At 37.0% G+C, this 72,089-nt stretch overlaps 1 non-coding gene across 1 annotated transcript; it reads left to right on the top strand.

The window, feature by feature from the left end:
* Nucleotides 1-45,067: 45,067 nt before the first annotated feature.
* LOC122095063 lies at nucleotides 45,068-45,169 on the top strand. Its single transcript, XR_006145018.1, has one exon. It is a non-coding gene; the product is annotated as a U6 spliceosomal RNA (small nuclear RNA).
* Nucleotides 45,170-72,089: the final 26,920 nt, after the last annotated feature.

Raw genomic sequence — 72,089 nt, 5'->3', positions numbered from 1 at the left:
GGAGATAATAGGCTTTTGTGTCTGGGATAGTTTGGAACCCAGATCCTCAGATCTCAGCTTTCTGAGAAAGCAGGATGACAGACCTTAGCTATAGACCCCTAGGCTGTGGCCTCTGCTATAAGGGGATCCATGTCTCCACGTGGTAGAGCGCTAGTCATAAGCCCAAGAGGTAAGGGCCAGCACCTAGACCATGAGTTCAGGGTTCATGACTGAGAAAAAACAAAACAAAACAATTGTCTGCAGGAGACAACTTACTAGTCTTCAGTAATACATCTTTGTCCCTGCCATGGGGACATAAATGAGCCTCAATATTCTTGTCTGCATAATCATCTCAGTTGTGGAGATCTTATAAGGACCTGAAGAAAGAATGCACCCTTTGAAGGACAGAGCACATTGCACTCTTTGCATGACTTAGCACCCAGCATCCTTTGAAAGACTCAGCACACAGCACCCAATGCAGGATGCAGCAAACTGCACCCTGTGAAGGACTCAGCACCTAGCTCTATTCCACAAGCTTTCATTAGAATTAGGGTGCTTTTATCAGTATCACCATTCTTTGAGGAACAGTTCACAAACCACACAAGTTCACATCTAATGGTTTAGTGTGGTGGTTTTTTCTTTTTTTTTTGGGGGGGGGGGTTAGCCATGGGGCTTGAACTCAAAACATGAGGATACTATTCTAATACCATTTGATCAAGACTAGAGCTCTACCACTTCAAGCCATATTTCAAAGATTCTAGCAGACTTCCTGCCAAATTTTAAAGGCCCTGAGCACCCAGGATATGGGGATAAGCCAGGGTAACCAGTATGATGGGGATAACCCATGGATCTGGGTTGCAGCAGTTTACATCTGGCTAAGTCAGGTTAGGTGGAATCTGTCAGCCCCAGACTCCTAGATTGCCCTGTGATGAGGTATTTGAAGTCCTGTCCTTCTTGCCCTTCTATAGTTGCAGTTAAAACATTCTACTTTTTTTTGGCGGCAGTCCTGGGGCTTGAGTATGCGCTTTGACCCTGTTCCTAAGCATTTGTGCTCAAGGCTAGCACACAATTGAATGAAAGACAGCAGGACTTCTGGGTTTTCTGTTTATGTGCACTGAGGAATCAAACCCAGTGCTTCATGCTTCCTCGGTGAACATTCAACCACTGAGCCCCAGGAGTGAATGAGATATAAATAGATAGAGATTGTTGTATAAAAATATTATATACACAAAAAGAGAGATGTCTGCATATTATTAAATTATAGATAGTATTACTACCAATTATTAGGTATTAAATTATGTCTCCATTTAATGATGTGTCCCAGTTAACAATTAATAAAGCATTAATTAAAATTACTCAATATCCTGTTATTGTTTATCACATATGTACGTACATTCCTACTATAGTTATGTATTTTATAGAATGAGACATATTCCTATATATTATTAAATTATGCATCGTGTGTTACTACCAATTATTAGGTATTTGTGTTTCCATGAAATTTTTATTCTGTCAATGCTTAATAAAATATTAAACTTAATCCACGTCCTATCATTTTTGTGTCTAATTTTATCCTAGAATGATTCCCTACTAATTCAATCTGTTTTTCATTTATTGTAATGACAATTCTTCCACCTTTTTACATTTATTACATCCTATTACATAGCATATAGATTTGCATCTGAATTATACATCCTAACTGTCACCGAGCACTTTCAAAGAAAAAGAAAACATGTTTCACACTCGGCTTCTCACATCTGAACTCACAGTCTACAAAGCCCAATTCATTAATGGGTAAGTGTCAGCATGCCAGCCTGGAGCATATTAAGCTGATTAGCATTTCCAGCACCTGAGATTGAGCCCTAAGAGTTGACAAAATAAGAACACATTGATATGCAGATAGTAGTACACAAATAAATATAGATCATTATAGAGTGCAGGAGATGTCTACACATTATTCAGCTATATAGGCTACATTCCTGCCAATTCTTGGGTGTTTATTATGCCTTCATGTAATTAATATTATTGTTTTCAGCCTTAATGAATTATTAATTAAATAAACCACTGTCCTGAAACTATAGCATACATGTAATTAATAGTATTCTTTGAATGTGTCAAAAAGCATTCATTAAAATCAATTGGCCTCCTAAAATCACTCTAATTGTATAGTAGTATTCAGAAATAACTAGTTCAACCTTGCTATTCATAATCTTCCATCGGTATTCCTATGACTAGGAACGAGACTCTTAGATCTCTTAGGGGTCAGGACCGGGCTTCAAACACAGGGCCTATGTTGCTGTGTTGGCCTATGGCTTCCCTGGTAGCCTGCCAGCTTTCAGCAATGCCAGGTCATTTTTCAACATTTACCAACATTTTTCAACCGTGTCATTCAGACCCAGTATGGTCACCTAGCAAAGAAAAAAATGTAAAATTGGCAGCCATCTGCAAATTGCCAGTGTATTTTCTGTTTTGCATTAAATTTTTTTTCCGGTCAGCCATTGGGACCCAGGAACCCAGGTTCGGCTATGGGTCCAGTGTCTGCACCCCAGCCTAGAGTGATCAAACCTGAGGCAGAACTGCCACTACCTGAGTTCAAGCTCAGTGCTTGACAAAATAAAAATACATACAGGAGTTCCAGGAAGATGGCAGAGGAGAAGCTGGAGGCTAAACAAGCTCTCGCATAGAAAGCAGTTTTAGTGCTCCAGTGAACAGTCCTAAGCCAGAGAATCACACCAAGTGTGCCATCGCAATACACAGAGTTAGGCCAGAGAGAGAAAATCCAGGCAAGGAAACAGATCTGTGCACTTGTCAGCAGCCACCGCTGTGGCAGCAGTGGCTGCTGTGGCGGCCGTAGCCGCCATACCTGCAACACAGAGAGTCCAGGACAATGACTCCAAATGCAGCAGGCGAGTTGATTCTACTCAACACCAGGAAGAACTGACAAGGAACAGACATCTTCATCCTGCAGATTGCATACCAGAGACGACCCAAGAACCAAGAATCTGGCATGAGTAGAAGCATGACATCCTCACTCCTTCTCAGGGAGCAGAGGAAGGAAGAACATCCCTCCCCTCCCCACTACCAGAGATCTCCATCTTTGATACTGACAGAGGCCTGGCTGAGCAGCTAGCTCCAACTCAGGCCTTGAAAGAAAACAAGAGTCATTTACCAGGTCACAGGAACCTATTCTGACATTCCAGGCTCAGCTACACCCAGCGGAAAGTGACCCAGCACAGCTGAGAAAGCTCCACCAGCCCCAGGAGTGGCTTTCTTCACTGGATAAACAGAGCCAGAGGCTGCCCCTCCCTATAGTAGCCTTGACAATCAATTGACATTCAGTAAACATAAACCCTGAGAATGGCTCCAGGCTGGGCTCTGTCAGTGTCTCAGAAGCTAGCCCCCCAGGGAAAAGCTACTATTTGCTAAAAGGCCTCCACTCTACCAGAAATTAGCCTCATCACAGCATCTCCAAACTAGGAGAAACAACCATCTCCCTCTTTTGTGAAACTCAAAGCAGATCTCCTTCTCATTGAACTAGCCTGGGAGGAGGATCACAAAATTCTGGGTAAAGCAGATCATTTTTCTGCCTGCTCAAACAAACTGACTTAAGAGACCAACCAAGCCACAGGAAAATCAAACACCACAAGCAGACCAGAGACTCCAAGAGACAGTTACAGACACAAGGGAGATACAGGATCTACCCATCCCCACCAAAAAATATCAAAGAATTCTTTTTTTGTACATTTCATAATTTTTTTAAACTTTTTAAACTTTTTAATTTTTATCTTTAAAAAATATTTTTTATTAACTCCTTTTTTCTTGCTCTTATACTTTTTATTTTAAGGGTATATGTGTGTGTGTTTGTGATTTTTTTCTTTTTTTTCTTTTTATTCATTTTTTTGTTTAGCTCTACAGACTTTTTGATCCTTTTCTTTCTTTCTTTCTTCCTTTCATCCTTCCTTTCTTTGTTTCTCATTCTTTTCACTTTTCCTCTCTTTCGTTCGTTTTTGTGTGACTTAATTGCTGTTCTGCTCATCCTCAGATATACCCGTAGTCGATTATTAGACATTAACCCCCATTTTGTACACACTTAATCCAGAAATTTATTACTCAGTTCAAAACCTCTTAGACTTAAATTCCTTAATAGCAGTATTACTTCTATGTACCTATATGATATTTTAAGCATTTTTATTTTTAAGTTTTTCACATCTCATTCTATCCCTCCCTTTCTCTTATCCTATCCTCGTTCTTCTCTGAATATTACTTTGTTAATTTGCATAATTTATGTGTTTCTCTTTTAATTTTTGTTTCTATTTTTTCTTGCCCTTTTTTCTTTTTCTCTCTCTCTACTATCATTCTATCCAACCTATTTCCCGCTTAGATATTAGTATTTAGTCAAGTTAACTCTCCCTCTACATTTACACATCCCTCTATTCCTATTTTTACCCACATATATCCCTTAACCTAATAATGTCTGCTTTGCCAAATTCTTCTTTGCAGTTCGCAGCACACTAATACATAGTTGTTCGATGTTGAATAGATATAACTGTTGAACTAGATTGTATCTGCAGACTTTTTACTTTGCAACTCCAGACTTTGGTTGATGCTTGCCTTAAGATAGTGTTCTAGCACAAAACTGATGTTTCATTCATCCCAAATGGGCAGAACAAACCTGAAAAACACAAGAAAAATGGTAAATCCGGGTATCTCAACTCCCACTCATGGTAATCAGGGGACAGAACAGAAAATGAATAATGCAGAGGAGAGTTCCCAAAAAGCTCTGCAAACACTACTGGTAAACATGGTAAATGAAAAGATTGAAAACCTGCAAAGACTTCGTGTGAGCGTGATAGGGAGAGAGAGAAGACAAATGAAAGGTCAATACAGGAATATCATGAGCCTGAGGAAGCTACTCAAAGACTGATACAGGAATTGTATGAGCAGCTTGAGAACACTCAAAGAGAAATAAAAAAATGGTGTGAGCAGGCTGAGATCAGTCAAAGAGATAGACAGGAATTGCGGGAGTTGGCGTAGAAGAGACAAAGAGAAAGTCAGGAATGGTGTTAGGAGGCTGAGAACACTCAAAGAGAACAATAGGAATTGAGTGAACATAAGGAAGCTAATCAAAGAGTGATACAGGAATTGAGAGAGCAGCATGAGAATACACAAAGATCACTAAAGGCATCCATGGAATCTATAAACAGAGAGCTGAAAGAAGTCAGGAAGTCCACAAAGGGAACGCTGACTGGAACCCAACAGAAGGAATGGGAGTCCAAGGAAACCATAACCAATCAACTAAGTGATTTGAGAATAAACACTGAACAACAAATTAAGGAAGTAAAGAAGTTCATCCAATATCTAAATCAAAGCTCCAACAAAGAATTGGAAGCCATCAAAGCCAACCAACTAGAAGGAAAAGAAATAAATAACAAAGTAGAAAGTCTTGATAGTAGATCGATTCTCAGGGATTGAAGACAGCCTAGATATTATAGAGAAAGAACGTACAACCATTCAAGAAAAATCCAGGAAATACAATAGATCTATTCAACACATGGAAGACACCATCAGAAAGCCTCATCTGAGGATAATGGGTGTAGAGGAGCACCTAGAATCAGAAGTTTATTGTATAGGAAATTTGTTTAACAGGATCCTAGCAGAGAACTTCCCAAACATGCAAAAAGATAGGCCTATTAAGATACAAGAAGCTTTTAGAAATACAAATAGACATGGCCAAAACAGGACATCCCACTCTCACAGTATAATCCTCGCAGGATCAATTCAGACCAAGGAAAACATCCTTAAAGCTGTCAAGGAGAAAATATCAATCACCTATAAAGGGAAACCAATTAGAATCACCTCAGATTTCTCAGCAGAGACAATTCAAGCAGGAAGACCATGGAATGATGTATGCCATGCCATAATGACAAACAAATATCAACCAAGAATACTATACCCAGCTAAACTCTCATTCATAACCCAAGGTCAAAGAAAGTCCTTCCATAGCAATGAAAAATTTACACAATTTATCTCCACAAAACCATCCCTACAAAAGATTCTTAAAGATGTCCTACACATAGAAAACCAACAAGACCACAATAAAGGCCAAGAAACTAAACCCAAACTGAGAATCCAAGAAGTATAGGAAGAACTCAGTTGCCTCAGCCCCCAAGAAGGTGGATAAAATGGCAGGAACTCCCTAATACCTCTCAGTCCTATCTCTCAACATTGATGAACTTAACTCTCCAATTAAGCTACATAGACTGTCTAGTTCAATTAAAAAGCAAGATCCTTCCATCTGCTGCCTTCAGGATTCACGTCTTGCTCATAAAAACAAAAACATTTTCAATATGAAAGTCTGGAACAAAATCTACCAAGCAAACACCCCCCATTATCAAGTGGGAGTTGCAATACTAATATCAGATAAAATACACTTCAAATTAAAACTAGTGAGAAGAGATAAAGGTCACTACACACTAATTAAGGGATATCTCCTTCTGGAGTATATTACAATTCTAAATATCTTCTCACCAAACAACGGAGAACCCAAATTTATCCAAGAAACACTACTTTCCCTCAAATCCCAAATAGATCCAAGTACTTTAATTGTTGGGGACGTTAGCACACCACTTTCCCCACTAGATAGATCAACTCGGCAAAACCTCAAAAGAGAAAGTGCGGACCTAAACAACTGCATAGGTAAATTAGATTTAACAGACACATACCGAATATTTCAACCAGCAGCATCAGAATACATGGTTTTCTCAGCAGCACATGGAACATTTTCCAAAATAGACCACATTTTAGTCCACAAAGCAAACTTGTCCAAATTCAGACACATTGAATTTATACCTTGCTTTCTCTCAGAACACAAGGGAATAAAATTAGAACTCAACACTAAAAAACACCAAAGAGGGTCCTGTAACAACTCAAGGACCTGGAACAATACACTGCTGAATCACGATTGGTTCATGGAAGAGATTAGAAAGGAAATTCAAGTGTTCATGTTATTCAACAAAAATGAGCATACAAACTACCAGCTCCTCTGTGAAACAGCAATGGCAGTACTCAAAGGCAAGTTTATAGCTCTCAGTTCTTACATCAACAAATTGGAGAGATCTGAAACCAAAAATTTAATGAGACATCTGGGCCTCCTTGCAAAAGAGCAGTAAAATAAACCCCAATGCACTAGACGAAAACAAATAATTAAAATTAAATCAGAATTAAATGAATTAGAATAAAAAAATCACAGAAAAATCAACACAACAAAGAGTTGATTCTTTGAAAAAATCAAAGTGATTGACAGACGCTTAGCAAATCTTATCTGAAAAAGAAGAGAACACACCCATAATATGTATTATAATTTAGGTCCGGTGGTAGGAAAGGAAGTGGAAAACAATACTACATCCAGTAAAGCTGACATTCCTATTACATCACTAAGGAAGTAGTGTTAAGACCTGCAGGATTCATAGAGTTGTTGCATGTGACATTACTATGTAAAACACTATTAACTATCATCTCAGACATCCATAACATTCTGCTTTCATTTTCAAGATCAAGAGCCAAATATCTATGACTTTTTATTAATTGGGTGTGTTTCTTAGGAAGGAAGAAGGAGGATTTGGTAGTTGATGATGGAAAAAATATATGTATTATCTCCTTGTCCAAATTTTTTGCAGTTTTATTTATTTATTTTTCTTCTTTATATTATTTTTTATTGTGAAAATACTGTACAGAGGGGTTACAATTACATGGGCAAAATAATGAGTACATTTCTTAGCAAGCATTGTAGCCTCCTCTTTTGATTACCCTTCCCATCCCTTCCCATCCTCCCCCTGTCCCCCCACCCAATCCTGAACATGACTCTAAATATCTAATAAATCATTTCCCTCGACTAATTTTTTAAAAAATATATTTTTTAAATAAATGATAATTTAAAAATAAATAGTAATTTGGTGTTTGTTTTTGGGAGGCATGAAATAAGACTGCATTAACAATGTGTGAGTTGAGAGACTAAATTATATCAGAATCTTATATAATGAAAAATAGACGATTTTAAGATAAATAGCTTGTAGATACATTTTTAATGTGATATACCCACAAAGTCATCAATTTTCTTCCTTTCCTCTCCATGCTGATTGAACTTCAATAAGCAGTTCATATAATTCAAATGGCTGCCTTTCTTTCAAAAATAGATTAGACCCAAAAAAGTTAGAAAAAGAGAACCAGTATTGGGTGATGCATTCTTTAAAAATAGCAGTCAAATAAATATTAACCATAATTCCAAATAATAACAATCAAATGCTCTTGAAAAGAGAAGATTGTATGCAGAATATATAAAATGTGATAGTGCCAGAACTGCTTCAGGCATTTATGATTTCTAGTACATGACAATGTTTTAATCAGGATTAATTGTTTTCAGGGACTAAATTTTTTCTAGTTATATTTCACTGAAGGAATATCTTGTTCAGGTTAATGAAAGGATAACAGGTTATAATAGAAAGAATGCTACACACTCATTGTACATAGCAAAATACCTTCACAGAATATCTGCCTTTCCCACATACCTAATCCTTCAAATGTAGATTTGAATTATATATATGTTTGTAAAATAATAACCTCTCATTACCCAAGGAGAACAAATTTGAATAATTATCATACGGGGGAAGTATACTCAAAGGTAGTTAAAAGTCCCAGGTGTAGTTCAAAAGGGACATGATTAGGTAAGAACCATCAGAAAGATGTAAAGAGCCTACATTAGAAGATAAAGGAAAAAATAACAACCCAGTTTCTGAATTTCTGGGAAGCAGAACAGGAGATAAATGTCTTTTCCACTAGAATCATTTGAAAAATATTTTAGCACTGTGGGTGTCTCTATTTTAATCTAGTGAGACTTCTTTTAGATTTCTGTCCTTTAGAACTGAAAAACAGTAAGCCAAATAATTTGTAGAAATACTTTACAGAAGATTTGGTTTAGTAAATTAATTCAACTACATCCTTTTCCTAATGAAACTACAGGGACACCATATTTCCTAGTTTCTGAGAATAAGTAAAAGTTGCCACCAGCTTAGTATACATGTATGATGTACATACTACTAAGGGCCTTGAATTAATGAAGTCTTGAAATACTAAATAATATCTAAATAAGAAGCTCCCTATCTTTATTTGCACATTTGGGGATCACTAAGTACCAAAATTATGTAGAAGGCTAGGGTAAGAATATGGTAATGAAATCTGTTTGCTAATATTATAAAGATAATTTATGTCATGTTGAGTTAGAGTTTCTAAAGTAATTAAAAAAGGTAAAACAGAAACAGAGAAATTAGAGAATCCAGTAAAATTATAGTCATCAGAGGACGGTATAGAATATTATAGGAACACTAGATGGTGAAAAAGAAGATAACAAAAATGAGTCCCCTGGAACAATGCGAAACAAAATCTACACCACAGATTGTCATATAGCTAGAAAATAGTTTCCACTATGCTGTCTTTGATATTTTAGGTTTGTTTACACAGCAACTTTCACCTCTTAGGAAATGACCTTTATTAATACTCAAGGCTTTGCGGCTTATAACCCAGAAACAAATAGTGCTTCTAAATTTAAACAAGCATGATACTAAGCGTAACCCAGGCTATAGCTGATAAATAAGAATGATCTTCGGGAATAGTCAAACAATCTTGAAATTTTTCATACCTTTCCTCTTCTCCAACATGAGAAGTTCTAGTCAAGATATGTAAAACATTAATGAAGGATTTTTATATTTTTTATTGTTCACTCCAAAGCAAATACACTTTCCTCTTTGCAAGCCTGACTTTGGAAGAGTCACACCCTCACGATTATTTTATAGACAAAAGATTACTGCTTTGGCTTAGGTGTTTTCCTGCCTTTGGGTGTTGGTCTCTATTATTTTGGCAACTCCATAGAAAAACAAGATAAATCCATTACGCTTATATTGAATTGTTCAAAGTCAAGATGTCTTCAAACACAGTTTTCTGTTATCTTCTTCATTGCTAATTAAAGTTTAATTATTGCTCTTTAAATGCAACAAAAACGTGTTACTTTAATGTATATTCTCATTGAAACTGGTGATTAGAGGAGTATCTGTGATTGCTTTTTTAATTGTTTTCAAGTATTTTGCATATTGCCTTTGTTGTGGTCTTCTAGTCAGGAACAGAGGGTTACCCAAAAAGATCTTCCTAAGATATAAGATGTTAGGCAGAAAAAACTAGATGTATAATTAAAGATTTTCATCTCTTAAGAGACTGCAAAGCTCAGAAGACATTTTGCTATTATTGGCATGGTTAAGATCACTTGAATGTTTTGGATCTTAAACTAAGTGAAATTCATGTAAAATGTTACAGTTGTTCCAAACAATGATTATAGCTTATACGTTTTTGCTCCAATGAGATGAAATCTCTGATAAGGTTGGAGGGTATATCGATTTTAGGGTAGAAGTGTTAATGTTAGAAAGCCAAGTGAAATTGCTAAAACAGCACTGCCTATCACATATCATTTAATTATACTTAGGGTATATAAGTATATAAACATACAAATATGAATTGAGTGACAAATATGTGATTTACAAAATTCAATGACAACTAAATCCAGAAAAATACTTCTCTATATTTATATAAACTAGTATATCTAGTGAGGATTTAAAAATTTTAGAATAGATATTTTAACATTTATGTCAAAATATTTATTTTAATTGTTTATTTTTAGTCAGTTGTGGGGCTTGAAATCTGGGCCTGGACACTGTCCCTCAGCTCTTTAGCTCAAGACTAGTGCTCTACCCCTTGAGCCACTGTCAGTTTTTGGTGGTTCATTGGAGATAAGAGAGTCGTTGACTTTCCTGCCTAGGCTGGCTTTGAACCATGATTCTAAGCTTTCAGCCTCCTTAATAGCTAGGGTTACAAGCATGAGCTACTGGCTCCTAGATACATAATTATTTTTTACATATTTCTAAAGTATTGAGTGGTAATCCCATTTATTTATATATTGTGGAATGAGAAGCTCCATCATATCCATTAATTTCTGCATGTAACGTTTCTTTTTAGTGAGAATATACTAAAACGTATCTTCTGGGTGTGATGAAATATTTATTCTTAACTATAATAACTTTGTTTCTTGTGGTATACAATTAATATATTTACTTTTACTCAAAGAAGTCTGCTAATTTAAGTTAAATAAAACATGATTTGTAAAGTGAAAGTAATTTATGGTTTCATTGATTGTTTTAAGAAAACAATTATGGCTTTTGTTTTCAATTATATTTCTGTGGGAATGTGTGACACTCATTGATTTAACTTTAAAATTAATAACAGTTATATTATATCAAGTTGATTCAAACTTGTATTTGAAAATTGCACACTTAACACAAGTATACTTCCACTTTCCTCTACCACATAATTAAAATAACAGTAAAGCAAAATTGGTGTTAGCCATTTATGTGTATAATCCTAGAACTCAGGAGGCTGAGACCTGAATATTTTAGTTCAATGTCATTCCAAACAGATAAAATGTGAAAACTTATCTCCAATTATCCAGCAAGAAACATAAGGTGAGCATGTGACTCAAGAATAGAGTGTCATCAGCCATGAGCAAAAAATACAAGGGAGACCATTAAACATCTAGTTCAAGCCCTAAAAATGACATATACACACAACAACAACAAAATGTACTATGATTATTAATGATGAAGACAAAATAGTAAAAAATGATCCTGAGAAATGTGTAAACATCTGGAAGACAGAAATTATTTGACATAATTTTGATTCATGAGAGGGAAAAGTCACAGCCTCATTTGTACAATTTCATTGTAGTCATTTGCGTCGAAACCTGGCTACTGGGTAACATGTGAAAGAGTAGACTGGATTACCTGACATAGGAGAAATTGCCTGTTACTATGTACCATCCCACTCTGCAAAGTTTAAAATCATGCTTGTTAATTTAAATAAAACTTATTGTTAGAGACTGTTTGGTCCACACAGACTGGGGTCCTTATTTTGAGGCTTCAGACCAGTGCTTTTGTTTATAACCACTCCTGTTTTACCCCTCTTCCCTTGTGCAGCTATACCTTACTTAGCTGGCACTAAGCCAAGTCTTTGAACTAGACACTCCTGCTTTAATGACTCCCTTTCTCCAGCTACAACTCATTTCACATACTATCTCTGTCTTAGCATTAGTTGTTTTCTGACTAATCCCCATCAGAAAACACTTATATTCATGTAAACCCACTATAAATAACCTAGTTAGAAAAGGGAGAAACGGTTTACCATTGGCTGAGGCTCTTATCTGTAGGTTTGCTCCCTAATAAATCTGTGCTACACTATCTCTTTTTTTTCATGGCTTTTGAGTCTGACAAATGATTTGGTTTGATGTAATCCCATTTATCCAGACTTGCTTTGGAAATTTTGACCTATTCCAAGGAGCCCTCATGTTTCCCCGAACTCTTCCTGTAAGATTCCTAAGGCATCTGGACTTACATTGAGCTCTTCAATCCATTTGGAATTGATTCTGGTGCAGGAGGATATAAAATGATCTAATTTCAATTTTCTGTGTACAGCCAGTTAAACCAATTTTTTGAAGAGGCTGTTTTTCTTCCATCCTGTGTTTCTGGCTTCCTTATTAAAGATTATGTGCCTATAGGAATGGATTCATTTCTGGATCTTGAATTCTGTTGCATTGATGGAATTCTGTGCTTCCATGGGAAAGAATGGTATTACCCCATTCTGAAGAAATGGAAAGACTGGGGGAAAAATGCTATTAAGTGAAATAAACCAGATCCAATTAAATATATGCTGCATGGTTTTCCTCATTTCTAATAACTAGATATGCCCATAAATCTACAAGTTAATCCAATAGATAGTAAAAGACAAATAATTAAACGTGGATATGATTAACAGCACTCTAAGCATTCACATGGCAAGAACAAGGGAAGCTATTCTTAGGAGAGGATCGCAATGGCTCAATAGCTATGTGCATATGAACAGATAAATGTTGCTTATTGAAATGAACTCTAAGAATCAATCATATATATGAAATACGTATATCTATATAACATTTTAAAAGATGTCACAAATAACTGACTTCTCTGTAAACTCAAAAGCAAATTTCTAAGTTTAGAAGATAAAATTGAGTTTTCAACACATAAAATAAAATACATAGGGGAAAAGGTGGGAGAGAAAATATAAGATGAAAAGTATAATAGCTAACTATTGAAGAATTCATAAACAATTTTCAAAACTATACAAGAGAGCTTGGGTACAGCTAAGTTGTAGAACGAGACTAATATATACAAAGCCATGATTTCAATCTCTAAACCTAAAGGTCTAATAATAAGTTAATAAATAGTAATAATACAATATTTACTTGAAATAAATGCTTTTATATTAGAGAGGCCTGAATCCTGAAACAGTAAACAAAATACTGTCAATTCTTGTATCCAATGAAATGAAACCAAGAATGAAGAAAAAATATTTTCTTTTTATCCATTCCTTTCATTTTCTGTTTTCATCTTTTCTTTTTCCTTTGGCACTACTGGTGCTTGAAATTGCTAAGGCTCTAACCACTTTAGATTATTTTTCAGGCCAAGCCTCCCTTGAGCAATGATCTCTTACCTTTGGCTTCCACATCGTTAGATAACAGGAAAATTACACTATATCTAGCTTTCTTTGTTTTTGTAGTTTTTTATGAATTTTTTTTGACAAAACTGTCCATTATATCAGTCTTCTAAATCTCTGCCTCCTAATTAGCAAGGTATATTTTATCTCAAGTTTGGGAACAAACTTGTTTTTAATGTAAACATTCAATATTGACTTCTGTTTTCTAGATATCATTAAATTATATTGAGGTTAGTATGGATCTTTATGATGTTGTAAGAACACACATAATTCCCTTGAAATCTTTTTCCAATTTATTTAATTATTTCTATTATACATCACAAATACGACATTAATATTTCACAAGTACTTTATGGAGACTTCAGTTACTTTATTTTGTGACATATTAACCACAATATAATTTTATCAAGTATATATGAATATACAATATTTACAGATACATTATTTAGAGAATTAATTCATAATGTTTACTTTTAATATTTTTTGGTAAGTACTTGGTTTCAAATTCAGAGCCTTGCATTTGCCAGGCAGGCACCTTACCAATTGAATCATGCCACATCCAGTAATTTTTGCTTTGATTGTTTTTGATATAGAATCTTGCATTTGTTTATTCCTTGGCTACCTAGATACTGAACTTCCTAGTTGTATGTCCAGTAATAGGTAGGATGACATCCACACATTGGCACATCCAGATTTTATTGATTGAGATGGAGGTCTCTTGTATGTTTTCCAGTTTGACCTTGAACTGCGACTATCCACGTTTCTATTTTCAGAGTAGCTAGGATTATAGGTATAAATCACCTCATTTGGCTTCTATTATTTATGTTTATGAAAAGTCTGAAAATATGAGAAAATCATCTAGAGGTTACTGCCATACCAGATTCTAGGTTATTCATTTGTTTGTTCTTTCACAAACTGTTATGTGACAAACTGTTTTATATAGCGATATGGCACATCAATAATACAAACATATATTGCTAATGCCATTTCAAACAGCTGTGATGATCTAATTTCTACGTGTGGATTTGTTTCCTGGGAAAACATCCTGAGTATATAGGTCAAAAAATTGATATTGCTAACAAACAAAAATTTGCTTCCATTATGATCAGCAGTTTGCAAAGAGGGGTTCCATGCCTTTAGAGGAGACTGGTCACAGGGAAATTCCCTGCTGTAACTCTAAAATAAATCTTATCTTTACAAACTAGCAGAATGGTAAAAATTTGTCAAAATTATTATATGGGAAGTTTCTTGATCTGATAAAGAGTACTGCATTAGAATGAAAGTATTCCCAGTTGCTCTGAAATCAGGCAAAGATGTCATCCATTTTTATTCAAACACATAGAGTTTCAGGGAAGATGGCGGAGGAGAAGCTGGAGTCTAAACAAGCTCTCGAATAGAAAGCAGTTTTAGAGTTCCAGTGAACAGTCCTAAGCCAGAGATCACACCAAGTATGTCATCACAGGACAGACAGTCAGGCCAGAGAGGGAAAATCCAGGCAAGGAGACACATCTGAGCTCTTGCCAGCTGCCGCTGTAGCAGCGGCAGCGGTGGCAGCGGCGATCGTAGGCACCATACCTGAACCACAGAGAGTCCAGGATGAAGGAGCCAGAAGCAGCAGGCGAGCGGATTCTACTCAACACCAGCAAGAACCAACAAGGAGCAGACATCTTCATCCTGCAGTTTGCAGACCAGAGACGACCCAGGAACCAAGACTCGGCGTGAGTAGAAGCCTAACGTCCTCACTCCTTCTCAGGGAGCAGAGGAGGGAAGGCCACCTCTCCACCCCCCAGTACTGGAGATCTCCATCTTGGATACGGACAAAGCTCGGCGGAGCTGCTAGCTCCAACTCAAGCCTTGGAATAAAACGAGTCATTTAGCAGGTCACAAGAACTTAATGGCGGCATGACCTGCCAGACTAACCTCCACCCAGGGAAAAGTCACCCAGCTCCGGTGCCAGCCCAAGGAGTGGCTTTCTTCACTGGGTAATCAGAGCCAGAGGCTGACCCTCCCTCTAGCAGCCACGACAATCAATTGAAATTCAGTAAACAGAAACCCTGAGAATGGCTGCAGGCTGGGCTCTGTGAGTTTTTCACAAACTAGCTACCGGGAAAAGCCACTGTTTGTTGAAAGGCCTCAACTCTACCCAGAACCTAGCCTCATCACTGCATCCCCCTTTTTGGTGATACTCAAAGTAGATCTGCCTCCCATTGAACTAGCCTGGGAGGAGGATCGCAAAATCCTGGGTAAAGCAGAGCATTTTTCTGCCTGTTCGAACAAACTGACTTAAGAACCAACCAAGCAGCAGAACCACAAGCAGACAAGAGACTCCAACAAGAGGCTGGTTACGGGCACAAGGGAGATACAGGATTTTTCCCACCCCTCCCAAAAAAATCAAAGAAGTTTTTTCTTCTTCTTCTTTTTTTTTTTTTTTTTTTTGGTACCTTATATAAAAATTTTTTTTTCTCTTTTCTAAAACTTTTTTTAATCTTTAATTTTTGCCTTTTTTGAAAAAAAATTGTTTTCCAGTAACTTTTTTTCCTCTTATAATTTTTATTTTAGGGATATATGAGTGTGTTTTTCTTTCTTTTTTTGTTTTCTTTCTCTTTTTTTTCTTTTTAAATTATCTTTTTATTTTTTGTTTAGCTATACTGAACTTCTGATCTTTTTTCTTCCTTTCTTATCCTTTTCACCTTTTCCTGTCTTTCGTTCTTCTTTATGTGACTTAATTCTTGTCCTGCACATCCTCAGATAAAACCGTAGTCTATTCAAGCACAAAGAAGACATTTTTGCTAATATAATGAAGCAAAATATAAAATTCTTGTCAAATAGCTTTTATTCATAATATATAAAGAACTCTTAATACATGAATCATACAATAAATAACCCAATTAAGCAGATACAGAGAGAAGGCAAATAAGCACATCAAAAACCCATACATTACAATACTATTGTAGAAATTCTTCCAAATGGGTTCAAATAATGCTTTCTGGAATGTAAGGAATGTTAATAATTTCACTATCTTGAGTCTTAAAAATAATAATTTAAAGGGAAATACATAAAGAACTTCAGAATTCAGGGAATTCTTATTTCATGTTCTGTGCATAATACTTCACAAAACGTATATTCTTTTTTTTGGGGGGGGGGGTCCATTTGTGGGGCCTGAACTCGGATTGGGAGCTGTCCCTCAGCTCTTCAGCTCAAGTCTAGTGCTCTACCACTTGAGCCACACACCACTTCCAGCTTTTTTTACTTTTTGCTTATTTGGTGCTGAGGAATCGAACCCAGGGCCTCAGGCATGTAAGTCAAGTGCTCTACCACTGAACCACCTTCCCAAGGTACATTCTTTAATTCTCAAAAACAGATGACTACTCTAAGAAACATGTAAAATGTCACCCAGCTAGCACAAGAGTTTTAGTTATTAGTACAGTCACGGGGTTTCCAAATCATGAATTGAATCTGAGCCATGGATTCTGGTTCTGCTCAATCTCAATTGTCATTTACACATCAGCCTTCAGAAACACACCAACTCTCCTCATGCCTCTATTTCTGCATTTTTTAAATGAAGATAACATTCTTCCAACCCTAGATGATGAAATAGGTAATACCATCAGATGACACAGAACATATTTTTGCATTATTGTGATTTATCCAACAATTGTTGAACAGCTTCTATAAAAATCAATGAAAAAATTATCTTATAGCTTTTATAAAAATCTCAACCATAATTTTATTGGTTTAACACCTTGCTTGAAATTGTATCCCAAATAGCAACAGAATTTACCGTAATTTTTCAAGTTGATAAATCAACTTAATCCTCCTCTTCTCTTAAGAAATAAATCCTCTTTATGAGCTCCTCACATTCTGACACATAGCTATAAAGTGCAATTTCGTGAGCTGATTATCTCATTTTCAGCTCATTGAAATCTGCTTGACAAAATTGCTCTGTTACAAAGCTGGTTACAAAGACTTCCTTGTGATTTCCCCAAATGATGGTAGTCATTTGTGTAAGTGACTTCGTAAACATTTTAAGGCAATTGAAGAAAGAAATTATAGCAGAAAGTTGCAAAGGAAATATCTTGAAAATTGTATTATAATCTTTCTTCCTTTTTCTTGTCTTTTTTTCTCAGGAGAAGGGATTGAACTCAGGGCCTCAAACTTGCTGGATAAATGTTCTTGATCCATACACCTAGCACTTTGTTTAGCTTTAGATTGATTTTCAGATAGTTTCTTATTAACTGCCTAGGCTGGCCTCAAACCATGACCCTCCTACTTCTGCCTCTCTTATCATCATGTGTCACCAGTGTGTTTTAAATATTGAAGTCTCAGTATTATACTTTTACCATACCAACTGCAAACCTCCTATACCTTCCAGAGTCTAGCTCATAAGTAGAATTATTGACATGTACCACTATATCAAGCTGAATTTTCTTAAAAAGAAATCTTCAGTAGCTCTTCTAACAAAGAACTATTCACTCACTTCTCTTTAGTCTCCAATTCTCCGCCTCTGTAACTTCTTTCTCATTTTTCTCCTCACTGAAGCAGGCAAGTTTGTGATAACTTCAGTTTTGTTAATGTTTTCAAAATATTCCTTGTAGTCTAAATTCTTCATTCCTCATGTTCTATATCATAGTGATTTTCCATACCAAAAATATTTGTCTCAGCTAGGAGAGGTGACTGATGCTTGCAATCCTACGTACTCTGGAGGCTGAGATGTAAAGATTTTGGTTGGAAGCCAGATAAATATTTTCTATCAAAAAGGAAACTGGGTTTCTCCTATAAAAATAAAAAAATTATTTCATATTTGTTATAATAACAGCTTACAAATGTAATGTTATTCAGTTGATAAGCTTAATAGAAACAATGAATCAAACATGAATTTCTCTGAAGAAATCAAAGTCATTCATTACAACCCTTACTTGATTTGTGAAAGAGATGAAATCTCATTCAGAAAACATAATTAGGTTCCATTGTTACATTCTCATTTCTGTCTTTATCAAAGATGATTCAGAGGAAACAGACCTAAACAGATATGAGTCCTGGAACATATTGTAAATGACAGCATTGAATGATCTCTCCATGGTTAGAAAGACAATCTTCACAAATTTTCACGCACCTGAACAACTCATACTGATGCTTCACTCTGAGCCTGGATGAGTTTTCCCGTTTGTCCTTCTGTGGCACTGCTTCTGTGTCAGGTGTGTGTCTTTCATTTTATTCGGCCAAAGTGGACTCTTATTTCTGCTTGCAAATATTCTGAGAAACTTTTGCCAGGCCACAAGAAGTACAGATAAAATTTTCATCCCATATTCTCCTTTCACAGTCCTCCTGTCCTGAAAAGCTGTTTACTGAACAAAATGGAGCAATGATTGCACAATGATATAAACCTGAGCAAGCATTATCACACTAGTAATAACACCAGAAAGGAACAAGTAGAGGAATCATTATCTGAGTGTCACCAGTATCAAATGACCTATTGCTCCATATGTTTAATTGGGACAACTAATAGATGTTTTGCTAGCTGCCAGTGGCTCACACCAGCAATCATAGCTACTCAGGAGACTGAGGTCTGAAGATTGTGGTTTAAAATGAGCCCAAGATAGAAAGTCCATGAGATTCCTACCTCCAATTGACTACCATAAAGCTGGAAGTGGTACTGTGGCTCAAGTGGTAGAGTACTAGCCTTTAGCAAAGCAGCTTAGGGACAGCACTCAGGCGCCAAAACCAGCACACACACAAAGATAGATGCTTCTAGTTCCTGGCCATGTTCTTTTTTATAATGCTTCTTTTGGTGAAGATTTTGTAAGTCAAATAATCTCGATGCAAAGTAATAGCTATGCTGTCTGGGGCTTGTAGTCCTCTTCATTTTCTTTACCTGTACAATGAAGAAATTTCTTTGCCAAACTGGTTCAGTGGGAGAATCCAGTCATAATATTCAATGTACATGTGTGAAAATGTGACTACATAAATGGAGGGGGTGAAATAGAGAAGACAAGATCAAAAAAGAGAAGAGAAGAATGATCAAATTGATGACATCAATCAAGATGTACTCACAAACTGACATATTAAATTAAAACTCCATTGTACACTACTTATGTATCATTTTGTAAGTAGAAAAAAATGAAACCAGTGCTTCAGTGCAATCCACACATCTTAGGTATAGATTGCTCAAAGCTATTTCTTTTAAAGAATACAGGACAGAGAAGAGTGGAACAAATCATTTCCAGAATGAAACTGATCAACTCTACCCCAAAGTTAACATCAATAGTGATGTTGACCATACACCCTTGATTTCATGCACTGAGAACACATTTCCTCTCATCCCCCAATCCTGGGTTTAAATTCAGGACCAAGATTCTGTCCCCGCCCCACGCACTCATAGCTAATGCTCTAACATTTGAGCCACAAATCCAATTCTGGCTCTTTTTGTTTAATTGGAGATTAGTCTCATGGATTTTCCTGCCCAGACTGACTTCAAATCATAATCCTCAGATCTCAGGCTCAGAATATAGGTGTCAGCCATCAGTACCCAGCTTGAGAACTCACTTTTCCATTGTAATTCTCCTTTCCGAAACTTCATAGCCACAATCTTGGGAGCAAAGATTCAGAGAGCTGCCACACCTACTCCAGTGGAGTCTGCTTAGCATGGGAAACCAGCTTTCAGACCTGAGAATGGGGCTTCAGAGACCCATCTCTGAGTATTGGGACTTCACCGAAGTCTACCTCGGAGAATAGGGCTTCAAAGAGGCCTACTCCTGGAAAGGCTGGCAAACCCCTGGGAAAGATGTGTTTCTCCTTTTCTTTTCTTTTCTTCACTGTATAAGAGTGCCTATTCATCTTTTACTGTTTCTGCTGCTCATTGTACTTACTCATGCTCAACGTTCCTTTATTCAAAGCTCTTTCTTAAGAGTGTTGACGACTCCAACATCTGATGAGTGTCTTAAAAATATGACTAACTCACCAGAGTTAAGTGCTACCCTGAAACCCCTCTTAAGGAGGCAAGTAGACAAGTCATAAGTAAATATAAAAGTATTGGGGGTTTCATGAAGTCACTTCAGCAGAAGGAACTGTCTGTAAGAGATTTACAAGAAGCTGTAGGCGCGGCTAGAACAGAAAGAATGTATGGCAATTGCTGAGATATCTACTTAGGAGAAAGAACTTCCTGTTACTCTCTTTTATTTACTAAGAGACTTGCTAGATCTAGGCCTCTATAGAAATAAGGTAATGGTTAGATGGTGACAAACTTTGAAATCCATTATATTTCTTAGAGATAAGCTGGAAACAAGTGCCTTTCAGGCGACCAGCTGGTGACCACCCAAGAATGAAGCCCTGCAGCAAGATTGTGTAACCTTTTGCCCTTTCTTATGGAGAATTTTGCTATAAAAGTTTGTTATCCTCTGCATTAAATCGCACTCAGCATCCACTCCTAATGTGTGTGAGTTGTCTGTTTGCCATCTCCCCCCCTATTCCAGGTTCCTCCCCTAGGTATCCTCCATCGTCCCGACAGAGCCGGTCCGCGGCAGAGAGCCCCCAATTGAAGAACATTTTATAGAATGCCCTGTCCCATACTCCTAAAAAGTGAGAAATGCTATCTCTCTCCCTTTGATGAAACAATAGATGTTAGATTATTATATGATAATAATAGCAGATATTATTATAATGCTCTCAATATCTACTCCCATCCCCATTGATACCAGGCTTGGTTGTAGAACTTACTTTGACAAATGACATGTGAGAAGTGATGGCATGTGTCTTTTCTGAGCTTTAGCCCTTTGGTTTTCACTCTTTGCATCCCCTGGGAACCTCCAGCAATCAGTCTGGATCCCAGAATGGACACCATGCTGAGTGGAAGTAGATCTGGAATAGGCTTTGTAGCATGAGAGAGAGTAATCAAAATTGTAAGGTATTGCGTCCTTGGGTCTGGTTTCCCATATTAAAGTTAAGCTCACATTGAGGTCCCAGCTCTAGATAGTCTAGGTCTCTTTCTCTCTATTCCCTCCCATTCTTCCTGAATATTTCCTTCTCATTCTTCCTGAATATTTCCTCTTTCTCCTCAGGTGACACCAGTTCTTGAGTCTCCTTATCCTAGAAACTGGTTTTAGGGTTAAACATTGTGGCTTTCTGTTTTACATTTTCTCTTAAGTGTTTCTTCACTTTTGTCTTTCTGGAGCTTTCAGCCAGAAGCTCCCAAGTGTGATGGATCTTCAGATAAAAACCCTCTGCCAGGGCTGAGAAGGTGGCACAGTGGTAGAGTGCTTGCTTTGCATGCATGAAGCCCTAGGTTCGATTCCTCAGCCCCACATAAGTTGGAAGCGACACTGTAAAAGCTGGAAGTGACACTGTGGCTCAAGTGGGATAGTGCTAGCCTTGAGCTGAAGAGTTGAGGGGCAGTGCCCAGGCCCAGAGTTCAAACCCCAAAACCGACCAAAAAAAAATTTTAAACGAAGTAAGCCAGGCCCAAAGAAGCATAGGTCCCATGGTTTCTCTTATTTTCAATAATTAGTACATGTCTGAGACAAGCAGAAACTGTCAGATAAGTTGATGTTAGGCGAAATGAACCCCAAGATAAGAACTCAATTTTTTTTTCTTTCTTGTGATTATTTCTATCATATTTATAAGATGATTTCTTTGATGCTTTGTATGTCCCTCCGCCATGGTATGCCCCCTGTGTTCACTGAACTTGATGTTGGCATGCTTTGTGCAGGAGAAGTGAAAAAAACAAATTATTTAAATTGGGATACAGGTGGATCCATTGCAGCAATGAGATGTGCAAGATGTTATGTTGAAAAACGAACTTTAAAACTTTGGCGGGAGGGGGGTCTGAGGAGGGACCGCTGGGTGGGGGCGGGGAGTTGGGGAGGGATGGGAAGGGGAATCAAAGAAGGCCGCCACAACACTTGATAAGATATGTACTCATTACCTTTCCCATGTAATTGTAACCCCTCTGTATGGTATTTACACAATTTTAAAAAATAAATTCCTCTGCCACATCTGCCTTGCTTGCTTTCACTCCCCTCATGTTGGCATACTAGGAGGCAAGAATAACATGAAGCTCCAGAAACATTTTGGATAGAAAAAGAAACCGCTGCATGGGACGTGAGCCGTGTATTACAAGAGATTGGGGGCTGAACACAGGTATAAGGGATCACAGCTTCAGCCTCAGCTGTGTTCTGAATCATTGCCCTGTTACCAGCTGTTACCTTTGCTCCAAAATCTATGTGGCGAATTCTGCAATTCTTACTGAATCATCCACATACACAGACTTAGTTAGGCATCCAGTGTGACATAAAATATACATTTCTTAAATCAGAGAAATCTGTACCGGAGAAAATGTGCAGAAAGAACTTCACTTCAATTTTACATGCTTATAATTTGACTGAGAGAACAATATCCAATTCTCTTAGCCTTCACAAAATCAAAATATCCAAGCAATACACCACTGTAATGAAAAAAAAAATCTTTTTACTAAAGTGAGTATTTGGAATGGGAAAAATCAAATATTATTAAACTTAAAAATTGATCAAATACCAAAAGAAAAAGAAAGACATTGATCAATAATGAACTACCAATGTGTTTAGTAAATAAATGAAATGTTTGAGATTCTTATCCACATAGGAAATACATAGGAAAATAAAAAGGAAAGTCACTGCGATCCCATCTTACACACCAGAATAGCTATCACCACGCAAATAAACAAACTCCTGGAGAGGTTGAAATAAATCAGGAACTGTGTTTGGTGGTGTGGCATTGTAAACTAGTGCAACCCATATGGAGATCATGATGGAAGTTTACTCGATACAAAAAAGACACATATCTTGAAGACCATTATTGCAAATTGGATCCATACTGAAAGAATATAAATCAATATGAACAAACATGTTCATGGCAGCAATATTCATAGCAACCAAACTGTGTAATCAACCTGGATGTTCCATAAAGAGAGAATAAAGAAAATGCACCTTTCATAGCTATAAACATGTTTTGGTATATAAGAGAAGGGGATGTTTCTACTATATCATTGCTAAATATTTTTGGATAGATACCTAATCCTAATTTCACTGAGTTTTGTGGTATTGTGTTTTTTCTTTAATGAAGGACTTCCTTATTGATTTCAGAGCAGTTACAATAGGATGAAAATATCATATAAAATGTGCATATTATATAAAAATTTAAATATATCAATGAACACATACAGATCATCATATAGAGTTTATAATTTGAGGCAATTTTAAGAAGGCAACAGTAGGGAGAAAATACAATGTTAGAAGCTTAATAACAAATATACAGATATGGAAAAATACCAAAAAAGGTGCAACTAATTAGTGCTAACAGTAACAAAATATTTTCCTCAAGTTTTAAAAATGAAACTATTAAAATAATACTTAATAACATCAAATAACTATGGCATGGAAGAAAATATAGCATAGACATATTTTCCCCAAAATTTGTTTTATTTTATAACAAATGGATTAAAACAAAATGTAATTACATGTCTGAAGATGATAACACTTTCAAGTGTCATTGATTGAATCCAGCAAAGGAAAATAACCGACAAGTATAGGGTAAGAACAACCTAGTTTATGGAAGAAGACACTTAGTAGAACTTTGTGAGGAAAGAATGTTCTCTTTTTTCCTCATTAAAATAGGACAGCTACCTTTTGAGAGAACACTTGTAATGTAGTCAGAGCAGTGGAGTTACTAATTTAGGTAGCAATTTATTACTTTTATTCCCTAATCTTGTGATGTGATTCCCAAATGATGTGTGATCCTAGATATTCTGAGCCCTTTTTTCACCCAGAGTTTCTAATTCCTCCCCATGCCAATGATTCTGCTACTCTCATTTCTTCTTGATTGTCAACTCAATTCCTGTGGCCTTTAGTTAGATGAGAAAGAGCTGAAGAAATATGAGCATGGCCTGGTGTCTGAGGTAACATCCACTCCTGTTTGGAGGATCTGGGGAAGGATCACCATGTGGGCCTCATAATCAGATATTAATTGACCTCTTTGGAAATGGAGAAACTCACTCCCTCAGGCAGAATCTGTCATTTCTTAACTTTCTCTGAAGAGATTTGGTAATAGGGAACAATTCAGAGAATGAGCTTTCTCACCACCCACCACAGCCTTGTCAAAATGAACAGGATCAAAATTAAAAGTGGCCTCAGTTCCCATAGGGCTAATCAAAAGCCAAGAGATCATACATTCCTCCTCACCAGGGACCTTCTGGTAGGAATAGAGTCTGGGCAAAATCTAAGATGGAGATAAAATGAGGCTGGGCCTAAGGAGGACACAAAAGAATGACCCTCTCTTTGACTACAAGTGAGTTGTATAGTGAGACATGACAGCTTCCTTCATATATGAAAATTCACTAGGTGAGTTATCTCACTACCATTTTGCAGGAGATCAGTTTCCCCAAAGGAGCAGTTGTTAAATGTTGTGACTGTCAGGTTGCTCTCTAGGCTGTTGTCTCTCCCACCCCTTCCCATGTCAGGAATGCATTGCTTCTTTTAGGCACTCAACTAATTGTCCTGACTCTTAGGCAGGAATACCATAGGCTATTCTTTTGCCAACCTCTTGCATTTGAGGTAGAATAGGCCCAGGCACTGCTCATGCCAAGGGGTAAATTCAAGAAGGTGAGTATAAGCTATATTTGTATTGAAAAATAATCATATTCAAAGAATTAAAGAAATTAATAATTGAGAGATTTAGGGTTTATAGCCGCTAAATTTAAGTAATTATTACTAACACATCTAGAATCATGGATTAGGAAGAGAACAGTGAAGTAGTTTCAATATAATTTGCAAAAGATACACCATAGCCATAACAGGAGATGAGAGTGTGAAGGAACTATTGGCATAGGTCCATTTACTATCTTAGGAGTGACATTGGATAGGAGGCTTTTAGAATAATATCTAAAACAGAGGAACTTGCTTGGCACTGGTGGCTCACACCTGTGATCCTAGCTACCCTGGAGGCTGACATCTGAGTATTATGATTCAAAGCATGTCCAGACAGAAAACTCCAGAAGTGGTACATGGCTCAAGTGGTAGAGCACTAGCATTGAGCTCTGGGACACTGCCTAGGCCATGAGTTCAAGCTTCAGGATCAGAAATGCAACAACAACAAAACAATAATGATAAAAAGAAATAAAAGAAGGACTTAAAGATATGTGATGGAATGAGGCTGATGTGTAACTGTTTACGGAACCTACAAGGAGACAAAATTTGGAGCAAAATGATATCTATTCATGACTAATCAAGGATGCAAAGCAAATGCCAAATTCCTCTTCTCAAAAACTTGCAGATGTGGGCTGGGTTGGTGGCTCAGTATTAGAATGCTTGCCTGGCATTCATGAGGCCTTGGGTTCTATTTCTCAGCACCACATAAGCTGAAAAAGCCAGAAGTGGAGCTATGGCTCAAGTGGTAGAGCACTAACCTTGAGCTGAAGAGGTGAGGGACAGCGCCCAGGCCCAGAGTTCAGGCCCCATGAATGGCCATGAAAACAAAACAAAAAAACTAAACTAAACTTCCAAACATATCTTTTCTCATCATTGAGGAGAGGCTTCTTTTACAGGAATTCTTATCTAGCTCAAGGTGATCAGAACTTCAGTAGAATTTTCCTGTTGAGATGTAATGTGCCTAACTGTACTGAAGCTAATCATGGCTAGGAAAGTATGGACTGATACGTTTGTTGTATTTTTCCTCATAAATATATAATATTCTCAGGTATTATATGAAATATATTTCATAATAAACAATATATTATACATTATATATAATATATTAAATATACTATAATATAACATATATATTAACAGACTTCCTAAATTTAGAGTTAGGAACAAGCAACATATTAAAAGAAAAATGCTTGAATCTCTGAGTAATTTCTCTACCACAGGACAATTCCAAGTTTCATTCTTATTACCCAAAGAGCAACCTAGGAAAGCGATGCCCATGGAGGTGGTTCCCTGGATTTTGGAAACTGTTATTGCATATATATATATATATATATATATATATATATATATATATATATATATATATATATATATATGAAATATTGTTATGTACTAGTGAATATATCTAAAACTATAATAACAGATAAATAAGTGAACACCTATGTGCACACACACTCAATCACTTTCAAATATAAGAATTTGTTTTCTATGCTGCCTATTCACCTACAGAGAGAATACATGAGTTGCCATTGAATTGTCCTGGAAGTTCTTTATCTGGCTACTCTAGCTTCACATCCTTTGTTCTGTAAGTAGCCAGATGTTATGTGTTCAACATACTTATTACAGGCAAAAGTATCCACCCTGACACACAGAGAAACTTGGATTTCAGAAATGCCACAAATAAGTGGGAGGTACACAGTACTTTTCAAAATTGAATAGATTACGTATTTATTAGAAAGCTCGTAAGAAAAAATATTCAATGTAGGATGAAACACTTCAGAAACTACAGTTTAAATTACGTATAACCGGGTGGAGGTAGCTCATGCCTGTGATATTTGCTAATCTGGAGGCTGGAATATGAGGATCACAGTTCAAAGCCAGGTTGAGAAAAGTCCCCGCGGGACAGTTATCACCAATTAATCATTGAAAACTAAAATTGATTCTGTGCTTCGAAGTTGTAGAGAGCTAACCTTGAGCAAAAGTCATCAGAAGCAGTGCCCAGGCTCTGAGTTCAAATTCTGTAATAGATAAGAAATAAAATAAAAAATAAATTACATATAATTTTTTACCAACTCTGTAAAAGGAAAATAGGATATGATACATGGCAACATAAGTCTTCAAGTTACAAAGTTCCAGGGCATTTCCTCACTATTGACAACTAGGAGTAATCCATATCAAAAAAAAAAAGATGAACGATTTATACCAAATTTCAAAATATGTTATACAAAGTAAATGCAATAAACATGCATTCCACAGTCTAGTAACATCATATTGTGTAAAGAATCTGATTAACTGATTCATGAAAACCAATACTATGCAGTTAAAAAATCCAATATCTCAGGTGTCAACTTTGCACAATACTTTCAATCTATGATGTCTGTTTTGTATATTATCCACCTCTATCCATCCCACAATGGCAGAAAGCTCTTCCTGAGAAAGTCCAGAGACCTGTCTACTGTGAGTGCTCAATGTAGACCTGTTCCCATTCTCTATTATTTGGGCATGTGATGGACTGAATATCTGATAACTTGGAAAAGGCACAATTTGGGACTGGCTTCCAGTAATGATATTTTAGTTCTCAGAAAAAAAGGAAATTGAAGACAGAGGGAAAATTTACCAGATCCCTGAAAGATTTCTATCATTGTGCTAAAACTGTACCCTTCTACTGACACTTGAACAAACGTCAGTAATTGTCACACCAACCACATGTCCAAAAAATAACATTCCAAATATTGACCTGTTTTTACTTTGGTAAATCAAGACACAATATTGTGGCCGTGTATTACTTAAACTATTAGCTATGTTTGGTCCAAGGGATAATTGCCCTTACCAATTTCTTAAATTTTAGGCCATCACACACTCACTTCGTAGCCCTTAAACATTAAAAATACCTATCCATATAAGTCTGTATTATATACTTATTACTGTTTTTCTTCATTTGTCATGTTTTACATATTTGTGTATCCCAGAGCTTAGTTCTGTAATGTTCATTCTCATGGTTGTTATCACTGAATACATGTAATTATTTCTGTTTTTTTCTCTCCAGCTCTGTTTTTTTCTTTAATTCAAGTCCTTAATAGCATCCTGTTTACTGACAACTAGCTACTGATTTTAACAAACTAAAAAGATCCCAAAGTGAGCTTTGATATTTATATACATACCTATTCCGCGTTACTATTTAATTAAGTGATAACTCTTCTAGTTGTCTTGTCAAAATAGCTGGCAGTCATTTCAAACTTACATACTTTTCACACCTCATATTTAATCTATGACCAGGTTTCAACAAATTAACTCATAGAATATTTTAGGAACCATACATACATAAAATATGTGTGCTAGTATTATGAGTTAAATTCAGAGCCTAGGTTCTTTTCCTTTTCCTTTTTGCTCAGGCTGGCAGGCTTCCATGTGAATCACAGCTCAACTTTTAGCTTTTTTGGTTCTTAGTTGAAGATAAGTGTGTCGTGGTCCATTTAACTAGTCTAGCTTGAAACTATGATCCTCTGTTTTCAGCCTTCTAAATAGCTAGATTTAAAGGCATGCACCACTAAAATCACCCCTATTATATTTGAATGAAAAATAAATTTAAAGTATTAACATTTCATGGGACCTATGTTTTTTTGGCTTGGGTTACTTCACTTAATATAATTTTTCCAAGTCTTTCCATTTCCTAACAAATGAGGCAATGTCATTCTTTCTGATGGAGGCATAGAATTCCATTGTGTATATATACCACATTTTCTTGATCCATTCATCTACTGAGGGATATCCCATGGTTTCCCTTATTTGCAATGTCTAGTATATATAGGAGTCAAGCAGAAAAGGTCAGATAAAAAGTGATGTTAGGAAAATGAACCCTAAGATATGTATTCAAATGTTTTTTTTTCTTTCATGCATTTGTTTCTAATGCATTGATAAGATTATTTCTTTGTTGCTTTGTATGTCCCTCCCCCACAGTATAACCCCTGCTTTCACTGTATTTGATGTCGGTATAATTTGTGGAGGGGAAGGGGAAAAACAAGTCGTTTAAATAAGGATAAATGTGGACCCGTTGCAACAATGAGAAGTACAAGTTGTCATATCGAAAACGAACTTTACATCTTTTATGGGGGGAGAGGATTAGGCGTGGGGGGGTGGGGGGAGGCTTGGGAGGGATGGGAAGGGGAAACAAAGGAGGAGGCTACAATGCTTCATAAGAAATGTACTCATCATCTTGCCCATCTAATTGTAACCCCTCTGTACAGTATTTTCACAATAAAAAAGAACGAATATTTCTAATATTTTCAAATCAGTATGTTTTCATTTACACTAAAACACATTGCCTTAAATGCTTTTTGTTATTCCAGCTCTCTTACCAAGAAAGGAAAGGAAAAATTCACAACCAAAGAAGCTCTGAATGTACAAATGCTCAAGCCTGCAAGCCACAATTTCTTTGCTGGGAAATAACAAAGGATGATATCGTCTAAGGCAAAGCAGGAGAAAATGTTCTTCACTGAAGTTACTGGAAGTTGATGAAGATGAGGAGGAGCAACTTTATTCAGAAAGTATAACAGTGTGTGCGGTTGTAGGATGATTCTAGTGGATAAGTGTAGCCAATCTAAGAGGATGTTTATAGTGATGAGGAGAATATTTGAAGGTGCATATGTGATTACAAAGGTGAGCTTTCTTGAAGATATATGTTTGTAGCATAGTTTGTATACTGTTGAAAAAGAGGCAAGATAGGGATGTTGACATTCCTTGTATCTTTCACAGTATTAAATTAAAACCAGTTTTATACAAATATTATTCATAGTAATTATAGAATATCACTAATTATGCAAATATTACAAATATATCATTTATATGTTATGTAATATAACAATACATATATTATGCACACATAATTTAATTTTTCTATTTGTCTGTCCAGGAATTAAACTAGGAATATCTTTGAAAATTGATAGCAAAGTATGGTCCATAGAATTTTATGTAACATATAGTTTTATCTAATAATTAGTTATATGTCCTGAATTGGTTTAGAAATGAAATGTTGTAATATAATTGAACCTTCAAAAATAATTATGTAAGAACATGCCATGGATGGAATTAAAAATATAACATGACTCATGTCTTGTAATCCCAGCTACTTAGGGACCAAGATCTCAGGATAGATATATGAAGCCACTCTGAGTGAAACGGCTCAGGGACAACACCTAGAGCATCGTTCAAGCCTCAGTACTGGCACAAAAAAATTATGTGACTAAAACATACAAATACATGTATTTAAATAAAGATGTCATTCCTTGTATCCTTCACAGTAGAATATTAAAACCAGTTTATACATGTATTATTTATAGTAGTTATAAAATATCAGTAATTATTCATATATTATATATATATCATTCTTATGTTATGTAATATATTGCATATATTATGCACACCAATTTTATACTGATAACACTAATATCCATTAAATTGATATATGTTTTAGAATAGGGAATAAATTTTCTTTGGTACAACAAGGAAGAAACTAGTCACAAAAATTATTCATTTTGTATTATATATCCATAGCAATCTATTCCTTGTCTATTCAAGGTACTTAATGATAAAAACCTGTGTTCATCATCAGTACAGCTGTCTTTGACATGGATTTGTTCTCCATAAGCAATTACTCCTGGAATAATAAACAGTGGAAACTGAATGATGTTCATTCAGTTATTTCATTTGGAATAAAAATCACTTACAATGTCATTACTCAGACCCTTTCATTTAAAATACTTATATTCTGTAGCAATGTTATTGCCGTTATAACCATAATTAGGAAGAAAATGTGAGATCATCTACTCAATAGCTCTTGAAAGTTCAGAATATTCTCAGATATGCCTGATAAAAACCTGGATTTGAATTGTGGGTCTACATCTGGTCAGTCTTAGGTACTTGGGAAATTTGTTTGGCCTTGTTGCCTACTTCTGCTTTTAATAAAATACTTAGGGCTGGGAAGGTCGCTCAGGGGTAGAGTGCTTGCCTTGCATGCATGAGGCTGTGGGTTCGATTCCTCAGCACCACATAAACAGAAAAAGCCGGAAGTGGTGCTGTAGCTCAAGTGGTAGAGTGCTAGCATTAAGCTGAAGAGCTGAGGGACAGCACCCAGAGTTTAGGTCCCATGACTGACTAAAAGATAATAATAAAAAAAATGATTAACTTCCTAACTTGAAGAACTGTCATAAGCATAAAATTACACTAATGCAGGTGCAGTGCTTGGAATGGTGTCTGCACATTGTGAAGTAGGTCCCAGAGAAGTCAACTTCCATCAACATGGTCACAGCATCCTTCCTGAAGGCCTTAAGAAATATATACCCAATTGATATTAATATCTGTGAAAATTTGTCTTTATTAAAAAAAGTCTTGTCTTCATATGAAACAAAGAAATAATGTTAGGGCTGTCCTGTGGCTTTTACTCTGAAGTAGTTTTGCCTAAATTTCATTCTTACTCTATTAGTTGTAGCAGTAGCATTCTTTAGTACTACCCTTCATATTTCTAGTTGTGTGTTCCATTTGGAATACTATTGTAACTTAGTTCATAATCTTTTTTATCAGAATAAATAAACTAAAACTGCTGATGTTTTCAACAAAGAGAAAATATTAGGTGTGCATTATATTTTATGTTCTTAATAGTTTCCTGAAATTATTCCTTTTGGATTATATATCCCTACCAATCTACTTTTTATGATTTCTTATATGATTTATATAGATTTCTTATATGCTTCTTACATGATTTCTTAGATATCCATAAATAAAACCACTCAGAACAGGAAAAAAGTAGGTAAGAAGTCATAAAAAATAGTATTATGGTGGTCTTAATGGCTACGTGTAAAGCACATATAACAAAACTGTTGGAAGATTCATTTTCTCTTTTTGCTATTATCTCCCCTTCTTTGTAGCCAGGTTCTCACTATGAAGTGCCAAGCGGTCTGGACATTTCAAGCCTTGTCTCAGTGACAGAAGTGATGGGATTAGGGACATGTTCTCTCATGACTGGCTTCTAGGAAGCTCACAATAAAGCAATACCAATACACATAAATAAACTTTTGTGAGTGATGTGTATTCACTTCCTCAACTGCCAAAGTTAAATTCATTTATCAAAACATCAAATTACTTACATTATAATATATGCGGTTCAATTGGCATCACTAACACCTCCATAAATCAAATGCAAACTAAAAGCTCTATTTCAAAAACCAACTTCAAAGGCAGTGTTGGAAATACAAGAAGATAAACAACAAATCTAAAGTAGTGAGATCTTTAACCCTGGCAATGAGCAATGATAGCTGAAATTTTAACCATGCTTGAAAAGTTCGGGTGACCACTAACTATGTGATTAGAGTTGCAGAGTTCACCTTGGGATCAAGATTGGAGGTAAAATTCAAAGGCAGCTAAGGTTGCTGCAGTATTGTAGCTCGATACAGTGTGACCCTCCCTGATAATGGTAAAGCATAGAGTAGAACCTAAGTCAGTAAAATGTATAGGAAGGATTCTCCACTGAGAATAATTGCAGGGGGTGATCATCACTCTTGCTTTGAAAATGTACAGCCCATCATTCTACTTTAAGCTCTAGCGTAATTCTGATATAAAGAAAATTATGACACAACAATGTGCCATAAGTGCTGAGCAGTGTGGGTGTATATTACGCTAACATATGTAAAATCCTTAGAGGTATGGAATGGCCTGAACCTCACACTTCGTTCTATGTTGTTGAGTTTCATGGAGAAATGTTCATAATTAGGCAATTCACACTCATCTAAATCTGATTCAGTCAACTGAGATAAGACATTAGGGTCATTACTCCAGTGACGTGGTTTTGTAACCTATGAAAAAATTAACATTATTTCACAATGTATATATTTTTCTGAAAATTTATGCAATATCAAGTACAAAATATACAAAAAGATAATTATCTATCTCTTTATATTATTAAAAATAAAGATGCTTCTGAATTGTACTTTCTTGCTAGAAAATCACAGGATGACTGCTGATGTTTGCTATCTTTCGAGGTGCTCCTATACACTTCTGAATCTTGTTCAAGGAGGTGTTTTTCCATAGTTTGTTTTGAGGTGATCGGAATATCAATACTGTAACTAACAACAACCATGGAACAGCAAAGATGATGGGATACCTGGCCAAAAATCTGAGAAATCACAGGAAGTGATAGGAAAGAAGACACCAGAGGACCCACAGCGTCATTGCCAGCTTCTGGATCCCAAAATTCTGCTTAACATGCTTTATATTCATTCTACTACAGGGGTGGGAGGTGGTCAGTGCCTACAGGTATGTCCACAAACTAAAGCATCAATCTAGCTTGTGGTTACAACTATTAACATGAGGTATTGTTTGTATACATAATTATAAATCCCTTTTTGTTAGAGAGCCGAAGGGAGCAATAGTCATTACAACCATAGCACAGACATCCATCTTGTCTCCAAAGTCTTAAACTTTTAGTGTCCAACAGCTCTAATTAAAATACTCTTGAGGTAATAACTCATACCTTTGTCTTCCCTTGACTGTTTGACCTTCCCAGAGCACAGTTCTCAGCTTTTTGATTGCTGTTTGAGATCGCGCTTCAATCTATCCTTTCCAGGTCTAACAGTTTGACTGTAGATTCCGTCACAAGTACTGTTACAGTCAATAGTCAGGAACCTGAAACATGAGAATTAGGAGTTGAAGAAAGCCTGGTCTAAACTGCAGAATCTTGTCTCCAAAGAAAAGAAATTCTATAAATATTAATCTACTATGAAACAAACAATACGTTAAATTTATATAATGGAACAAATAGATCATTGTTAACGGAAATAAAATTTTGGCAGAAGTTTTAAACACATACATATGTATATATATTTAAAGTTGGAGAAATAAAATTTCAAGTGGTATTATATGCAAGTTTCAGTCTACCTGCCACCTACCTATTTACCGACACGCTTATTTCTGGTTAGTCTTCACAAAACACTGTTTTCTTACATAAGTACCAAAAAATTGAAAAACAAAAAGTGCAGTATCATAATACAAGTGTAGTTTAATCCCTACCAAAATAATTTGGAGAAAACATGCATTAAGTTAATGGCATTGAGTACTGCTCAAGAAGGAGAGTCTAGAAGAATGTGTATATTTTGTAAATTGTGTGTGTGTTTGTGTGTGTGTGTGTGTGTGTGTGTGTGTGAGTGTGTGTGAGTGTTCCATAAGTAAATAATGGAGTCAGAAGTAGACATATTATTCTTGCTTAGTCTTTTTGCTCAAAACTGACACTCTATTACTTGAGCCACATCTCCACTTCTGGATTTTTTTTTTTTTTTGCCGGTTGTGGACCTGAACTCTGGGCCTAGGCGCTGTCCCTCAGCTCTTCAGCTCAAGGTGAGTGCTCGACCCCTTGAGCCCACAACACCACTTCCGGCTTTTTCTGTTTATGTGGTGCTGAGGAATCGAACCCAGGGCTTCATGCATGCAAGGCAAGCACTCTACCACTGAGCCACCTTCCCAGCCCTGGATTTTGGTTTCTTAATGAGAGAAATATCTCACAATTTTCTGCATGGGCTGTTTTAAACTAGGATCCTCAGTTTTTGACCTCTAAAGTAGCTAGGTTTTAAAACATGAGCCACTGGTGGACAGAACTACGATAACTTTTTGCATGTTTGAATACATTTTAAAGTAAGACATATATGTTACTTGTGAGAATGATGAAATAGTAATTAATGTTTAACAGAATTTAAAGCATACAAAACTGAGAATGGCAAGTAGTTGAGAATTGTATGGAATAAATCAAAATTACCTGTGACAGTTTTCATCCGGTGCACAGTAATGATTGCATTGTTGGACCCTAAGGCCATCAAATAGCTGAGCTCCAGCTGGCTGCTATGCTCATTAGGCCAGCTAGTGCTTTTCACAAAAATGTTATGTTGTTGGATGGCAAGGATCATTTTCAAGATCAGAACCTGAAATATTTCTATTGATCTAGAAGGGGCAACATACCAGGACAAGAAATGTGATTAACAGTGATTAACAGCAAAAACCATCCAATCCAAGGAAGACAGAATAACTCTTTCTATATCTGAAAAGAGTATCACAAAGAATCGTGGGCTGAATATGATGGTCAATGTCTGTAATCTCTGAATTTGGGAGGCTGATTTAGGAGTAGGCTTAGGACCAGTCTAAATTTTAGGCCAACAGAAGGACACATAGTAAAATGCTATCTTAAAACAACAACAACAAAAGACTCAATGACTGGGAATGTAGTAGAGTGCTAGGGTAGCATGCATGAAGCACTTGATTTGATTCCTCAGTATGACATAAGCAGAAAAACTGGAAGTGGTGCTCTGGCTCAATTGGTAATGTGCTAGCCTTGAGCAAAAGACGCTCAGAGAGAGTGCCTAGGCCCTGATTTCAAGCACCAGGGCTAAAGAATTCTTTATACTCAATAGAAAATTGTGCTGTTGTACATTCATAATAAACTTTGTTAGGAAAAAGTAAAATAAATTAATGAAATATTATCTGGCATTGAACAGGACATAGTGAGATCTGAAAATGATTGCTGCTGATGGTTCCTTGATACAACTTACGTTACAGATACACTTGCCATATTGTGAATTTTTAAGGATACAATAATGTTTTTTTTTCTTTTTCAAAATAATTGTACTGCCAGGTGCTAGTGGCTCACACCTGTAATCCTAGCTACTAAGGAGGCTGAGATTGAAGGTCTCTTTTCAAAGCTAGCACTTGTAGGAAAGTCTGTGAGACCCTTATCTCCAACTTAAGGTTCAGAAAATGTGAACTGGCACTTTTGCAAGCCTTGAGCTGAAGAACTGAGGGACAATGCCCAGGCCTAGCGTTCAAGTCCCACAACCGACAAAAAAATACTAGTAATAATAGTAATTATATAATTACTATTAAGGTGTTATATATAAGGGCTACCAACTCATAATTTTTTTCTTTGCTAAAAGAAACACATATCCATATACATTACCAACAGTCAGGATTTGGCCATCTACTTTCCTGCTGATCTCTGGGTGTAGAGGCAATGTGTAATACAAAACAATACAAACCAGTTCTGACTATAAATAATTTTTCTCTATGCATCTTAAAAATCAATGCTGACAACATGAAATAAAAAATCCCTAAGTTTAAAACATTCTTCTAAACAAGTTAGAGAAATCCTGATAAGAATAATTTCAGAGAGCTTGAACTCAGGGCCTGGGTTCTGTCTCTGAGGTTTATTAACCAAGGCTAGTGCTGCCACTTTGAGCCACAGTGCCACTTCCAGTTTTCTTGTGGTTAATTGAACAGAAACGACTCACCAGCTTTCCTCTCCAAATTGGCTTTGAACTAGGATCTAGAGATCTCAGCCCTCTGTGTAGCTAGGAATATAGGCATGAGTTCCTGGAGCCTGGTTAGAATAATAGCTTACCTGAGACAGAGGCCAGTTAATATTAAATATCAATCATGTTTAACTTTGTAAAATAAAGTTAACTGAAATGCCTTCCACTAGAAATAAGGAATCAAATGTATAGGTGGGTTACAAAGTTCTTACCAGAAGCTACATATTTTCCTTTTTTTTTCTTCCAAAATTGTGTGGTTTCCAGAATCATACCTTATCTTTCCTTGTGATTTCTTTAGTTTATTTCATACATGCCCACAGCTTCTTCAACTATCATTTATTTATGTGAAGAGCTTTCAAATATCTATTTTCAGTACAAACTCCTTGTATGCATCATTCATATACTCAACTGTCATAAAAACTTGAGAAACAGTATTCATCTCTTTTCATTACTGGATATTATTAATGAGTAAGTAAAATTTAGGAAAATAAAGAATAACATCAATAAATATAACATGATTTTAATAGTACTGTTAAAAATAAATATAATGTTGCTATTTTCTGAGCAATTTAATAAAAACTTCAAAGAAAGAAATAAACTTATTTGAGTGCTGATATTGTGATTTAAACTCTGATATTGTGGTTAAACCTTACCTTCTCACTTAAGCTTTTTCCCTAACTGGTGGTGCTCTATACTTGAAGCACAACTCCCTTCCAAATTTATGTGGGGGGATTATATAAAGATAAGAAGCTTGTGGAATAAAAATCATTTGTCTCCCTATCTTGGGGTTCATTTCACTTAACAGCATCTTATATGATTATATGGTACCCTGTATTAGCTACTTAAAGTAAGGGAAACCATGGGACCTATGGATATTTGGGCCTGGCTTATTTCACTTACTATAATTTTTTCACATCTTTCCAATTCCTAACAAATGGGATGATGTCATTCTTTCTGATGCAGGAATAGAATTCATATATATATATATATATATATATATATATGTGTGTGTGTGTGTGTGTGTGTGTGTGTGTGTATGTATGTATATATGTATGTATACATACATACATATATATGTATGTATATATCTGTATGTATATACATACACATATATGTATGTATATACATACAGATATATACATATACATACATATGTGTACGTATATATGTATATGCATATATATACAAGAAAGTGTGGCACATATATATGTATATATATACACATAGGTATATATGTATATATTCCATACATATGTATATAAGTATATATCCATTCATCTACTGAGGTGCGTCTGAGTCCGTTTGATATCTTAGCTGTTGTAAATAATGCTGCAATATACATAGTTGTGCTGGTAGCTTAGTATGTTCTTGTTTTTGATAACTTGGTAAATGCCCAAAAGTGGGATTGCTGGGTGAGCTCTAAGTGGAGTCTTGGAAAAAATTATATTAACTGAAATAAGTCAGACCCAAAAAATCATAGGTCCTATAGTTTTACTTATTTGCAATAAGTAGTATATATCTGGGACAAGAATAAAAGTTCAAAAAGTATGTACATATGACCAGATAAGATATTCTTAAGCAAATTGAACTACAAGATAGGGATTTATAATATAACATCTGATTTTTTTGTTTCTTTATATGTTCCTCCACCATGGTATAACCCCTGTTTTCTCTGTATTCGGTGTCAGTGCCCTGTATCTTGTATACACAATTCTCTAGCTTTGGGAGGGGAAGGGAAAAAACAAATTGTTTAAATAGGGATACAGGCTGACCCATTGTAGCAATGAGATACACTATACACTATGCTGAAAAAGGAACTTTGCAATTTAAGCAGGGAAGAGGGGAAGATGGGAGTGGAGGAGTAATTGTGCAGGTGGGAAGGAAGGAAGGGTCGGGGAAAACAAAGGAGGAAGTAGCAAGGCTTAATAGAAAATTACTCATTACCTTGTTCATGTAACTATAACCCCTCTATACTTTATTTTTCAATAAAAACCTCTTTTAAAAAAATGTGTCATGTACATCTGGTATAGTAGCCTACATCTGTAAACCCAGCTGATCAGGAAGCAGAAATGAGGCCAGGCCAGAGAAAAAACTGCCAAGACATCCATCTCAACAAATGAGCTGGCCATAGTGGTTCACATCTGCAATCCTAGCTAATTGTGTGGGAGACATAAGAAGCAATCTAAGATCATTCATTCAATCTAAGATCAGACCCGGGTAAAAAGTTCAAAACTTCAAGTAAATAAAATGGACTAGAAGTATGGCAAAAGTAATTGAGCTGCTTGTTGCTATAAAAATAAAGTCCTATCTAGCAAGCAGAGAACACCTGAATAGAACCCTAGTAATACTCCTCTCTTCCACCAAAAAGCCTAAATAACTTTTTCTCATTTGGACATCTAATTTCAAGGCCACTGAAAGATTAGAGATGGTGATATTCTCTTTAAAATTATGTATTCAAAGGAGACAAAGTTATTTAATCTTTGAAAGAATTGACTAAGAAGTAAAATGCATGTGATTTTTGTTAGCTCCATAATTCTCAAAAATATAAAATATATTCAAGTATTTAATATATACCCATATGTGTACAAATATCCATGTATGTATATATATACATGTATGTGCATATATGTATATATACATACACGTGGTTCATCTCTTTTCTGTGTAGCAAATGGTACAAATGAAACTGTGCAATCACTACTCAAAGGCATGAATAAACAAAGAGAATGAGCATAGAACTCATATTTAGGAATCTACGGCTAGCCGATAACACTGACAATCTTTTACATCAGTTTGCATGTGTCACTTACTGCAGTAGAGGGACAGTACAACAACAATGTGATACTAGGCAGAAGAAAGGTGAAATGAGAGATACAAATAGTACAATACTCTTTCTGAAGGGTAAGTAGGATTTCCTGTGTGTTTGTGTTTGTGTGTGTGTGTGTGTGTGTGTGTGTGTATTATATTTTCTTGAATCATTTCTCTCTTGAGGGGTATCTGGGCTGATTCAGTAAGCATGGTTGTGCTGAAATATTTACTATATCCTGGTTTGTAATCTTTCAGGTAAATGCCTAGGAGTAGAGTTGCTGGATCATATGTAAGTGGCTAGTCAAAACAGGGTGAAGGGAGAAAAGGTACAAGAATGACCAGGAGAAAATGGGGGAAGTGCACAGAGTAATCCAGTAAATATCCTACAAAATTAAGAAGAGTGAAGGAAGAGGTGCATAGAGGAAGGATGTGAATGTTGAAAGGATTGGCATTGATCAAGCTATATTGTACGCAGAAACTGCCTTGTTTACTAACTCCTTTGCTACTTAATATAATAATTAAAAAATCATGTCCCTAAAATATTATGCAATTAGAAGCCAACCATAAGAATCTGCTCAGATCACCTCTAGGGTCTATAAATCTGTTTTGGTTAGGATAATTTTTAGAACAACACTAATGATACATATCATCTGAAGAAAATTTAATGATTTCCAGCTATTTAAGATAATCATTTTTGGAGATATGGCTCAAGTGGCAACTTGTTACCTAGTGAGCAATGCTTTCAGATATTGAATTCAATGTTGATCTTGAACAAAAGTAAAAACAATCAATAAAAGTCAGGCACTTTCCATGGCACTTGTAGCTCATGAGTTTAATCCTACCTTTAATCATAAGGCAGAGATCTGGGAATCTCAGTTCAATGTCAGCTTGGATAGGAAAATCTGTGAGACTCTCATCTCCAATTCACTGCCAAAGAAAGATGGAAGTGGAATCATGGCTCAAGTGGTAGAATGCTAGCCTACAGCATAATGCTCAGGGATAGAACCCAAGCCTTGACTTCTAGCCTTAGAAAAGTGCATATACATACACAAAGGAAGTAAGTCACTCAAGTTCTCAACCTTCCATTTCCATAATCCTAACTCTAATCCTGGTCAGAACCCTGAGAGTAACCTTGATGATAATAGTAACCGAATCCTAAAATTAATGGAAAATATATCCTAACAGATACTCATGGTCTTTGAAATGATTTATTTGCACTTTGCACCAAATCCTACAGATTCCCTGAATTGGACTCTGAAATCGTTCCCTATTATGAATATTAACCTCAAATCTTCAAATCATGAAAACTATCATAGTTTCCACTGATCTTAACTTTTACTGAACTCCTATATCTCTAAAAAGAAGTTGCAGGTTTACTTAAATTATACTCTACTTTCTAACCCTAACTATATATCTAAACCTACTAGAAACCTAACTCTAAATTTAACCCTATTGAACCCTGAACAGGAAAATTAGGAAAACTCTGTAGTTTTTGTTAAATTTCACACTTATGTTACTTGAAAATGTTAGCAGAAAACTCTGTTTTACCTTAAAGCTTACCCTTCCCTAACCCTAAGTCTAACCTGAACTAGAACAGTAATCCTAACCATAGTACTAATAGCCTTTGGATTCTAAAAGCCATACAAATACATTAGATTTATTCATCCTAACTTTGATTCAACTCATCTCTCTAAAAATAGTTTGTAGTTTTACTCATTATCTTGCCATTTTTGTAACCCTAACCTTAACTGTAATATTGAGGCTAACCCTCACACTAACCATATCCTAATCTTAATATAATTAGCAGGTTCATATTTCACATTCATCCTAATTCTAACATGACTTGTTATTCAAAGATAGTTTCAGTTTTACACTAAACTTATCATTGCCCTAATGCTAACACTAACCACAGCTGCAACTGAAACCTAACTTTCACCCTAATGATAGTCCAATAAGAAAAATAGTCTAGTTTTAATCAGTTTGCACTATGGAAATGAGTTTCAGATTGCCCTGATTCCCACAAATTTTCTGACTCTTCCTCTGAAGTTATCTTGTTCCCTAACATGAACCATTATAAAATAACTTGCCCTCAAATTCTATTATCAGGAAAAATACTGTAGTATCCATTGATCCTACATTTTCCTGAACCCCTGTAGCCTAAAACATTTTCGGATTTACTTACCATCTAGTCCATTACTTAACACTCTTAACCTAAACTGGATGGAAAAGTCTCATTTATTCATTAAAAAATGATCACTAAGAAATAAATATGATGAAAATACTTTAGTTGCATCTCATTCTACTTAAAATAGATTTGTTACTATTATCATCAAGGTTACTACAGTCTCAATTTGGTACCAAAATATTAGTGTTCAGGAATATCACTCATTTTTAGAAAATGACTAGTCAAATAAAGCTTATATTATATTTGAAATTTAAAAAATGAAAAGGATACCCAGATTAATGACCTTACTCAGACATTCAGAGATTAGAAAAATGTAGAAATATCCTCATTTATGTAGGTCAAACATGGAAGAGAGGATATGGCAAGCCCAACGCCATATACCAATGGCAGAGATATTTAACAAAATCCCCTGAAGTTGAAATCAGTCTTAAAAGGGAGATTTGGGCATAAAGGGAGTAGGGCAGAAGAATGGAGATGGAAATGGTGGACTAATACAGTCATATAACTCAATATACATAAGTGAGAATATAAGTAGGAAACTTGAAGGGATATGTGGGGTTGGGGTAAAGGAAGAAAGAAAAATGGAAAGGTTGACAATTATCCAGATGCATTGTACATTGAAATGCACATATTCTCTATTCAACACTGACATGATGAAGCAAAACCCCTTTGGACAATTAGCTAAAAATTAATTTTTTTGAAATTTTAATGTTAATGGACCAGATGCATAAAACTTTAGAGATAAATAAGAGGATAGCATTTACATATTGTTGAGGCTTGTGCTCCTTTCAATATACAAAAATTAGTATGACAAGTCTACTCCGAATGTAAATTGTGTTTTGCCAATTATTCTTGCAAGTTGCTTAAAATATAGAGAACCAATTTCCAATATCCCTACACTTCCAATAAAAAAAAATCGTATAGACCTTTGGGTTTTTCACTTGCTTCTAAATATCTTAATGTAATGTATTGGAACTAATTTCATTCCACATTTAAATTTAAATTTTAGATCACTAAATTCTTTTAAAATCCTCTCACTCCATCACAGGTATGGATAGATAACTGATGTGGGCAGAATCAGAACTATTCAGAAGGTTGTAAATAGATGCTTACCTAGTTTTCTCTCTTCTGGAGCATAGAATATAGATTGTCTTAACTGGAAAAAGTTTGCCTTCCCAGGTTTTCTGCATATGAACATTCCATCAACATTTGGTTATTAGAGGATTATTCAAGATTAGCTAAATGTTGATTGATAATGACTGAGCTTGACAGAAAGGTGAGGGAAAACAATCTACACTTCAATGAGGTTCTGACTTGTGTTTCATAAAGGGTTATGAAAGCTCTCCATTAGAAATATAGCAGCTGTGCTTCTAAAAAGTCCTTGCCTGGTTAGACTTTCTGATAATGTCTCAATTCAAGTACTTCTCCTTGGAGTTCCATACTATTCAAGATGCTGTATTAGATCCTTTTACATTTTGCATACAGCTCTTGGTGATGAAATTTGAGCTTTTCAAAATTGCTCTCCCAATTCCATCCACAAAATGCAGACAAAAAGACAAAAAAAATTGAAAAAATTTGTATCTGTTGATAGTGCATATACTTTTATTTTCCATTACAAACATAAAATGTAGTAAAATGTTTCATAGCAATTACTCTGAACTAGGTTGTGGACACATTCTCATGTAAATAATATACTGTGTTCAAGTAAAAAGTTTGAGGATCCAACATTTTAATATGCCTGTGATCCTAAAACCAATACCTTACTGATATTGACTGATAAATACAACTTCCCATAAGTACAGAAGTTTTCCTTGTATCTTTTTAATATATATTTTTATTGTAAAGACACTGTACACAGGGGTTACAGTTACATAAGGAAGGAAGGATATTCTTTATTTCATTATATAACACAAAACAGAAAGTAAATGTTGTTTAGATGATTTTTTAAAACAGTCTCTCAGGTGCTGGGAGGGTGATTCATTGTAGAGTGCTTGCCTTGCATGCATGAGGTCCTGGGTTTGATTCCTCAGCACCACATAAGCAGAAAAAGATGGAAGAGATGCTGTGACTCAAGTAGTACCACTAGCCTTGAGCTGAAGAGCTGAGAGACAGCACCCAGGACCCAGAGTTCAAGCCCCAAACTCAACAAAAAGAAAACAAAACACAGTCTCTCATTTTTGTGTGCTCAACATTGTAACACTAGTGTTTCAGTCTAGGGCTAAGATTTTAGGTGTGGACATTTATCAACACTCCTGATTCAGATTCTAATTGATAAAATTTTAATCAATATTTTGTTCTTATTAATTTTGCTCTTTGTAAATTCACATATACCTATAAAAAACAGTGTGGCCATCCCAATAACATTCTCAAAGTACTTCCTAATGATGACTTACAAAAAGTTGTTTTATATTACAACAAGGAAAACAATGCTACAAATAAGGAAAACCAATACATAAATATTAATGATTAATAAAATAAAAAATTACCGCTGTTTCCAGTATTTGAAATGTACTACATATTCGATTTATTATTTTCTCATATTGCTGTACATTTAAAACTGCCTAAGTCTATGATGTTCAACAAGAATTTTATACCCTATGAGTAGCCTTTAAAGATTATTATTATTAAGATTATTATTTATGGTTCATCTCATCATTTGTATATGGCTTATACCATCATTTGTTCCTCACTAACATATAAAGTAAAGAAGCCTTTAAATTTTAACAGAAACTGTGCAGTTAATGTCTTAAATCTGCTTCTTTACACAAACACTTTGCAACTTCTCATTAGTAAAGTTTCTATAAACTCTGAAATGTACATATGTAGTAATATGTACCATGAATCTTAAATGCTTTGTGAAAAAGTTTTACAACCTGCTAAATAGTCTTAATTTTGGCATATATGAGCAAATTCCCAAAATTAAACATATTTAAAACATTAAAACTTTTAACAAACCTTAACACTTTCTATAGTGTTCATTAGGGCAGGTTCCTTGTACAGAATAATTGAATTCCTCCTCCTACACATCTGTTGAACAACAAATATCTGGTATTATTTTGTTTTTGACATGTCAAACTTGACTTTATTCTTAAATGTGTTCTTATGTAAGAAATACATGGTTCTAAAATTTCACGACAATTCTTTTTTTTTTTTGTCGTTTGTGGGACTTGAACTCTGGGCCTGGGCGCTGTCCCTCAGCTCTTCAGCTCAAGGCGAGTGCTCTACCACTTGAGCTACAGCGCCACTTCCGGTTTTCTGGTGGTTTATTGGAGATAGGAGTCTCACGGTCTCTCCTGCCCGGGCTGGCTTTGAACCGCGATCCTCAGATCTCAGCCTCCTGAGTAGCTAGGATTACAGGCGTGAGCCACCAGCGCCCGGCTTCACGACAATTCTTTTGAATTTAATTTTTGTGGAATTGTCTAGTTTAAGAAAATCAATTACACTTTATGTATAAAAAATGTTCTGTGCTCAGTTTAGTAGCACATACACTAACATTGGAACAATAAAGAGAAGAATAGCCCCTGAATGAGGATGACACTCAACTTCGTGAAGCATTCTAGATTTTTAAAAGAACAGATGCTGGAGGGGATGTGGACAGAAGGGAACCTTAATGCATTGTTGTTGGGAGTTTAAACTTGTTCAAAGACTTTGGAAAGTAGTATGGCGGTTCCTCAAAAGACTACAATAGAGCGCCCCTAAGTCCCAGCAATCCCATTTTGGGCATTCACCCAAATGATCACAAACAAGACCATACTAAAACTACCAGCAAAACTATGTTCATTGCAGCATTATTTACCAAAGCTAAGATACAGAGCAAAACCCGAGGCCCCACAGTAAACGAATGGATCAAGAAAATGTGTGTGTGTGTGTGTGTGTGTGTGTGTGTGTGTGTGTGTGTGTGTGTGTGTGTGTGTGTGTGTGTGTGTACTGGAATTCTATGCCTCCATCAGAAAGAATGACATCACCCAGTTTGTTAGGAAATGGAAAGACATGGAAAAAATTATATTAAGTGAATTAAGCCAGGCCCAAAGAAGTGAAGTAAGCCAGGCCCAAAGAAAGATAAGCCCCATGGTTTCCTTAATTGCAATAACTAGTATGTGTCTGCTACAAGCAGAAAACATCATATAAGTTGATGTTAGGCAAAATGAACCCCAAGATAAGGATTCAAATGGTTTTTATTTCTTGCGATTGTTTCTAAGATATTTATAAGATGAATTCTTTGTTGCTTTGTATTTTCCTCCTGCAAGCTAAAGCCCCTGATTTCACTGTGTTTGATGTTGGTATACTTTGTGCAGTGGAAGGGAAACACAAATCGTTTAAAAAGGGATGCAGGTGGACCCATTGCAACAATGAGATGAACAAGTCGTTATGTCAAAAAATGATTTTGGCTGGGTGTTGAGGGATGTGGACAGTGGGGGGGGCTGGGGGGGAGGGTTTGGTGGGTGTGGGGGGTGGGAGATGGGCAGGGATGGGAAGGGGAAACAAAGGAGGAGCAAGTGGACCCATTGCAACAATGAGATGTACAAGTTATTATGTCAAAAAATGAACTTTACAACTTTGGGGGGAGGAGGACAGGGTGGGGAAAGTGGGGGAGTGTGGGAAGGGATGGGAAGGGGAAACAAAGGAGAGGCAACAATGCTTCATAAGAAATCTTGCCCATGTAATTGTAACTCTTCTGTCAGTATTCTCACAATAAAAAAAAATGTACTCAATAACTCACGCATGTAATTGTAACCCCTCTGTATGGCATTTTCACAATATAAAAAAAGAAACATAGGTCCTGTGGTATACCTTATTTGCAATAACTAATGCATATCTGGGATAAGCAAAGAAGGTATGGTAAGGCGAAAAAAAGGAGTAGGCAACAATGCTTGATAAGAAATGTACTCATTACATTTTCCATGTAATTGTAACTCCTCTGTATGGTATTTTCACAATTTAAAAAAAAAAGGTCAAAAGCATGTGCATATGACTAGATAAGATGATGTTAAGGTAAATGAACCCCATGATAAGGACACAAGTGGTGTTTTATTTCTTCCTGTGGTTTCTAATATATTTATAATGTACGATGTGATTTTTTATATGTGCATCCCCCACAGTTAAACCCCTGTTTTCACTGTATCTGATGTTAGTGCACCTCCATCTTGTATATACACTTCTCTAATTTGGGGATGGAAAGGGAAAAAACAAAATGGTTAAATAAGGATACAATATGACCCATTGCAACAATGTGACTCACAAGAAAGTATGTTGAAAAACGAACTTTACAATTTAGGAGGGTGGGGGAGGGGAGTGTACTTGTGGAGGTGGGAGGGAAGGGATGGCGGGGGAAAACAAAGGAGGAGGTAACAATGCTTGATAGGAAATGAACTATTAATTTTTCATGTAACTGTAACCACTGTGTTCAGTACTTTTACAATAAAAAATATAAAAATGTTATGGGATGGAAGAGAATATTTCCCCTATTTTACCCATATAATATCATTAACAAAGAAATTAATGCAAAACACTGATATGCAGATATTTTGAATAAATGTGTGTTTGTGTATGTGTGTGTGTGTGTGCATGCCTGCGCATTTTCGTTCTCAGAGTTTGAATTCAGTGCATCAAGGTCCCCCTAGGCCATTCCTCTCTAGATTGATGAGCTACTACATAAGCTACATCTCCATTCTTGGCTCTTTGCTAGTTCATTAATTTTTTTTAATATTTTTATTATTTTTTTATTGTGAACATACTGTACAGAGGGGTTACATTTACATGGGCAAGATAATGAGTATATTTCTTGTCAAGCATTGCAGCCTCCTCCTTTGTTTACCCTTCACATCCCTTCCCAGCCTCCCCCCGCCCCCCCCCCCACGCCATTCTCCCTCCCACACCCAAGTTGTAAAGTTCGTTTTCGACATGACAACTTGTACTTCTCATTGTTGCAATGTGTCCACCTGTATCCTTAAACGACTTGTTTTTCCCCTTCTCCTCCACAAATTATACCGACATCAAATATAGTGAAAGCAGGGGTTATACTGTGTGTGTGTGAGGGGGGATATACAAAGCAACAAGGAAATAATTTTAAAAATGCGTTAAAAAAAATTCATGAAAGAAAAAAACATTTAAATACATATGTAAGGGTTCATTTTCCTAACATCACATTATCTGCACTTTTCTTCTTGACTCATACATATACTAGATATTGCAAATAAGGCAAACCATGGGACCTATGTTTCTTTGGGCTTGGCTTACTTCACTTAATATAAATTTTTCCAAACCTTTCCATTTCCTAACAAATGGGGCAATGTCATTCTTTCTGATGGAGGCATAGAATTCCATTGTAATTTTTTTAAAATAATCTCATTAATATTTTTTGTCCTGATTGGCTTCCAATGGTTATCCACAGATCTCAGGTTCCTGAGCAGATACCCAAGTAGACAGGATTACAGGTGTGACCAACCAGCACAAGGCTTTCAGAATAATTTAAAAAGTAGAAGAAAATTTACTTCATGGAGGCTTGTTTATCATCTCCCGCTTTTAAAGCATTTTGGAGTGATTATATGTGAATTTATTTCATTTTTGGATTCTTAAAAGACAGTAAGTGATGGAATTTAAACGTTTTAATCTTTTTTTTTTTAATTGGTCATGCGGCATGAAATCTGGGCTTGGGCGCTCTCCCTGCGCCTTTCGGCTGAAGGTGCGTGCTGTACCCCTTGAGCCACAGTGCCACTTCTGCTTTCCTAGTAGTTTATTGGAGATAAGAGTCTCACAGACTTTCCAGCCTGGGCTTGCTTTGAAGCGCATTCCTCAGATCTCAGCTTCCTCTGTAGCCAGGATTATAGGTGTGAGCCACCAGCTACTGGCTAGTTTTAGTACTTTTTTTAAAAATATTTTTTGGGGGTCTGATCGTGGGGCCTGAACTCTGGGCCTGTGCACTGTCCCTCAGCTCTTCAGCTCAAGGCTAGTGCTCTACCACTTGAGCCACAGAGCCACTTCCGCCTTTTTTCTTTTTTGCTTATGTGGTGCTGAGGAATCGAACCCAGGGCCTCATGCATGCAAGGCAAGCGCTCTACCACTGAGCTACCTTCCCAGGCCTTTAGTACTTTTTAAAATGTATACTGGAACTGTGGAACAGAAGAAATTTGTCTCTCTTTAGACCTCAATTTATGAGCTCAGCTCTGAACATGATAACCCAATGTCACCAACACTGTGTTGAAGACAAAATGTGACAGAAAACAATTACCGTGGGCAATAATTGCTATGCTATTATTTCTTGGACAGGATGAATATTGAGTTGAGAGAGTAAGGGATTGGAGAGGATTTTGCCTACTTTTTTATTGCTTACTTTTTGAAATTTTGAATCATTTCCTTCCCCACTGTGTGTCTTTGGGCCATGCACTTATTGCCTTTAATTACAATATTTCCTAACACTAAAATGGTAATAATATTAGAATTATAGCAAATGTTTTCTTAAGAATTAAGAGAAAAAAAACTTGTGAAATACTTAACATAAACTTCTAGGAATAACAATTACAATTACATGGGCAAGATAATGAGTATATTTCTTATCAAGCATTGTTGCCTCCTTCTTTGCTTCTTGTTCCCATCCCTTCCCATCTCCTCCCACACTCCCCATCCCACCAACTCTCCCCCCCACCAAAGATGTAAAGTTCATTTTTTGACATAAGGACTTGTACATCTCATTATTACAATGAGTCCACCTGCATCCCTATTTAAATGATTTGTTTTTTCCCTTCCCCTCCACAAGTTATACCAACAACAAATACAGTGAAAGCATGGGTTATACCATGGGGGATGGACATACAAATCAACAAAGAAATCATCTTATAAATGTTTGAAACAATTGCAATAAAGAAAAAATAACAATTGAATCCTTATCTTGGGGTTCATTTCACCTAACATCAAGTTATCTGACCTTTTCTGCTTGTCTCAGACATATACTAGTTTTTGCAAATAAGGGAAACCATGGGACCTATTACCTATGTTTTTTTGGGCCTGGCTTAATTCACTTAATATAATTTTTTCTAAGTCTTTCCATTTCCTAACAAATGAGGCAATGTCATTCTTTCTGATGGAGGCATAGAATTCCATTGTATATATATATATATATATATATATATATATATATATATATATATATATATATATCACATTTTCTTCATCCTTTCATCTAGTGAGGGACATCTGGGTTTGTTTCATATTTTAGCCATGATAAATAATGCTTCAATAAACATAGTTGTGCTGGTAATGGACAAGAGTCTCATATCTAAAATATACCTGGAACCCAAAAAAATTAAATCCCCCAACGACAAATCGTCAAACAAACAACTGCCAAATAAATAAGTGAGCTAAAGACTTAGAAACTTTTCTGAAGAGGAAAAAAGTATGGCCAATAGACACGTGAAGAAATACTCAACCTCTCTAGCCATAAAAGAAACGCAAATCAAAACAACATTGAGATACCATATCACCCCAGTTAGAATGGCTATAATCATGAACTCTAAAAACAACAGATGCTGGTGGAGAGGTGGACAGAATGGAACCTTAATGCATTATTGTTGGGAGTGTAAACTTGTTCAACAACTTTGGAAAGTAGTATGGAGTTTCCTCCAAAGACTCCACATAGAGCTCCTCTATGATCCAACAATACCACTTTGGGGCATTTACCCAAATGATCACAAACTAGCCAGCAGTTTTTTTTTAATATTAAATAGAATGCAATCAGTATTACAAAAGCCATTACATGTAATGAGAAACCAGAAGGCATGTTCTCTATTGACCATGCTCTGCTTCAAAGTCAGCCAGGTGGATAACTTCTCATGCTGTAACTCAAACTGGTTTTATTATGTCTTGACAGTATAAAAACATCAGGGACAGAATAATGAAGGAATGTTGTAGACTGAAGTGAAGTCCATATGAAAATGTGCAAAACTGATGAAAACGTAAAAGTCTCTGAGTAGCATATTGTGTTTTACATCATTTAAGTTAAATTTCAAAAATAGAGAAGACCTAGAGGAATGAATTCTCTTTTTGATAGCCAATCTAAGGTCCTTAGAAGATTGAACTCTTTCCTCATTCTTGTAGAGGCATCATCAGATGAGAGGAACTCTATTGTTTTTGTGCTTCTTTCCATTTATACTTCAGTTTGAAATCTGAACTACATGAGACTGAAAGAAACCTAGAAAAATTAGACACGCAGGCTTTAGAAAGAGCCATGAACGAAAAATAAATAAAATACATATAGCCTTGTAAAAGGTCTAACTAAATTTATTTATATAGTCTTAAGTGTAAACAAAAAATGATTAAACAATATAATATTATTGAAAATTGAAAAATGTTAGGAGTTGCTTAAATTTTTTCTTTCTACTATATTGAATTAAGTATTGATTTTGTATAGAGAGATTAAAGATGAGATTAACAAGAAACGATTAAAAATGGACAAAAGTTCTGAATAGACACGTTTTCCAAAAAGTCCTGAAAAGCGCCAGTGTGTTTACAAAGTTGTGTTTAAAACCACTTCTATGCTAGATTAATGCTTTGTGAACAGAAGTCATTATAGAAATCCTTCAGTAATGGATGACATGAACGTAATACTTTAAATATACCTGCCTGTTTGCAGAAATAACAAACAAGGTAGCAATAATGTTGTATGCTCAACATAGAACAAAATGTCAAATTTAAATACATGAGATTATCCTAGATGTAAACTAATAATTCCAAATAAGGGAAACCATGGGACCTATGTTTCTTTAAGTCTGGCTTACATAACTTAATATGGTTTTTTCCCAAGATCTTCCATATCACTACAAATGAGGTGGTATCATTCTTTCTGATGGAAGCATAGTATTCCATGTGTGTGTGTGTGCGTGTGTGTGTGTGTGTGTGTGTGTGTGTGTGTGTGTGTGTGTGTGAGACATTCTCTTGATCCATTGATCTACTGAGGAGCATCTGGGTTGATACCTTATCCTAGCTATGATAAATAATACTGTGATAAACATAATTGTTCTGGTAGCTTTAGTGTGATCTTGTTTGTGATCACTTGGGTAAATGCCAAGAAGTGGAATTACTGTTTAATAGGGGAGCATTATTGTGTACATCAAGGATAATCTTAGTAGATGAGAAGAATAGCTCAATAGCTATGTACATATGAGGGTGTATGGTGATTCCAAGGGAAATGATCTCCAAGATATGTTATTTCTTGTTGTTCTAAATGTAATATGTGATTTCTTTTTATCCTTTTGTGTTTCCACACCTATGGCTTATCCTCTGTAGTAACTGTATTTGATTTTGATACCCTGGATATTGTAAATATGTTGATCCGAACTAGTTAAGGGAAAGGGAAAAAGCAAAATGGTGAGACAAAGGACAAAAGGGGGAACTTATGCAACAGTGATACTCACAAGACAATACGTTGGAAATAGTCTTGGGGGGGCATTGGGATGGAAGAGGGAGAAAAATGGGGGAAGGGATAACAAGTTATAAAAGAAATGAATTCATTATCTTACTTATGTAACTATAACCCCTCTGTACATTAACTTGACAATAAAATTTAAATATAAAACATAAAATACATGATAGCAAGCAGCAATACAGGAGATGTGAGTGGGGAAATACTGTACTATACAAAGAAGAGTAAAACAGCTGTTGAGAGCAGTAATTTGACTTTAACATAGGAAGTAATAAACTAGCATGCAGATTTTCAGCCTCATGTCAGTCACTAAAAAGGGAAAACAAAATGTACAATCAGTAAACCAATAGAGATAAAATAGAAAACTAAACAATTAAGGTGAATAGATGACTTGGACCAAGAATAAAAAATGACACAATTAGTAAACAAATAACAAGGTGGTAAGTTATAAAATATTACTAATAATTCTAGTAATGTTTTCTTAACCTCACAACTTGTTGGAACTATACTTCAAATCACAGTTTAATAGTATATCATTTTAAAATTAGGTTACTTCTTATTGATTTCTTAATATTGAATGTTTAATATATAATTTTAATTTCAGTAGCTATAGAAAAGAAAGTGAAACTAAGTTTAATAATATATAGCATGAATTGTAAAATTGAGAAGCATTAGAACTTAAACGAATAACATCATTATTGTTTCATTTCTGTGAATTAATGTAATAATTCAAAGTGTTTCCTACACTTTGCACTCATCTTAACATCAAATAATAAATTATTGCACATGACTTGGTATTAGGTGGAAGGGTTCAGCACTGTGGTAATATTCACACCACACAGTACATCAGAGTTTGACTCCTCTCATCTAGCTTAAATTGTGGAAATTTGATTTCTACATGCATGTTAAATTCTTGCCAAAGTGACATCTATAAAATTATAAACAATTATGTATATGAAGAGTGTTTCCGATGATACTTAAAAGTCACATTCATTAATTAAATTTTATTGTTTTCTACCAAATAAATATTTATAGAGAGACTGAATTTCTGAGTTGAGGATTATTTTATATCCCTGCCATTGTTTCTATAGTTGGACTTAATTTTCCATAAAGGGTTAAGTGTATTATATTGGATATATGAAGGTAAACTGAATGTTTATTCTATCAATATTTTGCCACTTGTTTAATCCCAAGTTTAAATTATCCATATGTTTGAAGTAATGAAAATAACAAAGATATAAAAAAGATAAATCAGTGTGTATTTGATAAGTATTTTCACCTTTATTTTGATAGTTGGCCCTCTTTTACACTACAGAATATTATAAGGAAAATGTGCTCAAGGCTGACCACAACTGCAGAATATTATGGTTTGGTCTATCATAAGAGAAGGAAGAATGGGGTACCTTCCTTCCAAAAGTCTGCTCCCAGGGATGTGATCTGTTTTATGTTGGTCACTTGAAAATGAACATTTTTCACAGTCAACCTTGAAAAGCCATCTTGATAGACCATTTATTAAGTGGTTACATTGTATTATCCATGGCTTTGCAAGGATGCCGGATTGCCTCATTTTGAGACAATTAAAACAGGAATTTATTCAGCTGTTCTTTGTATCTTTAGGAAAAAACCCATTGACTCTAGGCCTGGGGATCAAAGGGGTCCAGAGAAGCTACTACCGTGAATAGTAATCCTAGGCCTCTAAAAACAAAACAAAACAAAACTCCAGTAGGAACAGCAACTCAGTGCAACTATCACAGCCTACATGAAGTCAGGCAAAATATGGAAGCTGAGAGTCATTTATCAGATAACTAATATATTTTTATGAGGCACACTGAAATAAGACTTCAGAGAGAGGGTCAAAAGACTGATCAGAGAGACTAAAATTGGTCACAAGAAGATTGGAAAATACAATTCCTTGTACAGCAAATAAATCTTAGAAAGCCTGTGCATATAAGAACAAGACAGCAGGCCAAATTCCAGATATGTGCATTCTCTTAGAGGTCAGCTTAATGAATTATCAATGGAAATCTTTGCATTCTTAAATATTTGACCACATGTAGGAGAAGGCCAATTGCTGAAGAGAAAGAAAACGTCATCACTCAGTTACGAGGTCCAATATCACATTAGGAAGGAATCAAGCACAGATTTGTAATAAAAAGAGAAAAAATATTCCAAATGAGGGTTTCATTTGTTTTGATGTAACAGTTTCTGATTTATGTGCTAGCAAATACCATACAATTGATCCATTCCCACAGCTGAGTTGATATTTACTGCAGTATTCCCACATGAAGGAAAAGAGAAAATTTACAAATTTCTGATGAAATGAGTTGAGGGTGAAGTGTTCTATTAGTGATATCTGAGGTTTAGACATAGATGATGAGGGGGATTTTCTTTTTTAAAAATCCCCCATTTTTAGCCTGGTGCCAGAGGCTCACAGCTTTAATCCTAACTACTCAGGAGGCTGAGAACTGAAGACTGCTTTTCAAAGCCAGCCTGGCAGGAAAGTCCCTGAGACTCTTATCTCCATTTGAGTTGAAGAGCTCAGAGACAGTACACAAGCCCAGACTTAAAGCCCCTCGACCAAGACCAAAAAAAATCTCCCTTTTGTGGGACTGCCTACATCTTTTCCTATCATTCAACAAAGAAGCCATTTTATCACCCACAACATTTAAATCCTGTCCTAGCTACTGCAAATACAATGGTTTGTTATCTTATGTCAAAAAGTTCATATTTTCGGGATCCAATACCAGCAGTGGTAACATTTTTTTCCAGTCTTTGAACTCTGGGCCTGGGCCCTGAACATGGTTATGCTTGTAGCGTTAATGTGAGCTTGTTTATTTATCGGATTACTGCCCATGAGGGGAATTAAGGGGTCATAAGAGAGATCTATTTTTAGTCTTTTGAGGAAACTCCATACTGCATTCCAGAGGAGTGGAACAAGTTTAACTTCCCAGCAACAGTGTAATAGAATTCCCAATTGGAGACGGGTGCTGGTGGCTCACGCTTGTAATCCTTACTACTCAGGAGGCTGAGATCTGAGGATCATGGTTCAAAGCCAGCCCAGGGAGGTTACGAATTGGCTATACCCACAGCAGCATTTGTTATTATTAGTTTTCTTGATAATGGCCATTCTAACTGGGAAGGGGTAGAATCTGTCTTTTTTACTTGTAGATTTGTAGGCACCTTCTAGCTACCATAAATGAATGAATCCATGAAACCTGTATTTTTCTGCGTCTGCATTCCTTTCTCTTAGCATAATTTTCCCAACCCTTTCATTTTCCTTAAGACTGGTGAAAAGTCATCCTTTCTAATGGGTGAATAGAATTCCATTGTGTGTTTGTGTGTGTGTGTGTGTGTGTGTGTGTGTGTGTGTGTGTATGTGTGTAAGATGACTATAGGCCCATGAGTTCATTTCTAAGCCTACTTTTTCATCTGTAATTCTCTAATTTCATATTAAATTTGGATTGCTTTCTCTACTGCATTGAAGAATATTGTTGGGATTTTGATGGGTAGTGCATTGTCAATTGTTTGGGGACAGAAGTGCAGTTTTCACAATGTTATTTGTGAAAGCATTGAAAGATTTTGCATTTCCTTGAATCTCCTTCAATTTCCCTTTTTATATTTTTAAATTTTCACAGTAGAGGTCCTTCACATTTTTGGTTAAATTAATTCATAGTTTTTTTGTTGTTGTTGTTTTGTTTTGTTTAGATTTGAGTTGATTTTGAGGCTAATACATATGAGGTTATTTTTTGGATTTCAACCTGGATGTTCCCATTGTTGGTAACAAAGAAAGACTACTGATTCTTGTGGGTTTTATACCCTTGCTACATTGCTAAAGGTTAGCAATACCTTTACTAACTTGAGGAAGGTAGGTATAGGGTCTCTAAATACAGGATCATTTCATCTGTACAAAGGGATCATTTTACTTCTTCCTTATTTGGATCCCCGTTATGTTTTTCTCTTGCCTATTGCTCTTGCTAGAATGTCCACTACTATATGGAAGAGTAGTAGAGAGGGTGGACATCATTGTTTCATTCCAGATTTTATTTTATTATTTTTTGAGTTTTCAAAATCTGGTTTAATTCAAACTGAGGAGCACATTGTGAAAATACATATGCATAAAAATCTAATAAATGCTAGATAAACAACATATTACTTTACAATAGAATAACCACAAATTTGAAGGCTCAAATTGAGTCTGTCAGTTGTAAACACAATTTTATATTTGGCTCAAATGGCTACTGAATTTCAAATGGTGCCAAGTTCCTCCAAAGCACCTCTTGACCCCCTCAGCCTTGGGCAGAGTTTCACCACAGTCTCAGTCAAAATCCCAGTCATCCCATCAACTCTTGGGGCCAATGGAGTCATTGGTACCCAAACACAACTGGAGGCCAGGGATTTCCAGTGGCCAAAAGTTATTGCACAGAGAACTCCATTCTAAGCCAGACTCATGGCTAAGAAGGTGTGAGATTAACCCTTTAAACAGTGGTGTAGCATTAACCTGGTCTATGTTAAGAAATATCTCCTTAGTGAGAATGTACTAATTACTAGTTATCACACCAACAGAAAAAGGCAACATGGGAGCTTCACATTTCACATGAAAGACTAGCATTATCTGGGTCAGGCTTCACTCACGTAGAGTGACCTAAGAGAAAATGAGTTCATAACAGTCATTTCTTCACATAAGATTTGTGTAGCATTAAAATTGTTTAACGGTAATGATGAGGCCATGCAGGTAAAAAATGTGTGATTCTCCTCTGCCAAAACAGAAACACCCCATTTCGACTCCTGTCCAGTTTCCAATATATATATATATACATACATACATACATACATACATACATACACCTGTTATTGCACCTCTTTCACACAAATCTGTGTATGTATTTTATATAATATATATTTAAATACATTACACATAAAAAGACTATGGCACTTTACAGAATACATGTTTAACAAAGATCATTCATTACACCACAAATGTTTGAAATGATACAAAACCCTTAAATCATTTAATGTAACATTGTGAATTAAAACACAGGTTTAAAGCTTCCACAGACTCCAAGACAAATATTTCTGCTTTAGAATTTATTGAGAAGCCCAGCTTATCACAAATCTTTAAGCAACAGATGCAAGAAAAATTAATAAGACTTTTCTGGTATTAGCAATTGTTTTATTAGAAAAATAGTTGTGGGTCAAGTGGTTTTTAAAGAGCTGTGTAGAAGAGTTTTAGTCTAGACTTCATTCCAGATTTTAATGTCTTCATGTGTCCACTGTTATGTACATTCTTTGTCATATGCATACTCTGTATAATATTGAGGAAAGTTGCATGCATTCCTAGCTTCTCAGACCTTTTAATCATATAGGGGTATTGGAGCTTATTAAAAGATTTCTAAATCCATATAAAGATCATGTGGTTCTTGTCCCTGCTTCTGCTGATGGTGTGTGTTACATTTATTGACAAGTATATTGAATCCAATTGTACCCTACGATGAATCCTGTTCATTATACCTCAAGCAGCACCACTGGTTGTTACTGGAAGTAACGGTTACTGGATGTGGAAACTGATCCCAGGAGAGGAATGGAACATAGAGGAATGACAAAGTTCAAGTTAATATGTGATTTTCTTTTTACTGTACAAGAAAACAATCCCAAGACTTGAAGGAAACTGTCCCTGACTTTTTCGAGTGTGTTATTTACTCATATAAAACTTTTCTGTAAACTTTTAGTTGAGTATTACAAAAAGAAATAATGTGTTATTTGAAGGCCAGCATAGAACAAAAAGAAATAACGTTGTTTTAAAATTGTTCTACTGCAAAGAAACAAAGACATGGAAATTTTAAATGCCTTATGCATGGATATTTCATTCCTGAGATGATCCTTTTGTTGCAGGAGTCAGTTATCAATTACTTAGTATGGTCCTGAGTTCTCCTTAGCAATAAGGATTCCAAAAAGCAGGATCCAGTGAGTATGATCAACAAAAGGAGCCCCTTCTCTTAAAGGAGTATTCTTTTAAGGAGGGCCCCATAGAAATATCTGTGTTGCTTTTGTTTGCTTGTTTAGTTTGTGCTGGTTGTGGAGCTTGAACCCTGAGGCTGGACCTTGTTCCTGAACAGTTGCCTTTCCTGCCCACCTGCCCCCAAAGCCAATACTCTACTGTTGAGCCAAAACTCCACTTCTGGATTTCGGGCGTTTAATTAGAGATAAGAGTTTGACAGACTCTCCTGCCTGGGTTGACTTTGAACTAAGCTAGTAAGAAAGCTATGTGATATCAACTGTATAGACTTCTCTTTTGAAATAAGAAATATTAGATGAAGTTTATTGTAAAGCTAATATTTGACAATTTTTAAAAGAAGAGATTATGTCCAGCAAAAAAGCCATAACTTAAATAATTCAGCAAAAGTAGGTACACTGAATAATTTTGGAATTATTTTTTCTGCTTGGAAAGATTATTGAACTTGTCGTTCCTTTTGTGGAAACTTAAAGTCACATTTCACTTTTTTTGTTGGTCGTGGGGATTGAACTCTGATCCTGGGCATTATTCCTCGGCTCTTCAACTCAAGTTGAGCACTCTACCACTTTAGCTCCAGCACCACTTCTGGGATTCTGGTGGTTAATTGAAGAAAAGGGTCTCATAGACTTTCCTGACCAGGCTGGTTTTGAACCACAATCCTCTAGTCTCAATCTCCTGAGTAGCTAGCATTACAGGCATGAACCGTCAGCACCTGGCTCATATTTGCATTTATGTGCACTTAATGACACTATGTAGAAAAAGTATGGAAATTTGAAACAAATGATGACATTGCAGCTTTTCAGAAAAATTGAGGTAGCAATAAATATGTCCTCCTTTTCCATGTTGTTACATTAATGACTCATGGGACCCTTACATTAGCATCCTCTGCCATCTGTATAGTTGTATTTAGTATCAGGAAATGTTCATAGAGAAAAATAGAAAGACAGATTTTTAGAAAGCAAAGGAGATTGAGTAGGAAAGAACAGCACAGAAGGAGATACATTTATCACACAGATATTAAGAACTACCCTAAGAGATTTAGACTGCTAAACGCAATGAGAAATAAGCTTAGTTGATAACTAGTTCTTCAATAACCAAAAATGGTTCTCAAGAACAGTTTCTGGCACACCTTAGTTACTACCATTTATTCCTTCCATCGAGTTATTCCTTCTATTCTGTCACAACTGTTAATTAGCCTCTGAGTTTTTGGTACCATGATTGACCAAAAAGATTTCCAAATGTCACTTAGACTATCCTTCTCTCTGTGATTAGCAGTGACCACACAAAATCCTGGCATCAGTTGCTTTGACCTAATGACCAAAACTTTTTTTTCAACAGAGTATGCTATTATAAGTAAAGTACATGAATAAGGGACTATTGTCAGGTGTCAGTATGGAAGGAGCAATTATATATTCAAAATATGGTTTCTTTATTTTGCATTTGCTAACTAAATGGTTTTTTTTTAATTGTGAAAATACTGTACAGAGGAGTTACAATTACATGTGGGCAAGATAATGAGTACATTTCTTTTTTTTTTTTTTTTTTGGGTCCGGTCGTGGGGCCTGAACTCTGGGCCTGAGCGCTGTCCCTCAGCTCTTCAGCTCAAGGCTAGCGCTTTACCACTCAAGCCACAGCGCCACTTCCGGCTTTTTTCTTTTTTTTGCTTATGTGGTGCTGAGGAATCGAACCCAGGGCCTCCGGCTTGCAAGGCAAGCACTCTACCACTGAGCCACCTTCCCAGCCCATGAGTACATTTCTTATCAAGTATTGTTGCCTCCTCCTTTGTTTCCCCTTCCTATCCCTTACCATCCCTCCCATCTCTACCGCCCCCCCTCCGCCAAAATTGTAAAGTTCGTTTTTCAACATAACGACTTGTACTTCTCATTATTACAATAGGTCCACCTGTATCCCTATTTAAAAGATTTGGTTTTTTTTTCCATTCCCCTCCACAAATTATACCAACATTAAATACAGTGAAAGCAGGGGTTATATCGTGTGTGGGGGGACACACAAAGCAACAAAGAAATCATCTTATAAATATATTAGAAACAGTCACATGAATGAAAAAATATTTGAATACTTTTTTTTATTGCCAGTCCAGGGGCTTAAACTCAGGGCTAGGGAATTATTCCTGGGCTTTTTTTTTTCTCAAGGCTAGCACTCTACCACTTGAGGCACAGCACTACTTCCAGTGTTTTTCTGTTTATGTGGTACTAGGGAATTGAACCCAGGGTTTCATGCATGCTAGGCAATCACCGTACCATGAAACCACATTCCCAGAATCTTAAATGAATTTCTTAAGAAGGCATGATATTTTGATTCTGTAACTATGTATAATAATTTTGGACAGGTGCTAGAAAATGATGTAGAAAACAGTTCAATATGAGAAGTCGAGTAAGGCTGGATGGAAAATGAATAACCGTCATGGTCTAGCCAGGGTACAGAGGAGCTTATGTCATGGAGCTGTTTCAACAGGCTGAGCGAGACAGCTCCTGACCCACAGCCCACCTCCAGAATGAGAGGGCCACCATGGGTTCTAGCCACATGGAGACAATGGGCCACCTCCTCCAGCACACATTCAACCAGTTCATGTGAGAGAGGGAGAAAGAAAGTGATAAGTACACCTAAAGCCTGTGCCGGTGGCTCAGAACTCTAATCCCAACTACACAGGAGTCTGAGAAATGAGGATCATGGTTCATAGCCAGCCCGGGAAGGAAAGTCTGTGAGACACTTATCTCCAAAGATCCACCAGAAAACTGAAAGTGGTGCTGTGGGCTCAAGTGGTAGAGCGCTAGTCTTGAGTTGAGGAGCTCCTGAACAGCGTCCAGACCTAGAGTTCAAGCCCCATGACTGACAAGAAGTGGACTTCCCACTACAAAAAGTGGACTGAATAGCACCCATTTAACTAGGGAGCATGGTACAGAAGTCAGGCCTAGCTTCCTGTGAACTTGAGGTCATAAGTAGGTCACCCAGCTTCTCCATGCTTTGTTTTCCCCAGTTGCAAAACTCAACACAGTGAAGGATACCCTTCCTCATGTAATGGGTAATGATGAAAGAGAGCCATGTTTTATTTCATAATCCCACACCGGTTGCCCCATTAATAACAGGGGCCACCTGAACACTTTCCAGGTATCTTCCTGTCATATGCTCACAGAATTGTCGAGAACCTTACCTGAAGGCCACTCCCTCTGTGCCTAGCCATGTTTCAGAGATCTCTCTATATAAATCCCTTGTTTCCTCACAACTCTCCTGTAAAGAGACTGAGTTCCAATGGTTGTGGCCCTACCCAGAGCTTTATGTGTGGTCAAGAATCGGCTGCCATGGACTAAGAGTTTGTGATATCCATCTAAACTGATGACTGAGCATGGCTCTACATGTCTACCATCCCAACTACAGAGGACCAGGACTGGTGGAGCATTCATGTCACAGATAGGAGGACCGCCTGAGCTCAGCCCAGCCTGAGCATATATTGTTTCTCAGAAATGCACAAGACAGAAAGGTGGCTCCTCAGAGCCAGGGAGAGGAAACAAGCAGGGGGTCATGGTGCTCTCAGAGGGGTTTCTGACCCGAGTTGGGAATGGTATTGGGGCGGCCACTCACCTGTGCTGCTGGGAGACGCTGTTGGCAGATGATCCAGGTAGAGCAAGCAGGGATGGCGGTGGCATGGCAGACACATGGACCCAGAGCAGAGGACCAAGGGCAGGGACCAGGTCAGGGCCATAGGCCCGCTGAGATTTGAAATCCAGCACCACAGGAAGGGGGGTAGGGGGGTGGGGCATATCAATTTCCTACTATTCTCTAAAGTTACCTTGAGTCTCTTGCTCACCACTCAGCCACCTCTACCTTCCTTAACTGCTGGTAGTGGTGTACTAAAAGAGGAAATCCAGGTGCTACCAGGCATCATGCAATGTGGGCGTTGCCACAATTCTTGTTTCCCATTGGTCAGAAAGAAACATGAAATAATGGGGGTGTGGCTAGAATCCTGTGATGCAATCACCATGGGCAGAATCAAGTTGACAGGGGCTCTCCCAGCCCTTTTCCCAGGGAACTCTGTCCCATTCAGTTGGGGACAAGAGGGAGACCGCTTTAGCTGGATGGCTGCACAGATTGTTGTTTATGTCTGTTTGTTACCAGTCCCGAACCTTGATCTCAGGATCTGGGCACAGTCTCTGAGCTGCTTTTGCTCAAGGCTGCCCTCTACCACTGGAGGCACAGGGCTTCTGTCTTTGTTGGCACTGAAGTTGGACAGGGTCTCAAGGACTTTCCTCCTGAGGGTGACCTTGACCATGATCCTCCCATCACAGCCTTGTAAACGTCAAGGAGGAATGTTGAGAGCCACTGGTGCCTGCCTAATCATTGGTCTTGCTGATGTTCTTGGACAGAACAGTGAGTTCCCTATTCTCGGGTTTAAGTGGGGGGAGCTAGAACCCAAAGTTCGAATCCTGGGGCTGCCACCTCCAAATGGCAGGAGATCCTAAGACACTCATTCATATCCATATGAATACAAATAGGATGGGATGTATGTCATGATTGAATGGGCAGTTCTTGAATGATTCTAGGATAAAATTGTACATAATTATATCATAGGACACTAATCGATTTTATTTAATACTTTATTAAGCATTTACACAATCACATTCATAAAATGGAGGAATAATGAAATACCTAAGAATTGGGCCTCACATACTATAAAGGTGCCATTTTTCTGCCAGGACTGGGATTTGAACTCATGGTCTGGGTAACAGTGTTGTACTGTGTAGGAAGGGGAATCTGGCCTCCTTGAAGTCAAGAAATTCAAGTCTGTTCCTTAAGCCTGAAATCGGCCCCCACCTATTCATGTACAATTTAAATATATGATTTATATTTATATTTATATACATACGTTCACTCCATATTGCATTCAGTGTAGTTATTGTATTTTTTGTTTTATTTATGTATTGACCATTTATTTATTGATTATTATGACACATAGAACATTGGTTACATTGATTACATAGGATATAAGCCTGCATATGTATTCCACTTCATACCTGACACCAGGATATTCACAGAAAAGGAAAACGTGTCAGCATCAGCTTCTTACTCAACGATTCATTGTTTGGGAGTGCTGGTATCTGAACTCATGGCCTACAGGGCCAAATTCATGAATGGTTGAGTGTGAACACACCCTCCTGGGGCAAATTGAGCAGACAGGCTGTTCCAGGACCTGAGATCGAGCCCAGGAGTTAACAAAATATGAACAGATTGACATGCAGATGACAGTATACTAATAAATATCTATCTTTATAGAGTGCCAGAGATGTCTATACGTTATTCAGTTATAATACTACATTCCTACCAATTCTTGGGTATTTATTATGCGTCCATGTAATTAATGTTAATGTGTTCATCCTTACACTATTAATGAAATCAAGCAGTGTCCTGAAATTATTGTGTTCCTGTAAATAATAATATTCTTTTTATGCTTCATAAATATTAAATAAAATCAATCAGACTCCTGATAACACTCTGTCTAATTTTATAGGAGCATCATGATTAACTCATTCAACTGTGACACTGACAAAAATCCATTGTTATTCCTATGGATGGGAACCAGTTTCTTAGTATTTCCTGCCATTGATTGGTCAGGTCCTATGTTGCCACGTGAGCCTATGGCTTCCCTAATAGTCCGCCAACCTTCAGCAATGTAAGGTGAAGTACCCTTTGCAACAGTGTCATTCAGACCTAGGAGGGTCACCGTGCAAAGGAAGAAAACGTAAAAAGGCCACATTTTTTCTGTGCATTGTTTTCCCTGAAAGGCCTGATTCCATTAGCAGCTGTGGGTCAAGTGGCTACATCCCAGCCTAGAGTGATCAAAGCTGAGGTAGAATTGCCACTACCTGAGTTCAAGCCCTGTGCTTGACAAAATAAAAATAAACCATACAAACATACATACATGCATACATACATACGTACATATACACATTAAAAATATTTAAAATATTATGAGGATCCGTGGCTTGTAATTCTTGCCATTTTTTCTGCCAGGCCTGGGATTTGAACTCAGGGTCGGGGGAAATCTGCAGCACATTGTGGGATGGGAAGATCACCATGCTGGAAGACAATAAAGAAATGCCTGTTCCTAGGGCGTGAATTCAAAAATAATATTCGTATACATTTTAAAAACATGATTTATATTTACATGCAAATGTTTACTGTATGTTGTGGTTAGTGTATTCATTTTTTTATGTTTTATTTATTTCTTATGCATTTGAGTGAGTATGATTACACATATAACATTTTTTGCATCCTATTACATAAGACATAGATTTGCTAATGTATTCTACATCATTCCTGAGGCCCAGGACATTCACCGATAAGGAAAACAGTGGGACAATTGGGTTTTCGCACAGGATAAAGTTTTTGCCAGTTCTGTGCCTTGAACTCAGGGTCTGACAGGCCCACTTCATGAAAGGGTAAATGTTAGCACACCAGTCTGATGCAAGTGAAGTTGGTGGGCACATTTGAGGACCTGAGATCAAGCCGAGGAACGGCCAATATATAAACAGATAGATATTTAGATTGCAGTGTGTGTGTGTGTGTGTGTGTGTGTGTGTGTGTGTGTGTGCGCGTGTGTGTGTGTGTGCGTGTGTGTGTGTGCATGTGTGTGTGTGTGTATTAACATATGTATATGCATCTACAAAGGTATACAGAGAGAGACAGAGATTTATGTAGATTCTAGTGTATAACCATATATAAAGAGTGATGTCTATATCTTATTTTCATATATTCTATTACTACCAATTATTTGGTCTAAAATTATGCCTCCATTAATTAATCATGGTAGGATACTTCATAAAGAATTAATCAATAATCTATATTTATTGCATGCAATCTTATACTGGAATGACTATCTAATTAGTAATTCAGTTAGCACATTTCAAACATTCTATTAGTGTTCCTATAGATAGGAACAAGTTTCCTAAGATCTTCAGCCATGTGTAGGTGGCAGGCCTAGGAACGATCTCAGGGCCTAGGTATCTGGGTTAGACTGATGCTTCACTGACAGCCCCCCAACCTTCATCCATGCAAGGTCACCTACAATTTTCAAGCCAAGTCATTGAGCCCCAGGAGGGTCACAGTGCTAAGTAAACAAAAGCAAACCTGTTGTGTAAAATTACCTGGTTTTTCATCATCCATTTTTGTTGGTTTGCTGTATTTTTGCCAGTGCTGGGAATTGAACTCGGGTCCTAGGATCCCTGGGTGGGTGTAAAAGCTGCATCCCAACCTAGGGTAATCATGATTTAAGACACAATAAAATGCTTCCTTGAGCAAAAGGAGATCAGGGAAAATGTCTAGACTCACGTTCCAGCCTCAGGTCCTGCCACAAAAAAAGAGCCAGTAACTCCATATGTCTGTGTATATATGCATGTATTTGAATTGGTGAAGAGCCAGAGTTGCTATGAAGAATGGCACCTAGCTAGGAAATTTGCTTTGAATAGAATGATTTCTTAGCACAGAGTGTGCGTTCAAGACAGTGCATGTTCTGGGGCTCCCCACACTGTTCCCAGTTAACCTGAGGGGGTCTCCATACCCCAGGCTGCTGGAGGAAATCTGCCTCATTGTTGGAACAGGCAGACAATAAGCCTCACTCCTGTGCATCTGGGTAACAAACAATTCATCCAAGCCAATTAGTGAGGATGAGTGTGCCCAGGCTGTTAAGGTTAGGAGAAAAAGGTCTCTTTGAACCCCAAGCAATCTCTCTCCCCTGTGCTCTGTTTTGACTGGAAGCTTTCATTTGTGCCACCTGCCATGGCAGACCAAGTTCTCTACACTCATCCTGTCTTTGTTAGACTATGTTTCAGTGTTGAAACAAACTGCTACCATTAATTCAACAGTCTTTCTCATAGACAATTAGGGAGCTGAACAGAATGAAATGATTCATTAATGGCAACGGTGCCTCCATGTGTGTGTGTGTGTCTGTGTGTGTGTGTGTGTGTGCGCGCGCGTGCATACACCATCCTTGTGATTGAACTATGGACCTAACCACTGTACCTGAGTTTCTCCTGTATAAGGACAGTACTCTTACCACACAGCCACTTCAGGATTTTTTTTGTAGGGATGTGGTACTGAGGATTCAAACCCAGGGTTTCACACACACAAAGCAGTCTACCCCAAAGAAACATTCCCAGCACTCCAATTCAGGTTTCTTTCTTTCTTTTCTTGTAGGTTGGAGGAGTTGAAGTCTGGGCCTGGGTGCTGTCTCTGAGCTCTTCATCTCAGTCTAGCACACTACCACTTGAGCTACAATGCCCCTTCAGGCTTTCTGGTGGTTTATTGGATATAACTTTCTGAAGGAATTTCCTGCCAAGGCTGACTTCGGACCGTGATCTGGGATAGTTTTGAAATGAGATCCTCAGCTTCCTGAGCAGGCAGAATGATAGACCTCAGCTAAAGACATCTAAGCCATGACACTTTGCTGCAAGTGGGTCCTTGGCTCAGCATGGTAGAATATTAGCCATGAGCCCAAGAAGAAAGTCAGCATCTAGGCTCTGAGTTCAAGGTTCATGATGGAGTAACCTAAATCAAAACAATTGTCCGCAGGAGACAAATCACTAGAGTTTAGTACATACATAAATTTGGCCCTGCCTTGGGGACATATCTGAGCCTCAACTTTCTCATCTGCACATTCATCTTACTTGTGTAGCTCTTATAAGGACCAGATGAAAGAATACAACTCGTGAAGGACTTAGCACATAGCACCCTGTGAAGGACTCAGCACTCAGTACCCCATGGACAACCCAGAAATACTCAACACCCAGCACCCCAGGAAGGACTCATCACATAGCTATATCCCACAAACTGTCATTAGAATTAGAGTGCTTTCATCACTATCACCGTTCTTTCAGATACACATCACAAACCTCACAAGTTCACATCTAATGGTTTAGAGGGATGTTTTGTGGGGGAGAGTCATCAGCCTCAGGGATTTCACTCATAGGTTAGAGGTACTGTACTAAGATCTTTTCCTCAAGGCTAGATCTCTACCACTTTCAGGCACAGCTCAGAGTCTACCAGACTTCCTGCCAGGGCTGAGTTTTCAACCCCCAGTATCTGATCTCACCCCCTGAGCAGCTAGGGGTGAGCCAGCAGTGTCTGGTTCCATGATGCTGTGCTGCAGCTATTGACCTATGGCTAAGTCAGGTTACATGACAGCCATCAGTTTCAGACACCCAGCTTGCTCTGTGATGAGGTATTTGAAATCCTGGCTTTCTATAATTGCAGTCAGAACATTCTACATTCTACCTTGTTTTTGGTTCCAGTATTGGGGCTTGAGTAAGGGCCTTGACACAGTCCCTAAGCTTTCATGCTCAAAGCCAGTGCTCAACTGCTTGACAGCACTACTTCCGGGTTTTCTGTGCATGTAATAGTGTGGAATTAAACCCAGGTCTTCATACATCGAGGCGAGCATTCTACCACTGAGCTCCAGGAATGACAAGTGTAGAAATAGATATGTAGATTGTAACATATATATATATATATATATATATATATATATATATATATATATGTATGTATATATGTATATATATATGAAACAAGACAGAGATGTCTGTATATTATTTAATTATATAAATTATATTACTAACAATTATCAATAAATTATTCCTTCCTGTATTGAAGTATTATGGTTGAATACATAACAAAGTATCAATTGAAAATTATTCAATATAGTATAATTATTGTGTATAACTTTATAATATAATCATACACTAATGTAATTGTTACTTTACAACATTCCATTCATAAGGATGTATATTGGAATGCATTTCTTAGGATATACTACCATTCATAGGTGGGAGTCCTGGGATTCACACCCCAGGCCTAGGTTTCTGCTTTGGGCTATGGCTTCCCAGATAGCCCACCAAAATTCAGCAGTGCAAGGTCATGTACACTTTCCGAGCCTTGCTTGCCATGCAAAGGAAAAAAAATGTAAAACCGCCTCTGATACTTCCGAGTTTTAACCTTCTCCTTTTTTCCCCCTCTCTTTTCTTCTTTTTTTTTCTTGGTTTTGGGGTCAGAACTCTGAGTCTCGGTTCTGTCCCTCAACTCTTCAGTTCAAGGCTATCACTCTACCACTTGAGCCATAGCACTACTTCTGGCTTGTTTCTGCTTATGTGGTACTGAGGAATCGAATCCATGGCGTTATGCATGCAAGGCAAAGACTCTATTACTGAGCTACCTTCCCAGCACTTCTTTTTTTTTTGCCAGTCCCAAGATTTGAATTTGGATCCTAGGATCTCAGGATGGACTGTGGGTCCAGAGGCTGCACCCCAGCCTAAGATGATCGAGTGTGAGGAAGAGTTACCAGGAGCTGAGTTCAAGCCCCAGGCCTGGCCAAAAAAAATAAGGCCCTGGCTTGGAATTTGCACCATTTTTCTGGCTGGCCTGGGATTTGAACTCAGTGTCTGGGTAACTGTGGCACTGTGGGGGAGAGGAAGCTCACCGTCATTGAAGACAAGAATTTCAGCCCAGTTTCCAGGGCCCGAATTCAAGCCCCAGCACTGAAAAAAATAATATTCATATATGAGATCTATTTACATACATGGGTTTAATCCATATGACATTTATTATCCATATTTTTTATTTTATTTAGTATTATTACATATATAACATTTATTTCACCTTATAACATTGATTTATTTGAATATGGATTATACATCATACTGAGACCCAGGACTTTCATAGAGAAGGAAAAAAATGTGTAAAAATTGGCTTCTGACTCCACATACAAAATTTTGGCCATGCTGGGATTTGAACTCACAGCCCACAATGCCCAATTCATGAAAGGATCAGTTGTAGTACAAAAGCCTTTGGCAAACTGATCTGCCAACCAGTTCTGAGGACCTGGGAACAAGCCATAGTAGTGGCTGATAGATAAAGATGTAGGTGTAGATATAGATATGGATATAGATATACATATAGATAGAAAAATAGATGTGTAGTTTACAATATATATGAGAGAGAGACAGTGTGAAGATATTAAATTATATATATTATGAATTATTATTAAATTATGCCTCCATTTAATGAAGTATCATTGTTGAATACTTATTAAAGCATTAATGTAAAAGTAGTCAGTATTCTTTACTTGGGAGAATTATACAAAATATATAAAATGGAAGACATAATCCAATACTTTTTGTGTGGCCTTCTATAAAACAATCATGAACTAACTGCAAATTCTATTGTTACTTTTATAACATTCCATTAAAGATTCACATGAATAGGAAAGACTTTCTCAAGATCTCCCTCCATTTGTAGGTGGCAGTCCTGGCATTGGAACTCCAGGCCTGGGCAGTTTACTTCAAAATGCAAACCATTAGAATGACACTGTGAAGATTTCAGTTTCTCACAATGGAAAAAAGAACAAGAAGAAAAGAAAGCCAGGTGTCATTTGTTCCTGCCTGTAATCCTAGCTCATCAGGAGACTGGGAGGTAGAGAATGCCAGTTTGAATTCAGCCAGGACAGGAAAGTCCACAGCACTCTTATTTCTGAGAGACCAAAGGAATAAAACTCGTCATGAGTGGGGCTGTGGTTCAAGGAAAGAGCACTACCCTTGAGCAAAAAGAGCTCAAGGACAGTGCCTAGGCTCATAATACAACCCCTGCACCTGCCAAAATAAAGCAAAATAAAAAACAAGTAACTCCATGTTTCCCCATGTATGTATGCATGTATTTCTATCAGTAAAGGTCCAGAGTCCCTATGATGAAAGGCATCCAGCTAGAATATTTGCTTTGAATAGAATGATTTCATAGCCCAGACCGTGCTTTCAAGACAGTGCATGTTCTGGGGCTCCCTTAACTGTTCCCAATGTAGCCTGAGGTTTTCTGCACACCCCAGGGTGCTGGAGGAAGTCTGCCTCATTGTTGGAACAGGCAGACAAAAGGCCTCACTCCAGTACAGCTGTGTAATAAACAACTCCATCCAGGCCAATTAGTGAGGAGGAGTGTGGTCTGGCTATAAAGGCCAGGAGAAAAAGGCGTCTTTATACCCCAAGCTATCTCTCTCCCATTGCTGTTTTGACAGGAAACCTTCATTTGTGCCACCTCCCTTGGCAGGCCAAGTTCCCTGCATTTATCGTGTCTTTGTTAGACTATGTTCCAGTGTTGAAATAACCTGCTACAATTATTTCAAGGTTCTTTTTGGCAGGAAACAAGGGAGCTGAAATTAATGAAATGATTCATTATTGGCAACGGTGGCTTCCTTGGTTTCTGGAAGCTTGCTAAATCTAAGCACATGTGTAATATCACAATGCTCCCTGTCATTTAGGGCTGGTGATGCTCATCAAGTTTTGAAACCTTTGACCTCTCCTAGTTTGGCCCCCAATGACTAGGTTTTAGGGTTGAACACAGGACCTGGGTGCTGACCATGAGCTCAGAATAGAAGCTCAGTGTTTTACCATTTGGTGTCACACCTTCACTTCTGGTAACTGTGTTTGTGTATGTGTATGTGTGTGTGTGTTTATCTGTGTGTGTGTGTGTGTGTGTGTGTGTGTGTGTGTGTGTGTGTGTCTGTGTGCACATGTATGTGTGTGCATACACTTGTCCTGTAGCTTGAACTCAGGACCTGAACACTGGACCTGAGTTTCTCCGGTACAAGGATAGCATTCTATCACTTAAGCCACACAGTCACTTCAGGCTTTTTCTAGTATGTGGTACTAAGGAATCAAACCCAGAAATTCATACAGGCAAACCCAGGGATTCATACAGCACTCTACACCTAAGACACATTCCCAGCCCTCCACTTCAGGTTTCTTTCTTTCTTTTTTTTTTTGGAAGTTGGAGGAATTTATGTCTAGGCCTGAGTGCTGTCCTTGAGTTCTTCAGCTAAAGCCAATCGCCCTACCACTTGAGCTACAGCACCCCTGGAGGTTTTTGGTAGTTCACTGGAGAGAAGCCTCTCAAGCAATTTCCTGCCCAGCCTGGCTTTGGACTGTGATCCTCAACTCTCAGGCTCCTGAGTAGCTAGGATGACAGGTGCAAGTCACCAGCACCCAGCTTCCAGTTCAAGTTTCTAAGTGCTGAAAAGGAGATTATAGTCTCATGGGACCTTTTATGTCTGGGATAGTTTGGAACCAAAATCATCATATCTCAACTTCCTGGGTAGGCAGGATGACAGACCTCAGCTACAGATACCTAGACTGTAACACTCTGTTGCAAGGGGATCCTTGGCTCCATGTGGTAGAGGAGCCCAACATGGAAGGGTCAGGGGCTAGGCCCTGAGTTCAAGATTCATGACCGAGAAAAATAAACCCAAACAATTGTCTGTAGGAGACAAACATAATTTTGGCCCTGAAGTGGGGACATATCTGAGCCTCAAGTTTCTCTATAGCACAATTATCTGACTTGTGGAGCTCTTACAAGGACCAGATGAAAGTAGGACTCAGCACACAAAACCTCATGAAGGACTCATCACATAGCTGTATCCCACGCAATGTCATTAGAATTAGGGTGCTTTCAACAATATCACCATTCTTTCAGAAACACGTCACAAACCACACAAAGCTCACATCGAGTGATTTAGAGGGGTTTTTTGGGGGGAGGTGGAGTCAGCCACGGGGATTGCATTGAAAACCTGGTTACAGTCCTAAGATCTTTTGCTCAAGGCTAGAGCTCTACCACTTGGAGCCACAGCTCAGAGTTTCGCAGACTTCCTGCCAGGGCTGGGTTTTAAACTCACCATTGTCAGATCTCAGCCCCCAAGAATCTTGGATGACAGGGGTGAGTGAGCCAGCAGCATCTGCTTCTGTGCAGCTGGGTTGCAACGGTTTACCTCTGGCTAATTCAGGTGAGACAGCAACTGTCTGCACCAGACTGCAGACTTGCTCTGTGATGAGGTATTTGCAGTGATATCCTTATATAGTTGCAGTAAGAACATTCTATCTTTTTTGGTGCCATTTCTGGGTCTTGAGTTAGAGTCTTGACACACAGTCTCTAAGCTTTCATGCTCAGCTAGTGCTCAGCTGCTTGAGCAACAGCACGACTTCCAGATTTATCTATGCACACAGTAGTGAGGAAT

The sequence above is a fragment of the Dipodomys spectabilis genome, unplaced genomic scaffold (genome assembly GCF_019054845.1).
Source record: "Dipodomys spectabilis isolate Male_0828 unplaced genomic scaffold, ASM1905484v1 ptg000012l, whole genome shotgun sequence".
Lineage (NCBI taxonomy): Eukaryota > Metazoa > Chordata > Mammalia > Rodentia > Heteromyidae > Dipodomys > Dipodomys spectabilis.
Note: the sequence above shows the minus strand (reverse complement) of the source record. Positions and strands in the feature narration are given on the sequence as shown.